Genomic DNA, 61,500 nt, shown 5'->3' with positions numbered 1-61,500 from the left:
TCTAGATCAGACACCATATCAGATATGTAAATTAGGGTCAAAGTCAAACATACTTCTGTCCGTATTTTGGTATTAACATTGTACATGCCTTGTTGCCCAATATTTTGCACACATATAGACCAGATAGATTGAATCATTGAATGACATTTTAATCACATGCAATTTGGGTTATGTAAATTGGGATCAAGGGTTTTAATATTTTTGTATCTAAGTATTTCAGCCTGTGTCTTTGGAGTGACATACCCCAATTCATAAAATAGCAAGATCTTCATCGGACACCATCTCAATGGCTGTGAAAAGTAGGGTCAAAGGTCAAAAATACTTTATTATTCTGTATTATGGTTAGTCCAAGCCCAATTACCCCCATATTTTGCACGCATGTAGACCATGTTGCATTTCTTTATCCTTTTTTCATCACATAACAACTACTTCATCAGATGTCATCTTTGCAGTATGAATTAGGATGAAGGGTCAAAATAAATAATTCTGTGTATTGTTAATACAGATTTTGTGTTTGCTACCACTATTAAACACATTACAATGTAAGATCACAGAACTAGTCTTGGAATGAAAGAGGGTACTGGAAGAAAATTGAACATATCTGTGAAACCTTTATAAGACTGTCCTGTCATTTATGGAATGCAACACAGACAACCATCTCTGATCCACAAACAAATCACACCAAAAAGGCACAGACAAACATATCTTAATGTAGAAATCAGTCTTTAGTGTTATTATTATACACACTATATACGGCCTCCCATTTTTTGCGTCCATTATCTGCAACAGACAACTACCCATACTTGTGTCTACAAATTGGCTGCTACAAACTGGAGTCAATGTACACATATCTCAATATTGTACATAGTAATCATTTCTATGGAGTATTATTCTAAATATCTAAATGGTACAGTGTAATGTAAAAAGAACCAAAGAGAATTTACATGACACCATAATTTTTGCTTTGCACAAAGTATACTCATAATGCTATGTACGTGATCCAGTAGATGCAATGAAAAACTCTCATCAGATTTCCCCCTACACTATACAGTAAAGTTGCTTTTATTCAATTTACATTTCTTTGTACATGCTGATCTACCAATGTGAGGGGTTCTGGCAGGGCCTACATCTCTCCTTCAGTTAAATGCATTTTTCTCAATCATATGAAATGAAAACATCAAAACTTGAACTGAACTTTGAATGGCATAGTGTAAAGGGGGCACAACCTATAGGTACAAACATGCACATGCACATGTATGTACACATCAAGTATAAGTAGTGGCAAACAAGTAATGCGGAGTTTATACTTCGGAGCAAAGAAGATACCCATGGCTTCACAGCATTTGGAAAAAAAAAACTGCAGCAGTGCTCTGAACTCATCTGCACACAAATCTGCCTTTTCTGTGTATATAAAAAACAAAGAGAGCATCTATGCAAACTGTACCCTAGCAACAAACATCAAAGTGTATCAATACCCTGAAAATTAGCTTTGTGACATACAACACCACCTAAGAGGTACCCTAAATATGCTCCTCAATGTTTATCAATTTCCTCCATAATTAACAAAAATTGACTTCGAACCCGGGGCTTACATGTTCATTCCAAAATGAACTTTGTAAACGTGCTCTTACACGTGCATCGAGTCATTGCAGCTGTTATGATATCATCTAAGCCATGCAATCTCGAACGTGAATGCTGCATGCATGCTATGTACCATATGTCCATATACATTCATCAAATACGTTGTACCAAGGAATGCATTGTGCACCCAAACCTGCACTCGGCTAATTGGGTGAGGGCATGGTATGAAGCTACAGCTGGCCAAGCCATCACACACATACAGTACGTATACTACACACATAAGCATAAGGTACAGCATGTATTATGAAGAAAGTTTGAGCGACCAGAGAAAGCACATCTCACATGAATATATCCAATCTGTGCAATCGATGCCTACTGATAGTGCCTATCGACTAGTCTAAAATCATGATGCATACACTTTTTAGTGCAATTCAAATCATTGTTCTCATTATTTCTACTCATTAAGAGCTTCACACTCCTACTTTCATGAAACATTATTAGAAAACCAGTCTTTGCTGTAACAAATCAAATTTTCAACATACTGATACACTTTAAATCCAAGTAAGAATCTTCACAACCAGACAAGTCATGGTGTATGCAAATGTTTACAATTCAGTCAAATTATTTCTACTTGTGCTGACTTTCTAACAACTGGTATGTCTTCTCTACAACTGTCACTTGAAAATTCTGCATAGTAGCAAGTGAAACTGCAGGGGGGGGGGGACCTAAAGAAATTGTTCATAAACAAAAACTGTTTTATGTTGCCTTGATATCCCCTTTCTCATGCCATCGAGTCTTGTTGATTTTATTGCTGATGTGCTAGCCTGTTGGGGTGCATCAAAAGGGATTGATATCATTTACTTATTTGTATGTGTGGGTGTGTATGTGTGTGTGTTTGTGTTTGTGTACAGTGTAAATACCATATGGGCAGAAAACTGGCAAAAAGTATCTTTATGCTGATGTGTCTGCATGCATGCTGTATTGACAGATTTTAGTTCAGAATGACTTTAAAGCTTGTCACAATCTCATCTTTTGTGTCTGTTTTTAGATTAGTCTTGAGGTATTTCATGGGGGGGGGGGTTCTGTTTTTGGACTACCACTACTGTTGAGAATGCAGAATAGAAGGGTCAGATGATGAAAGTTATATCTAGTGGAAATCTTAGCTAAAAGAGGACATGGACATGCACTCAGACAGTGACAATCCTACAGAGAGAAAGCAGCACATGAATACCTGGTACAGACCCAATGTATGCCTAGGTCTGATGGCTGCACTCATCTTCTCTTCCTTTAATCACAACTCTTGAAATCCCACTCTTGAAAATGTCACCATCAACTAAGGGAAAAAAGAAAAATCTCTTGCTATAATAAAAGCAATAAAAACAATTTTATATAAAAAATTAACACAACCACACATTGAAATATGTCATGCTTGCAATTCCACCATCTGTTAAATGCTACACATATACATTTTGTTTTTAATAAACAAGATAAAATCAACAGCAGCTGTAACATTGTCCAAATGATCGTATGCATAGTTATTTTTCTCTCAATCTGACTAATATGTAATGTGAGATAAAGGTTTGTTAAATAACATTTAATCATCATAATTATATACAAATAACTCAAGAAGACCAATTAATATCTGCATGCCATACGGATTCATGTGTGTACATCACATCAGCCAGTAGAGATGACATGCCACAAGTTTCCTTCTTTCCTCCAACTCCCCCCCCCCCCCCCCCTTCCCACTCAACAGCCTTAAAAATATATAATAAAATGAAATAGATAACACAGACAGTGTACTGGAATACAAACTGTAGATAAGAGTATTCCACACATGGTAGAAAATTTTCAAATATAGCAGGAAATGGCAAGGACCAGCTATTTGCCGAGTCTTCCCTTGCAACGTCCCCACTATACACAAACACACAGGCAAGTGTCTCTTTGGTTGGTCTTTAGGGCTAGAGTGTATGAATATCATGAAGAGAGACTAACCACATGGACTATTTGGAGGGGAGAAACAACAGGGAAAATATGGATGACACACAAAAGTTCAAATTTGCATATTGACCGATTCTGTGACGCGCTTTGTGTATCATCGGCATGGGCAGCGCCATTACTGCGGTGTCCCAGCCGACCCCCCTCCCCTATCCCCCACCCCCTCCCTTCATTAGCTGAAAAAAAAACTGATGCATGGTTGTTTTAGCCAATAGGCGTCTCGTACTGAGTGCGCGAACGTTTGCTTAATGCGCAAACCTTTGTTACAAGTGCGCGATAAACATGTTGCCTGGGGGGTGGGGGAGAGCGCGGGGGGGGGGGGGGGGGGGGGGGGGGGGGGGGGGGGGGGGGGGGGTCGGCTGAGACACCACAATTTGAGCTAATGGCTGCGCCCAGTGCCACAAATTGTCTGCTGCCCTCAACGAACCCGAATCGGTCTATAGGGTGTAGCAAGATAGTGATAGGTAAATTGATAGTTCCTAGGACAATGCAGTTACGTTTTGCCAAGATCATTCATTTTGATAGCTATCCTGCAATCAAGGTTTAGCCAAGTTAAAAAGAAGAAAACAAGTGAGGAGAGGGAAAAAAAGAAAGTAGGCAACTTGAAGCTTTAGACAAAGACTTAAGAGCACAGGTGAAATGAATGGTTATCACTGGGAATATAGGCTCATGAATATTGATAGAATAAATAATGGTATGTGTTATTTTTCTTCTAGACTTGGGATGAGTGGACAAAACTGCATAAATTCTGGAAGCAGGGTAATATCACTGCTGGAAAAAGCCCCATCCCCCACACCATGACAAAAGAAGGGCTCTGCTTCCACAATATGAATGGGGATGTGGCTATTAAACCTAACTACACCTGAGGTTCAATGCAGTAAATCTGTCATGGCAGGTGAAATGAAAACAAACAGTTCAATGCAGATTGGGAACACAAAACACCAACATAGGGGCTTTCCAATCAGCAAGCACATAAATCACGGCATCATAACTCATCTTTGATGCAGCCCACACCCTAGGAGGGAACTATAAATAAATCGATAAGATGGGAGAGGAATACAGCTGGTAACGCCATGGTTTCAGAATAACATCTTACTAGCTACTTTACTACTGATAAACATTCCTTGTGATTAAAGGGATAGTATAGATTTGGTCGAGATGGGAAATCCAGATATTCTAACTTTTTGCAAGATACTTAGAAACCACTTTTGAATATCAAAGATACAATTCTAAGAGGAATTCAAAGTTTATTGGATGAAATCAGTTTTGATATGGCTGAGATATCCAAAAACAAAGTGGTCCTAAAAAAAGTGGGACCCACCTTCTTTTAGGACCTCTTAGTTTTTGGATATCTCAGCCATTCCAAAACCAATTTTCATCAAATAAACTTTGAATGCTTTTATATATTTAAAGAGAGGTTTTTCATTATCTAACAAAAAAAGTTGGAAACCTGAAGCCCCATTTTAACCAAAACTATACGATCCTTTTAAATCCGTGGACAGCGACAGGAAACGGGAAACTGCTATGAGATTAACAAGAATCCCTTACAGACATTGGTTCATCATAGAATTACATGACAGTCAATGCAGTAAACATATCTTACTATTTCATTCAGATAGATAGTCTGAAATGGGACCTTGAAACATGAAGGATTGTGTAAAAGTATCACCAAGGAAACTAAACGAATGATGCCAGGAGTTGCTACCCACATCAGTGGTTTGAGCCAACTTGGACTGGTCCTTGACATTGACAGCAAACTACACATACACTTTGTACCACAGAGTTTGCTCTCCAAAGGGTCAAGGGAGAACCACCCCAGGAAAGAATAGCTATGTCTGAGATTCACAACACAATGCCAGGATACACACATAGAGACAATTCACAGCATCTCGAGGCATTCCTCTTCGTGCATCAAATAATACATATCACATGATCATGTCATGGCAGACAAAATAGAATGTTCTTCATTCAAGTTCACATGCAGATTTCATTTCCAAGATATTAACACAGAAGTATCAAAGTCACTCTTTGCCATTCTACCTTCAGTAAAGCAGGGCTCCACATTAGCGGTGGCCTGGGGCCACTAAAAATCTATGTCTGGCCACCAAATTTCCAAAACCACTATATTTTGGTGGCCTGATTGGCCCTCGAATCCACTTTAAATAGATTGTTACATTTCCGTTGATTTCAAGCCCCTACATTTCCTTTTTGTGCCACCAAAATCTCAGATTTAAAGATTTTAGCTGCCCAAACTGGCCACCACAGAAAAAGCTGGTGTCAAACCATGCTAAGTATCCAAAATAACATATACATTACGATTCAATGACTTAATACAAAGTAACGTTACACAGCAGCAGTACTATGCATGCTGTTGCACGATCCTGTTGGAATATCCTTGGATTAGAAAAAGAAACATCTTTGGATTAGGAAAAAAAAAAATCCAATATCCTGTGCATGGAGACTAGCACAATAAGTGGTATGTCTGCAGTCATATGGCCCTTGACCCCTTGAAGGAGAGCACACACATCTCCCTGTCACATATGACATCAACTTGACTTTGATTTCAAAACATAAACAAAAAGACATCAAACAGGTGAGCTCCCTCCTCTCCCCTGCATTGTGTTATTCACATTTAACATGCTTCTAGTGATGTACATTGTTACTGCATAAACTCGCTGAGGACAGACTGATTTTGCTACAACACGCATTTCCCATAGACACCTGCCCGAGTATACTGTATACGCTATAATTTTCGCGTACATAAATTTTCGCGAATTGCCGCTGTCACACATTTTCGCGAGTGGTTAAATTCGCGATTGGGGGACCAGAGAAAATATGAGGTGGCAAAGAAAGTGTGAATTTTCAACTTACTAGCAAATACGAAGGATACTAGTTATACACTGCATGAAAAAGACTTGCCAAACCCTGCGAACTAGTAAGTTAGAATTCAACATTTTTGAAGTGGTTAAGTCCATCGCGCTAGATTTCTGACGAGTGGTCCCCTTGCGATAATGGATGGGCTCTCTACAGTATTCGTAAGTAGACGTGGACGTGCGTAAACAAGCTTAGCCAGTATGGTCTGTTCGGTAAGCCGTGACATGGTATACTAGTACTGAAATGTTCGAATCATCAAGGCAAGGGATTCATTTTGGAAGGTAATATTTTCGCGTGTTGTTAATTTCGCGATTAGCTCCCAACTCTCGAAATTCGCGAAAATAAAACCCCCGCGAAATATATAGCGTATACAGTACTCAGGACTCATCCTCAACGGGTTAATATAACAAAATTCAGAACACAAGTGGGAGACCCTGAGGGAAAGACAGACAGAGAAAGAGAGAAGAAAAAGGGAGAGAAAGAGAGAAGAGTCAGGAGCAGTGCTGTGAAATTATAACTATTGCGTCATAGGATTACTCTGATGTTTTATCACATACTTACCAAAAAGAATGAAGAAATGTTGGATTTAATGGGAAACTTCTGCTCTTGTAGCAATAATAGAATGAATGCAGAAAAACTTTGTACTCTTCTTTGAAGTTGCAATGACAGGGACTCATGGATTTGTTTTTCCACAGGCTGATATTTTCACAGCCACTTCTTCAGCTTGACTAACAAGGTTTGATAGGTAAGCTTGATAAAGTAACCACGCATTATCTTCCATGCCTGTGTAACAGTACAAAAGACATTCTATGTGTATGTAAGTTGGTAAAATTGTAAGGCTACACACCATTCTTCCAACATTGGATTCTAAGAAACCAGAGATTTCCTACTGCTTTGAGTCAAACTGAAATTTATTCTTTCCATGAAAACTGATATGATACTTTATAGGTAGTAATGTTGTTTGCACATCACAGGCTAAATGACTTGAGCAGATTCTCAGCATTCCGAGCATTTTTCGTTGCATCTAAAATAGTGTCTGAACAGATCATGATTTGCAATCAACAAATATACACTGTAGCAATACAACACAGACAGCATGGTATCATCAGTGACTTGAAAGCTGTACAGGAGAGGAACTGCTTTTTATATGCATCTGCAGTTACTTGAAGATATCTCTCACAATACCACTGTCAGAGAAGCAGAATTACTGTTTTCTTCGAGATACAAATGAACTTGACTTGCTAAATTAGAAGATTTAAATAATTATACAACTATAATGAATAGGTTTCATGACTCTGGTTTTTGTTTTTTTTTTCAAAGATAATGTGTGATGGGCTCACATATCTTGTAAAATTGGTCAATAAAAAGACATTTTCCAGAGCTCCCTCACCGCAAAGTCACACAGAATGAGACTAAAAGTATCAACTGAGCGTCCACCATGATAACTGCTACCAAACTGTATTTGTGACCGTGCACCTCAAAACGAACATAGAGTCGCACACACTGATTTTGCACGAGGACTGAAAATAAGTGAAATAGGTCAACCTAGCCGAACTTGACTTTTTCATATTTTCTGAAAGAGCGGGTCTTCTTTTACATTATGCTAAAATTTGGCATCATAAAACGGGCAGGAAAGTGTGCTTTTTTAGCAGTTTATCTCGAACATTTTTGGTTGAATGGTGTGATTAGGTGTGTCTTTCGAATCCCTTTTTCATTTCTGAAAAACCTTGTGCGCCACACTCTTCACTTTCAACTCTAATAACTTTTGAAAGGATAATGCTACTGCTTTGAAAGTTGGCATTAATTATGGATAGAATGTGTTAATGAGGCATGCTTAATTTCAGTTTAATCTGATAATCCCTTCATTGTTGTTACTCTGGTGGTTTACTTCCTGTTTTTTGTCCCATTCATCGCACAGCCAGCACGGTTTGGTAAAGATTAAGCGCTTGAATAGACACTGTACTTCAGAGCCTCTTTTCTCAGTTCACACTTTTCCTGAGTTTGTGCTTTCTTTCAATATTTAGATAGGTTAGGAGAGTCCATTTGATTTGAGTTATACATCATTTTAAAGCTTAAAGTCTGCTCTTTCAGAATATGGTCTTAACTAAAAATTTATGTCTGGCGACTTTTTGTTTGTTTTGAGGTGCAGGGTCACATTTACCATAGCAACTAATTGCAATGTGTTTATCATTAGTTTGCAAATGCACTGACATGAAGAGGACCTGCAATCTCTGTTATCCAGTTTCCTTGAAAACAAAATTCCGATCTGATTTTCACATTTCGTGACTAGAAATGAAATACATGTTTTAATACACAGCAGCACTTTTTATAGTACTAATGCATATTGTACCTCAGTTGATAATTCTCCTGTTTCTTTGTCCCCATGGCTTTGGCATCTTGGCTCCCAAATTCACAAATCGGTTCTCTTTCGCAGGGTAGCATGATAAAATATTTGTAGTTCGGTGAGTTAGTTGGATGATCAGTGAAGTAAGGAAAACACCTTCCTGCCATCATCAGGCATTGTACACAACCAACTACTCACTTCCTTTCACAATGGAAGAATAAGAATGATAATAATATATTGGGTTGAAGTTATGATGATGATAATCATTTCAATTATCATTGTCATTATTGTCAATGTCATCACCATCCTCATCATTAAAATCTTCCACAGTACTATCATCATCAGCATCACCACTAATCATTATAATCACAGTCATCACAAACATCATGGTCTACTCTCAACATTGGAAAAGACAAGAAGGAGCTAACTTTTATTACACAGTCAAGCTGAACTTGTCTGGTGTATGGAAGTGAATTACCAAAGTAATGAGAGAGTGAAAGGTAACTCATGAATTCATTCCAACTTAGGTAAATCAACTACCATCCTCTCTGCTACACGTACATGCTAAAGAAATAACTTAAATCTGAAAGCGATTGTATTCATGTTCGTTTCCAGTGGCTTTAGGAAGAAGATTGTATGGCTAAATCTGATAACTTTTTTAATATGTACACATATACCTTCACCAACTACACCAAATTTGCAGCCAAGATTGATTAGGTGATGCATGCAGTGAGCAAGCATGTTCAATAATTCTCACTGTCTAGATAGGCCAGACTGCTGGCTTGGGGGAGAGTCTCTGTGCATTTGAAATATTAATTTAGTATGCACTCCTCTTGAAAATACACAAGGGGGATTGGTGCCATGGTATCTCCTGCGTATGAAGTGCAACACCACAAACAATTCTTAGAACAAATCACAGCATGAGCAGCGCACCTTGCATGATTGTGACACAATTGTGTTTCTCAATAAATCAATGGGAAAACATATTCAAAGATCAGACTTACATAAGAATTACTGAATTATTAAAAAAAATAATAATAATAAAAATGTGAAGCAGTTGGCAGGAAGGAGAGGCATTCAGGAGACAAGAAGGAGAGATGCATTTATCGTCACACTGCCGTGCTCTTCCCCTGAATGGACTGCTTGACATGTTCTACAAAGGCGTCTATTAGAACTGGCCATGCACCTGTAAAGATGATAATGGAAAAGAGAAAAAACAGATATATCCTACATAAATCCTTTCAATCAACTTCTTCATAAACAAAATCTTCAAGGGAAAATAACATTTGAACTAGAAATGTCGCTATGGCGACTGGAATGCCTCTGCCATTATGCATGGTTCTTTCAGGCACTGCATAGATGTGAGGGAAATTACATTTTGAGGAGTTGATCTTTATCTTTGACCCAATGACCCCCAAATCCCAAAGATGATCGCTGCCAGTCAGAACATGCATACAGTTTTGTATGTACTATAAAGTTCCATGAAGATGCCTCAAACCATTTCCGAGATATGGAGAATAAAGTAAAATTTTAACATGTTCACTTGACCTTTGACCTTTGACCTCATGACCTGAAACTTTCTCTGGAGAACCTTCATTGGGTTATACATGCATACACTAATTTTTGAAGAAAATACCTTCTGGCACTGCATAGCTGATGGGGGAAATGGTAAAATTTTGAGCATTTGACCTTGACCTTCAGCATGTGCACCCAAAGGCTGATAGGCAAAACTTCACACGTTCATACATATACACGGCAAGTTTCAAATAGGATACCTCAAACAGTTTTTTAGTTACACTGTCCACAAAATTGATTACAAACAAAAGGACGGATGGACAACCCAAAAACATCTTTGTGGCGGAGGCATAAAAAAAACAAGAAGCCCAGTGGGTCAAGCGCTCACCCAAGTGTCACAAAATATCTTTCACGCATTCTAGTTGACTACTGAAGAACATAGTAAACTTGGGAGGCTTTGGGGGCCTCTGCAGGGCATGGTGTAACAAAAGGTTACTGGCAATTGAAGGTCTTTACTAAGGGGGAATTTAGGGCCAGTTTCAATTTAGCCTATTAAACAAGGAAGTGTATAATCTATCAAACACAAAAGTGAAAATCAGAAAAGTTATGACATTCTGAAGTTTCGCTAATTTCTACAAAACAGTTCTTGTACAGCTGATACAATGTTCAAATGAGTGAGCTGATGTCATCACCTCACAATTTTCCATTTACTGTGAACAACAACAACAAAAAATTATATTTTGTGCTATTTATTCCAGGCTGACTACCCTCTATCTATTTCAGAATTTGAACCTGGGGTGTAACTGCACTTGATAGAAACACTGGAAATGTCATGATTTGACGTACACACAGTATGGCATATCATGGGGGGATGACATCATCAAACCTCTATTTGCATCTTTGTATCAACTGTTCAAGAACTGCTTTGCAAAAATTAGCAAAACTTCACAATTTCATAAGATCCTCAATTTTCATCTGATTTTGATGAAACTTTTACTGTTGTGCTTGAAGGATATTACACTTTCTTTTCAGACTAACTTTCAGCTGTCCCAGATTTCCCTTTTAAGGGTATATAAAGATGGAAATAAAACGGCTATAGAAACCAAAGCCATGATATAAACGTGGATTAAATGAAAGTAGCAATATCAGGGTTCAACACTAACTTTTTACTCAGTCACTGAAGTCTATAAATCTAAAATTCTAATGCCCCCCACCCTCCCCCCCCCCCCCCCCCCCCCCAAAAAAAGAGACCAGAGGGTCTCGCGCTCACCTGAGTATTGCAAGTTCACCTTCCATGCATTCTAGCAGACTCTTACCTGAGAACATTGGAAACTTTGGGCGGGGGCAGCCTTGAGAGCTGTGGGCATGGTGTCCATTTGCACATTCTATCACACTGGTAAAAATATCTGCCAAGACTTCATAGAGGGTGGGACTATGCAGTTTTGAAAAAAAAAAAAAGACTTAAAGCTCTATCACTTCAGATTCTAGAGAAGAATATTATTGAATATTCCATAATTCAGGAGGTTTGGAGCCCCCAAGGAAAGCATGTCGCCCATTCAAACACTTTGAGATCCTATCCCTCTAGGAATGCTACTTGCCAAGTTTAGTAAAAATCCATTATGTTGTTGGGGGGGGGGGGCAGCCCTGGATCTGCAATGTACAAATGTACAAATGTACAAATTCAAAGTAACTTTGCTTGATCACTTCTGGTACTAGAGAAGAAGAACTGTAAATATTTCTTAATATGGGGGGTGGGGGGAATTGGGCCCCCTAGGGGTCCCCAAGAGGGGCATGGTGCCCTGTTGAACAAATTGAGATCTTAACCTCCAGGCATGCTACCTGCCAAGTTTGGTGAATATACATCAAGGGGTTTTTCAAGAATATGATGAACATGTGCAATCTAAGTTCCCATTTGGACCCATCCCACCCCACTCCCCTGGGCTCCAAGGGAGGGGGGCACCAATGATTCTGCCATGAACAAACTTGAAACAACAGTCATCAATATACTGACTTACTGGGGGGTGGGGCATGGTGCCCATTTGATGGAATTGAGATTCTATCCCCTTTGGGATGCTACCTGCCATGTTTGGTGAAAATTCATCACGGGGTTTTCAAGAAGAAGATGAAAATGTACAATTTAGGCCCCATTAGGACCCCTCCCCACCCCCCTCCCCTGGATCCCAAGGGGGGCACCCCTGATTCTGCCATGAACAAACTTGAAACTACAGTCTTCAACGTACTATCTCATACATTGTAGTATTAACTTTAATAGCTCTGTCACTTCTGGTTCTAGAGAAAGAGATTTTTTAAGATTCCTTAATTTTAGGGGGTTTTGGGCCCCCTGGGGGCTTCCAACTCCTTGCGTGTGTAGGGTGAGTTCAATTCTCTCTTTTTTTTTTCTTTCTTTCTTTCTTTTTTTTTTTTTTGGGGGGGGGGGTGGGGGGGGGGGGGTCCTGAACACAGGATCCAGGAATTCTGTAAAGAGAGGGGGCGCCTTTACAAATTTTAAGGCCCTGTCACACCTTTCCGGGTATGCAACGCGGGCTTGTTGCGAGTAGGGATATTCCAGCACGCAGGAGAATTTTTCTGTGGGCGGACAAGGAAGTTGAACCCACAAATGTAAAAATGCCCACAAATGTAAAATGCCCACAAATGTAAAAATGCATTGCCCACAAATGTAAAAATCGCCCACAAATGTAGAAAATATCGTCCACAAATGTAAAAATTTCAACCACAAATGTAAAAACGAACAGCGCCCACAAATGTAGAAAGCGCCCACTAATGTAGTAAAATAATTCATACATCAACCACAAATGTAGAAAATTTCTACATTTGTGGTTGACATATTTCTACATCAGTGGGCGTTTATGCAAACCGTAATTATTTCGGCTGTAGTAGGCTCCCTACTCCTTGCGTGTGTATGGTGAGTTCAATTCTTTTTTTTTTCTCTCTCTCTCTTTTTTTTTTTTTTTTTTTTTTTGGGGGGGGGGGGGGGGGGGGGGGGTGGGTGGGGTCCTGAACACAGGTTCCAGGAATTCTGCAAAGAGAGGGGGCGCCTTTACAAATCTTAAGGCCCTGTCACACCTTTCCAGGCAAGCAACGCGGGCTTGTTGCGAGGAGGGATTTTCCAGCACGCAGGAGAATTTTTCTGTGGGCGGACAAGAAGTTTGCGAGTTCTGTACTTGCGTCTTATACCTGCACTAGACGCATGCTACTTACCTGCTACTTGCATGTATTCCCCGTGAGCTGGGTGAGAGCTTCGACGAGCACCCCGCAGTTAGCCAGCATCTGACAGTACTTAGCACGTATCTCGCCCTTAGTTGTCTGGAGGTGCACAAGCAACATGTTCGACATGCATACGCACAGACACACATCTCCCCACCGTACCCGGTTACACACACGCATTCGTACACATTATTTTGCAAGAAGCGCAGCCCTACTCTAAGTAAGTAGACCTATCAACGTATCCATATTTGTCATTTTTACATTTGTGGGCAACATTTTGGAATCATTTCTACATTAGTGGGATTTTCTACATTTGTGGGTTCAACAGGGCATGGTGCCCATTTGTACAAATTGAGATCCTATTTCCGTAGGGATGCTACCCGCCAAGTTTGGTGAAAATCGGTCATGGGGTTGTCAAGAAGAAGATGAAAATGTATAAAGTTTATGCACAAAGCACGCGGGATGCCGGAAGAAGAGCAATCGCAATAGCTCACTTGAGCCTTCAGCTCAGGTGAGCTAAAAATGTAGCGGCCTGATCTACACAGAAACATAACAATCAATTTTTAATCAATCAGGCCACCAAAAGAAGACAACTCTTCAACACATCAAACTTTTAACTGCAGTTCATGAGATTATATATGTGAGTATGCTAGTGGACTGTAACAGCTCACAGCTCATCCAAAGTCCAGGCTACATACCTTCCTCATCATAGTTGCTCATGTCATCAGCAATCATATTGCTGAAATCAAGAAGTAGGTTCCACGTGTCCCTGGGTATTGACTTGTTGTGATGCTCCTACATGTGTACAAGGGAAAAAAAAAAAATATATATATATATATATGTATGTATATCAGCACATCCAACTGAAATACAAATGTAGGTGAAGACATCAAATCTACTCATGTTTCCCATCAGTTCTCAATTTTTAAAGATGGATGGCATTTCTGGAAAGCATACATCTGTACTTCTTAAAAACTGATTGGAAAGTGCTCATGAAACTTCAGAATTTGATAACTTTTATCTTACATGTCTAGTTTCATTGAAATTCTACATTTCATTTGTTTGATTTGGGTGTAATCATCACAAGCATTGTAAACATGGAATGCCTGTAGTGTACACATTTTTAAAGGATGAGGATAAGAATGTGAGATCTACTCCTGTGTAACTTTGTAGCCGCAGTATGATTTCTGACATGTCCAGCATCAACAACACACAAAAAAACCCCAGAAAAACAGTAAAAAAACAGCTTCCAGTTAGGATGAGATGGAGCAGAATACAAAATAAACTTTCAAAATTCAAATAATAGCTTGGGTACAGAATAAACTATAGAAAATATTTCAAAGCAGAATCTGAATACTTTGCAAACTCGATTTAGGGTCTGTGAATACACTGCACCTCGGAAGGTATTTGTCTCGGCACCAATCCATATCAAGGCCGTGTCACACCATTCCGGGCAAGCTACGCGGGCTTGTGGCGAGGAGGTAGTTTCCAGCACGTAGAAGATTTTCAGGGGGCGAACAAGAATGTTTGCAATTTTCATTCATGCCTTGTCATAAGTACGGGGGAACTTCTGCGGCTTGACTTGCGGGGAAACAAATTTACTCCCCGGAGCTCTCCGCAGTTGGTCCGCACCTGACAGTATCTAGCGCGAAGTTGCCCGGAGGCGCTCACGCAAATCCGATTTAACAACAGCCAAGTTTTGAGCATGACCAAAACTTTTTCCGGGTGAGTCGCGGGAATGCCCGTAGAGGTCCACGCAGAACGCCAGTAGGAGACCCTTAGCGGCAGTACTTCCCAGGTAATTCCCACCAGTAATTCCATGAAGTTGGGGCACAAAGTGTTACATTTTAGCATAACTCAATACTAATTATGCTATACATATATTCTTTATAGGCTTTACATTTGTATTGAGACCATACATTTTCCTGGAAATTTTGTGCCATTCAGACTCAATTTTGATGAAGTTATTTTAAAAAAATGTAACGGTGTCCTGTAGCATCGTGACGTGTCCATGTAGCATCGTGATAGTTAAAATCTGGTCCTAAAAGACAAATTAATGCAATTAGCTTGACCAAAATTTGATATAATATGCATAATTACTAGATTAGTCAGATAGCTAAATATCTTAACTCTATTTTTCACAGTTTTACTTTTACAAGAAAATTACACAATGTGTCACTATGCTACACGGTGTCCACCAAATGTAACAAAAAAGGACACCTTGTAGCATCGTGATACATTTTGTAATTTTCTTTTAAAATCAAAACTGTGTACAGGAAATTTGAGATATTTAGCTATCTGACTAATCTAGTAAATATGCATATTGCATCAAATTTTGGTCAAGCTAATTGCCATAATTTGTCTCTGTAACGAGGTTTTCAACATTCATGGATGTTGGCATACCTTTCACGCATCATTCACCTGCACACACACACCGGCAGTCGTTGAAAATCAAAGTCCCATTTCACACAAGTCGTATGTGAACCTTGGTGTCCGCTGGACTTTTATTCAGCCGAAAAATGATGTGTACAGTTGGAGTGAAATGATTCTTCACTCAATGAGCTACTTGAAGATGTCGAGTTGTAACTAACTATTTTGGGGTCTTGCACCCTGGTTTTGTTTCAGGCTCTCAAGCTTCATGCATTATTATGATTATTTCACTGAGTCCGCCCCTCTTGGAAACCAATTTAAAATGTAACATTAAATATGGCACATAGATGTCCCTCCCCTTGCCGACACAATTAACCAATCATATAGATGACCATTGGTCATCTGATGAATAATTATGAAGTGGACACTCCACAAGGCACTGTCAGCAAAATAAAGACTAGTGTCAGCACAATAAAGACTAGTGTCAGCACCTAGGGACTAATGTCAGCACATTACCCCCTTGTCAACTTAAAGCTAGTACTCATGGGGCAGATAAAACTGTCACTCCTCATCTTGTTTTGACCAGTGTCAGACTTCCACCAGTTATACCTTTTGTTTACAACTGGTATTCCCTTGTCTCGATTCCAGGTGCCTACAGCTGACCATTAAAACAAGTGTGATCCCTCTCATCAGATTCAGGATACCTTATGTAACGTGCAAAGAAGGGTCATATCAGCACTTTGAGACACTTTCTTATTCTGTACATTGTCTACCAGGAACACTTTGTTATTATGTACATTGTCTCCCAGAAACAATTTGTTATTATGTACATTGTCTCCCAAAATGAAGCTTCTCAGCAATTTCAGCATTTCTCATTTTCGAGAAAGACACTCATCAGCAGTTTGGCTTCTCTTCTACTTTGGATGGTCTGCCTGGACCGATCTGCAGCTCTATGTCCAAGCACAATAATGTGCAATGAATATGTTATTAGTCATATTCATTATAGGCCCTATATTCCTTTAATATGCTTCGTCACAGTCTCTTAGGACCAAATGTTAAAATTTCACGATGCTACATGGACACGTCACGATGCTACAGGACGCCGTTACATATTGTTTAATAACTTCATCAAAATTGAGTCTGAATGGCACAAAATTTCCAGGAAAATGTGTGGCCTCAATGCAAATGTAAAGCCTACAAACAATAAATGTATAGCATAATTAATATTGAGTTATGCTGAAATGTATTTTTCAAATATCACGATGCTACATGGACACTGCCCCAACTTCATGGAATTACCCCCGACGCAGGTACTTCGCAGTCCCGTATGCAGCCAAGATAATGAAATTCTGTGAGATTTCAGCCATTCCATTAGAGGAATTCCTTCACTGTGTTGTCAGCCCCCACGCGACTGGTACAAAGGTCACACAGTATACTCGCAAGAATAACGCGTCCAGCAAGTAAGACACATGCGCTGACTCGCACAAATCCTTTTCCGCCCTCAGGAATGTCCGGTATGCTAGAAAATCCCTACACGTAACAAGCCCGACTAGCTTGCCCGGAAAGGTGTGACAGGGCCTAAACACGGTTGCGGGTAAAAAAATATGCGTGCGTACCTCCGGGCAACTACTTTTGAGATACATGCTAGCTACTGTCATGTGCGGATCATCTACTGGGACCTCCGGGTAGTCAAAATTGTTCTTTGCAAGTCGCACGCAAGGCTGGTGTGACACGGCCTTTACTCTCTTGTTCCACTTTGCTTTGGTTTGCAATTCAGTAAATGAAACTAAAAGGCTAATACTGTAGTCACTTTGTACTCGCCTTTACTTTGCAAGCCACGAAACATGTACTAATTGCTTGCAAATCAGAATTGTGCAGTCCACAGACTGTCTTATGGATTACTGTTGTTTATGAAATTGATAACTTAAATAATTACCAATTTCTTTGTACACACTGTACTTGAACATGATCTGCAGTTTCCTACAAGACATCACTATAACCACAACTAATTCTGAGCATCAAACATACACTTGTAGTTACACTTGTCATGTGGTTTAATGTATTGTTCTAGTGATACATTTTAACTTTGAGCATAGAATGGGGTCTCTTCTCTCTCAAAGTGCAATCAGCCTGAATATTTTAATTCTATCCCAATGCCAAAATAAGAATTTGATCTGAAGGATGAGTGAAGTGTCACTGAAGCAAAGTCTGGAACAGCAACAAAAAAAAAAAAAAAAAAAAAAAAAAACAGGTCCTGCTGGTAATGAGAGAGGAGAATGTTTTGTGCTCTAAGTCAGGGTCTCTGAATGACTTCATTTCACATGATCACAAGGAACTTCCTACACGCCGCACAGAGGTGCACATTCTACATACACTTTATAATGTGTTCAATCCTACATATTCACACCCAGACAGTTCACCCAACAGCTATGGCTTTTCAGAAGCAAACATCAGCTTGGGTACATCTATAGTGCCTCACACAGCAGTCAATATAATTGCATTCTCAACCTCAACAAACTCTCCCTTTGGCATACAATCAACATCCATAAACAAAAACAAAAAAAGAAAAATAGAAAATAACCAGATCAAATTAGCTGCTATGCAAAGTCAACCGCAATGCTTTCGCTTTCTCATTTGTTGCTCATATATTGCCGTAAACTTGGCCTTCACAGACATACATGTACAGAAATAATCTTAAAGGGGATGGCTAGTAAGCGATCAGTGGGAATCAGTAGGAATGCTGAGGGATGATTGTTCCAATCCTTGCGGGATTCATTTAAGAGTACATTATATATCTATTGTTGTGTGAAAATTATTTGCTTCAGAACGGTCTCATATTCAAGTAATGTGCAGATTAATGCCCCGTCACTGACCAGGCACGCTAACCTGGAAACATTAAACTGCACATTACTTGAATATGAGACCATTCTGAAGCAAATAATTTTCACACAACAATAGATATACATTGTATAATGTACTCTTAAATGAATCCCACAAGGGCTCATCTAGTAGACTACGCCCTACGGGAGATACAAGCATTCGGTTTGGAAACACTACTGTCAATGTATCACACACTGTAAAAAATCTAGGTGTTCATTTTGACCAGATACTGTCCATGACAGATCATGTCAGTAGAGTGTGCCAGACAGTAAACCTCCATTTGAGAAACATATCTCATGTTCGAAAGTATCTTACAGAAGATGCATGTAACCATGCAGTGCGCTCTCTAGTTCTGAGCAGGCTTGATTATGGAAATCCTCTGCTGGCAAATATGAATGTCAGTGATGTGAAAAGACTTCAAAAAGTCCAAAATCGAGCGGCTCGCCTGGTGCTTGGTGTAAAGAGAAGATCCCCGAGTGCTCCTTTACTGAAGCAGTTACACTGGCTCCCCATCAAAGAGCGTATCGATTTCAAACTAGCCCTTCTTGTCTATAAATGCATGATGAATACCGCTCCTCAATACCTATCCAACCTACTAACCACCCCTACAGCCACCAGATATCAACTCCGGTCACAAAATGATAAGACAGTCCTACAAATCCCACAAGCAAAAACCAAAGCTTTTGAACGTACATTTTCACATGCTGGATCTGTTGTCTGGAACACTCTACCAAAACAACTCCGTCTATGTGATTCAGAGGAAATGTTTAGAAGGAAACTCAAAACTGAACTATTTCAATTGTAACTACTAAGTACACTATATGTTCCTATGCTTTGTGAATGTTGTTCGTTGATGTATGTACAGCACTTTGATCAGGTCCTGTAAAAGCGCTCAATAAGAAATAGTTATTATCATTATTAGTTATTAACAATCATCCTCCAGCATTCCCACTGATCAGTTACTAGCCTTCCCCTTTAATCTTAACTTTTTTTTTCAAACAGCACTGTGATTACTTTTGACAGAATAATCGAAGTTAATGACATTATTAGTTGAAGGCAATATGTGATCTAAAATGCCATTTTTGCACAATATTGTTCTTTATGTAAGGAAATGTGTGCTCTTTTTCAAAGACTTGTTAATGAAAGTGCAGTCAAATTAACCTCCACATTCCAAGCTGATATTATTGTCGAATATTCACATTTTTAGCCATACACAGTAAATATATGATACTGGCTCTTTGAAGGATTTTATTGAAAAAGCACAGTGACCTTTTAGTTTGGCCTTGGCCCTTTTAAGACTGACCTTTAACATAAATCATTTTCTATTAATGTTTACCTTTCTTACCTACTTATATTTATGATAGACATTCCTATATACTGAAGATATGGCATAAAATGTCACTTTTCATTCCAAAGCTCACTGACCTTTGACTTCTGGAAAGAACCAAGCACAAACTCTTTTTCACATTGAGTTTATGTAAGACTGCCGTCCAGAAACTACATTGTATTTGTTGTGCATTATCTGTTATCTATGAACCATGCCAGACTACTGTACAGTGCGTATCAAAAAAAAGGTAATCCAACTTTGGAGGGCTACTATTTCATAATTATCAGCTATTGAGAGCACACTGCTATTTGTGAGGAAAGGGGAACTCTTCCTCTTTCCATTGATACCTATTCAGGGTTCTCGCCAGGAATTTCTTCACGCTTGTCGGCATTTATGCGCGCTGTTCTGAGCGCGGAAGCCTTCGCTAATGCTCAATACAACACAGATAAATCGCCGCTAAAATGCCACTAAATGCGACATTTTCACGGAGATGTAATGAACGTTGTGAGGGGCATATTCTCACAGAAACAATGCAGAAACTCCATACCTTTTGTTAGCGGCAGTTCCTAAATAATAAATGAAAGAGAAGTAGGTGCCGATGGTGGAGGTTCCGATTTCTTTTAGGCCTTTCCTGTTTCACTGTTGCAATAATTAGCCGCCTCTGCATCGCAACAACGCGCGCCGTGTTGCTTTCTCGCCGTCTGCTCGACCACGTGGTAGGCCTATTGCATGCAGATGCGCGAGAAGCGATCGAGAACTTTCGGGACATCGTTGCACTTTCCTTTCTGGGTATACTGCGGTAGTTTGGCCGTGACATCAAAGAGATATCATACAAAAATGTAATGATGGTCATTATTCCGAAGGTTTGTTTAATCATAAAATGAAACGATTCATTACTAAGTACTTCGAAGGTTTGTAATCGAAAACAACAACAACACCAAAGGTCGGTACTACAGATGAATGTTCAAAATAAAACTGATTTCGTTCGAAGATTAACAAGCATTTTTTCTTTATTATTTTCTGATCAACGAACCTTCAGAAAGGAATCTATCATCTATCATCGTTATTGTTTCAGAATAACAAACCTTCAGAATAAGAAAACACCCTTTTGGGTTCGTTGTTGTATTCCGAAATTATACTGGCAGAACATTCGAAATAACAAAACTGATTTCGTTTGGATATAAACGAATATTTTCTCCTTTATAAATTTTCTATTAACGATCATTCAGAATTAAGAATGTAGTGTATTATTTTGCCATTATTCTCTCGGAGTAACGAATCCTGAGGGTAAGAAAACTGTAACCGTTTTCATTTCTTCTTTATCGTTTTCCGATTAACGATCGTTCAGAATTAAGAATCTAAAGTATTATATCGTTATTCTTTCGCAGTAACGAACCTTCAGAGTAAAAGAAAACTAACCGTCTTGGGGCCGTCGTTTTATTCTGAAATTTCAATGACGGAAACGTTCGAAATAACAAAACTGATTTCATTGTGAAATGAACGGACATTTTTTAAAATCATTTTTGGATTAACGAACCTTCAGAATAAGGAATATAGCATTATTTTTTCATTAATCTGTCGGAGTAATGAACCCTAAGAGTAAGAAAAGTGCAACTGTTTTTTGGGCAGTTTTATTCCAAATTTCATTGGCAAAACGTTCGAAATGACGCACTGATTTCGTTTTGAAATTTACGGACATTTTTTTTTAATTCAATTTTCGGTTAACGAACCTTCAGAATAAAGAATCTATTGATATTTCATCATTACTACTTCTGTCGGAATAACAGACCCTTATAGAGTACGAAAACACGCTGTTTTGTGCCGTCGTTTTATTCCGAAATTTCACTGACATAAACGTTCGAAATAACAAAACTGATTTCGTTGTGAAATGAACGGACATTTTTTCTTAATCATTTTTTGGATTAACGAACCTTCAGAATAAGGAATATAGCATTATTTCATCATTAATCTGTCGGAGTAACGAACCCTAAGAGTAAGAAAAGTGCAACTGTTTTTTGGGCAGTTTTATTCCAAATTTCATTGGCAAAACGTTCGAAATGACGCACTGATTTCGTTTTGAAATTTACGGACATTTTTTTTTTATTCAATTTTCGGTTAACGAACCTTCAGAATAAAGAATCTATTGATATTTCATCATTACTACTTCTGTCGGAATAACAGACCCTTATAGAGTACGAAAACACGCTGTTTTGTGCCGTCGTTTTATTCCGAAATTTCACTGACAGAAATGTTCGAAATAACAAAACTGATTTCGTTGTGAAATGAACGGACATTTTTTCTTCATCATTTTTTGGATTAACGAACCTTCAGAAGACGGAATCTAGCATTATTTTATCATTAATCTGTCGGAGTAACGAACCCTCAGAGTAAGAAAACTGCAACTGTTTTGGGGCAGTCGTTTCATTCCAAAATTTCACTGGCAAAACGTTTGAAATGACGCACAGATTTCGTTTTGAAATTTACGGACATTTTTCTTTATTCAATTTTCGGTTAACGAACCTTCAGAATAAAGAATCTACAATGTATTATTTCATATTACTACTTCTGTCGGAATACTAAGTAACAGACCCTTAGAGTACGAAAACACGCTGTTTTGTGCCGTCGTTTTATTCCGAAATTTCACTGGCAGAACGTTCGAAATAACAAAACTGATTTCGTCGTGAAATGAACGGACATTTTTTCTTAATCATTCTTGGATTAACGAACCTTCAGAATAAAGAATCTAGCATCATTTTATCATTAATCTGTCGGAGTAACGAAAAAAAAATGAATCTTGGTGGCGATAACTGATGCTGGTGTAGAGAAAAACAAAGACAGCTCGCTCAAAAGATGCTTCCTTCTTTGCAGTTTATTTTCTCCCCAGTCATTCCTATCGTTCTCCTCCCATGAACCCCTGCCATGCACGGACGATGAACAAAACAAAATGTTACCGATGCTGCAATGAAAAAAAAAGAAAGAAACAATCCCTCAAAGCAAATTATCTACACTTTTCAAGTTGAACAAATTGATGTTCGTAACGAAGAAAAAAAAAAAAAGCACGACCTCAAGCAGTGGGGAAACTTGATATCATGGCTTGTGGAAATTTCCACGAAATTTCCACGAAAGCCAGGTGTCAGATAAAGAATGTCGCGCGTACTGCCACCTTGCTTCAGTGGTCGTAAACAGCGTGTACATAGCATGTAAACCAACTGGGAACATTGATGAATGATCATCATTTATTTTCTGCCCATGAAGGCCCCCTAACCCACCTTTTAACAAACCAAGCCAGAAGCACGTGGAGCATTACGTATACGTTGAACTTGAAAGACCATCATGACAGAATTACTATAAATTTCGGCCCGGAGAAGGAAAATGGAATATTCACGAATGATGTTTACAAATCCATAGAAATTGAAAAGGCTAAAATGGAACGCATGGCTTTTTAGATTAAAAAAAAAAATAACCCACTGAAACTACCAAAACCTAAATAACAATTTGCATTTGCTTACTCCATCGCACGTTCTTTTTTCTTTTCTTTTTTTAACGAAAAATGGAGTTAATTTTCTCTCTGCGGCAATGCTTTGAACGCATCTAATTTTGCGTCATTGCCGATGGCCAGCTTCCTAAAGAATTGATACGAATCCTTTCAAATATACGACACAAAGTCTAAAGATCCTGGATCCTGGCGGTGAATTTCGGTGGTATTATAAATCCTGCTCACTATCAAAATTTAATCATCTGTTCCTTGCGCCATTTTACCAACCAACTGTTCCTGAAAATTTCATCCTAATCTGTTCCCAAATTTTGACTTATTTTGCGAATAGAGAGACAGACAGGCAGACAAGCTAACAAACAAACCAAAGCAGCCAAAAAAAAAAAAAATACAACCTTTGGCGGAGGGGGCATGCATTTCATATCGTTTGTTTTTGCGTAATCCGACAACAAGCGTGACAACAAGCGAGCACGTGTCAGCCTTCCTCAGCCTCCTTCGGCCTCCGACCCTCTCTTCCGTCCTCTCTCTCCCTCTCACAATACACTGTACCGTTGTACACGCAGGCGGCTGGATAAGTGGCCGGCTGGGTGCTTGTGCATGTATGTGTGGATCCCAAATCAGAGCGCATGTGAGTGAGCAAGTGTGTGATGTGGTGTGTATCAGCAGGGAGGTGAGACCTCCCTGGTATCAGCTAGTACGTCGCTCTGTTGAGCCGCGTTGTTGTGATTGGTGCGGTGACTGCGTGGGTAAATTTTTGCGCTTGTAAAAGTATGTAAACTGCTGCTGCTTTCAACATCTAGCTTCTTTTCTAGCCAGATAATAAAGACTGAAAAAGGCGAGAAATCGGTCCGAACTTAGCTCGTCAAGCAAGTTACCCTTGTCGGCAAGTTCACGCGTGGTGTTACCCTTGTCGGCAAGTTTTACCCTTGTCGGCAATTGCTTCTTCAAACCGCACGCTTGTCGGGGCCGACAAGGGTGATATACGCTGGCGAGATCCCTGCTATTTATGTTGATAAATGTCATGCATGACTGAGCACATGAACTTTAAAGACAACAATGACAAATTGCACTTTTTCCAAGTTTGCGTGTTATTGTGAAGGAACAATGCATGTCTCACTGCATGGATGAGATTTGTCAATGAAAGTGGCCAAAGAGGCCAGCCTGTACGAATGCAGATTTGTGTTTAGGGTTTGTGTTTAGGGTTTTTTCCTAACCTTTTATGGTTCATAACCTTTAAGATGGCCACCTTTAGGATAACTAAAGTCACTCCCACAGTGGTCAACCCACACAATCCATTTTCTCTGTTCATATTCAACACATAGCTTGCAGCGACAAACCATGTCTTAAATATGAAGAGAAAAAAATGGATAATGGTTTAGCCTTTATGGGAAGGACCAAGTTTACAACAACGTGGCCATGTTGAAGGCTATGAACCATAAATGGTTATTAACACGAACCTGCAGTCATGCAGGCTTGCCTGATGATTCGACCACCTCCATTGACAGATCTCATCCATGCAGTGAGATATGCATTGTTCCTTCACAGTAACATGCAAACTTGGAAAATGTGCAATTTGTCATTGTTGTCTTTAAAGTTCATGTGCTCAGTCATGCATGATATTTGTCAACATGAATAGGTATCAATGGAAAGAGGAAGAGTTCCCCTTTCCTCTCAACCAACATTGCACTCTCCATAGCTGATAATTATAAGATGGTAGCCCTCCAAAGTTGGATTACCTTTTTTTTGATACGCACTGTATACGCTATATATTTCGCGGGGGTTTTATTTTCGCGAATTTCGCAAGTCGGGAGCTATTTGCGAAATTAAGAACACGCGAAAATATTACCTTCCAAAATGAATCCCTTGCCTTGATGATACGAACATTTCAGTATTAATATACCAAGTCACGGCTTACCGAACAGACCGTATACTGGCTAAGCTTGTTTACGTACATATAGCACGTCCATGTCTACTTACGAATACTGTAGAGAGCCAATCCAATTATCGCAAGGGGACCACTCGTCAGAAATCTAGCGCGATGGACTTAACCACTTCAAAAATGTTGAATTCTAACTTACTAGTTCGAAGAGTTTGGTAAGTTTTTTTCATGCAGTGTATAACTAGTATCATTCTTATTTGCTAGTAAGTTGAAAATTCACATTTTCTTTGCCACTTCATATTTTCTCTGGTCCCCCAATCGCGAATTTAACCACTCGCGAAAATGTGTGATAGCAGCAATTCGCGAAAATTATAGCGTACAGAGTATGCCATCATAGTACAGTCTAGTATGCTTTGGCATGATCTACCTTATTACCTCCGCCAAGGGAGGAGGTTATGTTTTCATTACCATTTGTTTGTCTGTGTGCAAAATAACTCAAAAAGTTATAAACAGATTTGCAGGAAAGGTCAGGAATGACACAAGGAACAGATGATTAAATTTTGGTGGTGATCCGGAAATTTTTATGGATTTTATGAAGGATTTTCAATATTTTGGCAGGTGAGGTCAATGAACTTGGGAGTTCAAGCTGTGCATTTTTTAGGTTTTCATACACGCACAAAAGTGCGTGCTCTAGTTTCTGCTAGGGCGAGGCGTTCCACGCAGCTATAAGTTGATGACATAACAAAAGGCTTCTATATTGGGGAATCGGGCGAATTTTAGCATGCATAAGTATGGGTGGAAATCACTGATGTCTATGGAAGAACAAAATCATTGGTGGAAATTAGTTGCTTGGCGGAGGTCTGTGCTCTCGTTATGGAATTGAACATGGCCAAACATCTTAGCACCTCAGTCACAGAAAAGGAATAGTAAGTATATTCTTTGGTTTTCTTATATCTCAGAACCAAGACCAGACGAGACCTGCAGACAATTTAATATCTGACATGCTATTCACAAATTTAAGTATTCATAGTGGTCTTATACATGCACATCAATGCTTTCTTTAGTCAACTCTGGCTTTAGGCATGTGCTTCACTTACTCGTTAACACTAAGTCATATGGAAGTCAGTGTATTTAACCATTCAGAATGAAACCTTGAAAACTTCTCTCAAAATAGACTTTCATTTCATCATTGGGACACCTACCTACCACGGACACAAAATATTTAAATCAAGACATCACTTACTTTGAGAAATTGACACCATTCATCTAGGAATTTGAACCTTCCCCGCAGCAGTATATTCCAATAAGCAATTGCCATTTCCAAGTCTGAAATGTGAAACAGAAGAAAAATAATCATACAGAAACCATCAGTTATCATATCAGATTTGTATGCATGATAATGACAGTGACCACTGATCGAAATCATTGAGTGTGTCATTCAATAAGAGGTATGTTAACCCTGAAACAGCGGGGGGGGGGGGGGGGGGGGGGGGGGGGGGGATTGGGTTGAATCACACCCCCCCCCCCCCCCAACAATTTCCATGACCATTCCACAGCCTGAAGTTTTTTGACCGTGCCTCTCACTGACTTTTTACTTTCAAATCTCACACATACTGTATTGTGATACCACTTTTGCAAAAATCGGCATACAGTTACCATACTGCATGACCTTTTAATACATGCTCGTCAGACCAAAAATGGCTCAAACATGTGATCTTGTGTCACATGTCACTGCAAATGAGTCAATGCAAATTGAGTTTTCTTACCTTATTCAAAAAGATAGGATTATTTTCACTTTCATTGACTGAAATCAATTGATGCACTTTAGCATAATTATGCTTGAAATAGGTTCTGTGATAAATTTGGTGAGAAAATAACAAAAAAGTATAAAACAAAGAAATACATAAGAAATTAAAAAACTATAAAATATATAAGAAATTAATTTTGATACCAGATTTTTTTTACTCCATGTTCACTGTTAGGAATGCTACAAAGAATATTTACACCAAAAATTAGGATTCCAGGAGCTTTACTTTCTGATTTAAAAGCAAAATGCATGATTTCACACATATATTAGCATTAATGATTGATAATATAAAATATTTTTAAAAAATGAAATTTTGATTTCTCCTTTTTTATTACAGATGACACCACAGGTGAGCCAAAAAAACAGCTAAGAAATCCCAGCCTGGTTAGGGTTAAAATCCAGTTAGAATGAGATGTAGTAAAATGTAGATTTCTGACCCTAAAATAAATACATGCTACTAACATAAAACAAAACAAATCAACATAAGATCTGCATTGTAAATGGGAATCATGCATGAAACAGGAAACAACACTTTGGGGGGCTACATCGTTGTATGCAGATGTTTCTACTTTAGAGTATGTATCAGCCAGCAAAGATTTGATCCAAATCAGGCCTTATGGAGCAAAGCATGATGGTAAACAAACACACCACATTACCTAAACTCTTCTGCCCTGGGTTCTTTGCAAAGTTGAAGGTGAATTGATAGAAGTCTTTGAATTTTGTTGAATCTCGAAGTTCATTCTCCAGTGATGTGATCTTGAGCCTCAGTTTCTCCACTGAATCACAGCTGTAATTAAGAAAATCACAAACATACATTAAACACAACTAAATAGAATAGTTACATACAAAATAAATTACACAACACAAATACAAGTCAACAAACACAATGATAAATTTCATTTTTCTTCACCAAGCGATTGCACTGCATACACAACATTATACACAACTGTTTGCATGCATTTGCACAACCATCATACAAATTTTGTATCTTGATGTCAATTACACATGTTCTATCAACTCTACTCTCTCTACTCTTGGACAGACTCTGGCATCCAGATGGCCAGTAATTAATGCTGCTCTAGGTCATCCATATGCCAGCACTCTCTCCACTCCTTACTCAACCATTAGTCATGCAGTGTGTGTTTTGCTTCCAGGACTAGTTTGCCTTTTAGGACGTTTCACCTTTTTTTTTTTCTACTTATCAATGCAAGCAAATTCTACACATAGTTCGCTCTTTTGGGGGAAGATTTTGTTTTTCTTTTACATTCCCTTCATTTCATGTCAGAAATCTTACTTCCTGATTGGGCTGTACATTTTACTATTTATATTGTATCTTGCCTGACATGAAATTCTACTTGCCCCAGGCAATCAAGCAGGCACTAGTGCTGAGCCCTGTCCATCCAAATTTAACCCAGCTGTAAAGTTAGCAAGCCCATTCAGGCATAACAATGTGCCACAGTCCGACAGGAAGGCCATTGTGACAAAATAGAAAGTAAAAGGATTAGATAATCTGTGTGAATCAAAAACTAATTTCCAGACAGTTGTGAATCAGTGAAGAAAGCACTCGTGCATGTGTGCCCATCAGCAAACAATGCACAGTATTGTAAGTGAAAGACACATCCAATACTAAAAACTCACCCCAAGTCTGTCATTCCCTCTAAGAACTCCTTCCGTGTGAACTCGCATTGCGTTGCTGCCCTGAACTTCCAAGCGATGACAAGTACAGGCCTGCTGGCGGGATCAAGATTGAGGTCTTCACAGAACCGTGCGACTCCCTCTGCAAGAATCTTGTCTTCTTCATGGGGATCTGACACAATTATAGTACAGATAGTTGAAAGACACCAACAGATGTATTGAGAAACTCTTATTTTAATGTAATAGAAGGGTTTTCTAGAATAAAGACATGCTGAAAGTATATATTAAATCATTTCTAAACTTAGTTTCCCTCATTTCAGAAATACCTTTCATAAGCATGAGGTTTTTTTCTTTCAAGATTTCATTAAACCATCTATTAGATTAATTGAACACTCATTGATCAGTTGTTTCTTAATTTCATTATTTTAAGCAACAATTTCTCTGTAAGCTGAACTCCATCAACATTATCACTGAACTGTTTGAAATAATGGATATTAATCAGAATCAAATAAAAGAAACAGCATCAGATCCCTTAAAGGCACATGGTCCCGGTGGTTTAGTCAAATGTGTACGCGGGCACACAGCGCAAGTTTCCTACAGAGACCTACACTATCGACTCCTCTTTAGCGCCTACGCTGTGACCCATTTCCCCGAGTCCGAAGAAGTCCGATCCACTGTAGTCAGTGGTCCAATCACAGTTCGGCCCACGATCCGGCTGAGGGGGATGACAGCTTTAGCAAACTTCTTTTGTGATGTCATACTAAGAAGCACATAAGCATGCTTCCTAGCATTACTACAGACTGCGTGATGCGTAGAGAAGACAACGAAGGCAACGTTACTTAGCAACACCTATGCGCTTTACTCTTGATGACAGCTCAATTGCGGCAAACTTCGTATAAATGCTAACGGTGATCGGCAGTATCATCAACAGCGCCCTCTACACTACCGGGATTATGCGCCTTTAATCATATGAGACATTTATTTTAGTATCCTTTATCAATAAGTGGTACTGTAAAACGAGGAATGTTTCGCGAGCGCCAAGATTCGCAAAATAAAAATGCACGCGAAAGTTCTTGTCTACACTATTATGCATTGAATGCCAGTGGCAGTTCGCGAAAATTTCATGCCGCAAAACAGGCCGTCGGCTCCAATTCGCGAAAAATTCATGCCGCGAATATATCATGTTTTACAGTATACAGTCCTTGTAAATATGAAATATAATCATTTGTAAGAATTTCATTAATTTCTTTTTGTCTAAATATTTTAAAGAGCAAACATCTCTACAATGTATGTCTTTAGAAAATAATGTGAGAAATCACTCAGACACCCTTTAGTGATATTCCAGAGTATCGTATCACTGAATTCCTTACTTAGAACTACAATTATGTAGAAAAGTAATACCAGAAAGTTCTAACAGCTTAAATCAACAAAATAAAATGAATCATTAGAATATTGTGTGAAGTTCACCAAATAGTAAACTATGTCTGAATGGAAATAAATAAACACACAGCGGTACCTTCCTGTCAAAACAAAACTATCCTATCCATGACAGTTCTTTCAAAGACGTAGACATTTATGTTTTTGTTTTATTTGGGGGGGTTTTCTGTGATGCTTGTCTAACACAAACCTGTGGAGAGGTAATGCAGTGTGACCACAGCACCACTGCACTGTCAAGCTGTCCAGGCAAGTTGAGACACTGTTAAAATTTTGAAGCATTCCATACTCCTAATTGATAATATGAGTTACAATGTATGACTTCTATGTACAAACTGTATGTCTAAAGGTACCTTTTTTGGTGAGAAAAGCAAACAAAAGAAAAGATCCGAGTTGTCATTAACACCAACTGTTAGTAATAAAAATATTAATACAATATGGGCATCATTCATGGAAAGATAGGTAGCAGCTCAGGGCCTAATGTCAAGGTGCATTCCAGTGCTCTAAATAGCTAGCGTCATTGAGCACTAGATGGCGTTCTCGCGCAAGTACATCGTTTTCTACACACGCATTGCTCAACTCTTCGCGATGATCGCTAGCTGTAGCAGTTATGACAGGGTGCATTGATATCATTCTTTTCAAAAGTAATACGGCCCTATGTCAAACGACATGTTCGAATCACAAACCTGAACTACTTTTGCCTTCCTTGTACGTTGGTTTGAGTCTGCTACGAACCGCTAAGGTAGTCCGAGGAGGACGATCTGTTAGCACGCTAAGTCGAAATTTCGCACTTATTTGTAGTGACCTTGGTGTATTTTGTACTTAATCCACATTGCGCAAAATATGGCAGTGTCGAAACTTAACTTTTTTCAAAATTGAAGTGTTTTCTGATTTTTTGAAAGGAAGATTTATCGACCCCAAGTAAGCCCATGTGGTAAGAACGGTACACGAAATGGACCTTGCAATGCCTGTTTCAGTGAAATTGGCTGCCCGATCGCGCAGCCCGTGGAGAACTTCGCGGTTGCTCCCACGGGAGTCGCTATAGGTATTGTGTGATTTACGACTGCCCGCGGACGCCGCGCGGCAGCCGCGCGCTGGCTCGGCGCTAGTGAGCTCTCTACTTATGAATACTGTATGATGATGGGCGAATCGAAGCCACCGCTACAACAGGCCTACGTGTACGCGAAAAGTTATTAAAATGCGAGATTTTTCCAAGAAAATGAAAAGATGGACTGATTTAAACACTGTTTATGTGTATGTTACATATCAATCTACGGATAATTGATCTCATTTCATGGTTCGGTGAAAATCTGATTTTCTTATGATGAAGGCTACTAGTCTAAAGCAAACCAGAGTAATATGAATCAACGCATACGCGCACACGCATACCATACTGAACTGTGCTAGATTTGGAGCGTTTGAGCGCTCTGAGCCTCTGTTGAAAAGCATACCTCATGAGCTATTTTTAGAGGGGGTCATGACCCATGCACTTCATAGCAAAAAGGGTCATTCACCTGACGCGCTTAACCTACTTCATTTACACTACAGATGTCCCGAACAAAGCTCTTTATGACGTTTGTGTACTTTTATGTTACGCACATTCTTCACATGCGAACTTTTGGTACGCTTTTGGTACCCTGCTGTTGGAGCACATCGGGAAGTGGCCCACTTTTATAAGTTTTGGCTCGGTTCAGTACAGTACGGTACACTTAGGAAGCATTCAAGCACTCCTCTGGACTGGAGCTGGAACAGTATGGTACAGTTCGCTTTAGGAAATCAGTGGAAATAGGAGAGCGCTCGTGCCTCAAAAGGCACCCTAACGTTAAGTTTCTATGTGAACGTGGCCGTGGTTTGCAATACGCATACGGTTTAAGCGCGAGGCCCGGCCCTGCCCCCCTGGACCCGACATTGCTTAAAAATTACTGAGCGAACCTTTATATCTCCTGTATAACTGATCAAGAGTCTTCTTGTCCACTGATGGCCTAGATTCCCTGTAGTACAGTTCTGGTCTCTGGAAGTAGTTGTCAGATGCAATGTCCAGCCTCCAGTCGTGCTGTTGTAAACAGTAAATGGCAGTCTTTTCCCCAGTATTGGTGAACGCGATGAACTGCCGGACTTTATCTCTCTGCGACGACTTTAATTTATTCTAAAATGATATATGCGAGAAACAAACAACACAAAACACAACTAAATCGTAATACATCTGCCAACATTAGATTCGGGTATCACTGCGATAGAATATGACGCAAAATCTTACCATTTCGGACAATTTATCTGTCGATTATTTTGACATAACTTCGAGGTTGCATTTGCTGTGCTGTTTTCTCTCCGTACAATACGTACAATACGATGAGTATTCTACTGCGCAGTTTTCCTCCCTGTGTGTCATTTAATTGAGTGCATTTGGTCTTCTATTAAAATCAACCTTAAGTAATATAAGGAGCTTTTTTAATTTATTTACTATTCATATTTATTTCTGTGATATTTGCCTCACTAATATATTCAAAATTTAATATTTTTAACATAGTAATTTCAATCGTAACATAATGCCCGAAATTAGTAGACGTCTGGAAGGTGAGACAACATTGTAACATTAAACAATCAACATTGCATTGATTTCCACCTTTTCGGTATCATTCAAGAACCGAAGATGTGGTATGAAATTCTGCCAGGTTTAGCGATAATCTGTGGATGCGTTTCTGCTGTTGGTATCTTCACTACCACTGTTCAAAAGTTCCAACATGGCGGAAAGGTATGTATTGATCTTGGCCTATTTGCTCTGCGTATCACAGTCCCACATATTACTATTTTTGTAATTGGATGCCTACTTAATCTATTCACTGCATCTGCGCTGCGATAACCTGTCCTGTAATATTTACAAATTCATTATTGTCAATGCATCTAGAAACTAAGATAAGATTCTGTATGATACAGTACATAGCAGTTGGGTACAGTCGAGTCTGTACAGGTTTGGGTAAACTCGCATCATACATCATTCACGAGTTCGATCACAACGGCGGCCAACGCGACGGCAATGCCAACGCAACGGCTACGGCAGGCATAACTGCGACAGCCGCCACACGCAGTGTGGCGGCTGCGCCGTGCTCCCATTCAAGATCTTCATGTTGAACAAACGGGTGCCTTTGCGGCGCTATATTTCCTTAATTTTTCAACAGAAACTACTAGGAATACTTACATGGGTCGATGAAACTTAAATGACTATCATCGGCGACTGTTTGATGCATTTCATTGCTTGTGATGCACAAAATGATGTCTTATAAGCAGCTCACCGATGTTCACAGAATTCACAATCACTTGCACAAGTGCACAGAATACTTGAACTGTATTGCTAGCCTTTTGTCAAGGCCCTCTCGCTGTAACGGAAGAGCGAACGGACGAGCGAAGCTAGTCCATCCGAGCGCAGAGCGCTACCCCACTCGGCTGGCTCTCCACACCATACAGCGAGAGGGCCTTGACAAAAGGCTACGTATCACTTGCTGCAGACGTAATTCATAAATGAATGATACACGCCAAAAAAAAAAAAATAAATAACAACAACATGCTGCTGGCATTTTTTTTTTCCGTACCCTTAATACGCCGAAGAAATGTGTTCCAGTAATGCTGCTTGAATCGCTTACAAAATAATAATAATAATAATGATAATAATGTCTTGATCATGCACACTGAGTTCATGAATATTCATTTACAATGTTACTAGTATTATGTACATCGACGATGCGGCCGATGGGAAAAAAAAAACAAAACAAGGAAAAACTGAAACCCCACCTCTTCCTCTATCTCACTGAATATGGCATCCATGATGCTGTGATTCAAATCACAATTCTATATAAACTAGACTGTTAGTAGTTGTAACTAAGCCAGCCGTGTAATTGTATACAAAATGATACAGTACTGTACTACAGTATTGCAAACATTGAAAATGAACTGTTTGATGCATATTCATTTCACCTTGTAATTATGCACTGAGTAATTATGCATTATTCATATCCTTGAGCTTCCCTACCGATGACGTCATTATTTACGCATGCGTAGGTGCGTGCAAATGGATACACGTTCAAAATGGCAGCAAGGGGCAGGTCGCTTACTCCTAAAAAATGTGGAAAATTTTGCAGTTTCCAGATGAATTGGTGAGAAGAACCAAGCCAATGAAGTAATCTATACTTCAATTTTGATCGTTACTGTGTTCATTATCGAAATTTAGTTACTGTTTATTTGTGAAGTCGCCGCATGTGGCAATAGGGGAGCTCACATAAGCGAAACTGCGGGGAAGCCGCCAGGACCGCGCCTGGCGGCGCGGTCTCCGGGGCTACGGCAGGCAGAACGTTTGTCAACATGGTCAACGGCGATGCCATCCAAAATTCGACCGCCTGCTAGTACTAGTGCACTAACTAGTGCTAGTGTATAAGGCAAGTTACCCATTTTTCGACCGCCTAAATTGCGGAAGCAAAATAGCATGCATGGTTCGAACGCCTGCACTGCGATCATCGTTCGCTCGAATGCCTGTGCTGTGCTCATTGTTCGACCCCATACAAGCCATATGTCCATGCTTCGAATTCGCGCCGTACCGCCGTGCGCCGCCTATGAATGGATTAGCGGACATGCCACGTGCGGATGAAACTGTAGAGTAACTGCGGCAGTAAGCGGCCGTGCAGCCGTTGGTAATATGTGACCCGCTACAACAAAATGATCCTAAAGTTGAAAATTGCATGATATAATCCCCTAATCTTTCTGCTTTAAATTGATATATAACACATTTTATAAAAATAATCGGCTGCAGAGATATCTATGTTTAAAACAGAGCATGTCGAGACGTCTGGAAAATCACTGTTTCGAGAAAAGCGCCCTAAAAGTCTTCCTTTCGACGCAATCGCGATCAAGGGACACGCAAGTCAGTTTTCACCTCTGGACAATAGAAGGTACGCCCTAGCAACCCCCGAAGAGTTCATTCTTTACGCTTCGGTTAGCAGCAAGCAGCAAACTGACCAATGGGATCACTCTGGTCATTGTTAGGGGCGGAACCTATATGTGGCGCTCAATCCAAATTTTCGAACCAGTTTCTGCTTCGTTGAAACGTCAAAAAACATGGCTCAGAAAAACGCTATTTTTTGTTCTTTCCTTTGATCATTTTGCTTCAAAATTTCGACAGATGATAGAAGACAAGTTAGACTCCAATAATATATCAGCATCAGAAAATCGTAAGTTTTGACCAATTTTAATGCTCTGACTTCAAACACGATTTTCTCGGCTTCGACCGTTCGCGACTTTAGGGCCTTTTTGTTGTAGCGGGTCACATATACCGCTAAACACAGCATTGCACTGTTACATGCACACTACACATATACTAACACACTAGCAATCAACAAAAACCAACCGATAAAATGGGCACAATCTCTGACGAAAGTGAAATTTTCTCACCTAAATGACAACATATCGCATCCAAAATAAAATTTTTGGTACTTCTTAACATAACAATTAAGAAATAATGGTCCAAGAAACTTGATTTTTTTTGTCGTTTTCCCGATGCTCATGGATTTTGAAAACATATCCTCACATAAAATAGAACTTTCGCGAGCCGATGTTGGCCGCCATTTTTATTCGGAAAGTGGATGTTACTGTCGAAAAAATGGAGAAAAACACGAGAAAGACATCAACAACACCGCCAGAATTGCGATCTTGTTTGCGGCCAATGCATGTGCGCCCGCTATTTTCACGTGCTTTCGCAATGGGAATTGGCGCTTACGCAATGTTGGCGAGACATGTGAAGGCGTTCAGCTAAAGATCGCAGAGCATGCGCGTATTGCATAGGGATTGTACATCGTGCCGCAAGCAGAAATACTACGTCACATATCGCCCTTATCGGTGGAAATTGTGCTGGGTTTTGCCCTGGTAAATCATGAAAACTGCGTTGGTCAACGGTAAATTTCTTTCATGAAAACAATTGCGTTAATGAATAATCTTGTCTATGATATATGAAATGGTTGAAAAATAATTTGCCTGATTTGTTTACAAGTTGGAAAAACCCTTCACAATGCTTAAACTGCCGCAAACGGGATATTTTACTCTATAGAAAGTCTACATATACATCGCACTATGAGAGCGCTGTCTTCTATATACTCCACGCTGTGTGAGAGATTCAATGCATACAGACAGTACATTGCGATTGAACCGTGGCGGATATCACAAATTCTGGCATGGTGGCATGCAAAATATAAATAACGCGTAAATGCACAAATTATCTCAGAAACTGCTGCCACCGTGGCTGTAGGTGTACACGCTGTACAGATTCAATGCAGATAAACGGACTAGTAACTTCGAAACTTGGAATGAAACGAGTCGATACAGTATGCGTTGCTATGCAACTTCATTTACCTGTTACACTGTACTTACCCATTGAACTGCTTATGCGAGCCGACCTGGGAGGGTCGCGACAATGATTTTGGGGATGCGGAGACGTGGCTACCCACTGTTGTGCTCTTCAGAACACGTGTGGAGGTAGTTGCATAGTTTGAATTTCGCACTTGATTTGCGCCATTTTTTATTCATGAATTTTAGGGAAATTATATTCGTAAGAGTGGTCTATTCATTGAAATGGTCGAATCAAGGGTAACATGCTTTAGTGCTACTAAAAATGTAGAAACACCAGTAGTAGCTACACACGACAGCACAAAAAATTACTTGACAAATGTTGCTAAAAAATCACATCAGTCGCATACATCAAATGATCAAAGAGCCATATTTACTCTCAAGATCACGAAAACAAGCAATCATTTTGCAGAAATTTAGGTATAACTATTTAAAGTCTCTTGAAGAGATTTTTGCATTCGCTTTACCGCACACAGGAGGAATTTACACTTACGCCGAAGTTACGGATTGCTCTGATTAGCGTTACTTAATGGTGAGGACGTGCGGAAAAATCTCGCATCGATCGATCGATCATTGATTTTGGGCCAATTTTTTTAATGAAAGGTGGTCTTCAACCAGTGTGTAGAAATTTTTGGCTGCGAACGGCTGTTGTAATTTTCACATAGTAAGGTTCCTAGAACACTACATTTCCCAAAAAACATGCTCGTGTGTCTCCCCATGTCTTCGTATGGAACACCAATTTTTATACAAGCTTTGACAGAAATTTTCACCAAAACTGGTACTTTCCGATAATTTTCTGGGCTTTTTCCAAGACGAGTGATCTATTGCAGAGCTCAGTCGCGAGGTAAGTCCCATAGACAATGTACAGCAGCTGTATGTGCATAGGGGTAGCCCTAGGCCTATCACATTAGAATTGGCAGATATTATTCACTTGTCATTGACGATAGTGCAAACTCTTTGTCGAAATGCATAGTTTAGCTTTATCGACAAGCTGCTATCGGGATTACATCTTCAAGGTTCAAGTAAAGACGTAGTGCATATTTGGTGTTCATGTGCAAGAGCGCCATCTAGTGCTAGGGTGACGTACCTACCAGAAGAAGCGCCATATACAGTTGTAGATTTCTAAATGCAATTATTTTTATTATTATTATCATTATTATAAACATGTATTTTTGCGCAAGTTCAAACCTTGACACGGGAGATCAAACCTTGGTGCGGGTGCCGATATAGTAAAATCAACCTCCTCAATAGTTCCACCAACATTTACTTCATTGAAGACTCCACTGTCAATTGAGTTCTCATGTGCTTTTGATATAAAGTTTGTTTTCAAATTCATGTTTCTTTCTTCAATCAATGCTCTTTAAAAGTTAAAGGAATGGTTATAGTACACTGTATCTGAAAATGCTGTGATGATTATTTGTCATGTATCTGAAAATGCTGTGATGATTATTTGTCAGAGTAAATATCAAGCTAAGGCATGACATTGGTTTTAAGATTGATCCCAAATAAAGAACCCTTCCAATAAAATCTTTCAGACATTGTTTTTTTTCTTCATTAGGTTAATTTCTCCAATGTTCAATTTTTGAATGCCATGTAATCGCTGTTAGTAAGACTTTCTTTTTCAGAATCTCAAATTCATTGACATGATTCATCATGAATTGTTCTGTATGAGTCCTATTATTTGTTACAACTCAACTTTGCAAAGTTTAATGAATTCCCAAGAATTACAGTATTAGCTAATAGGCATTTGTTGCTGTTCTAATGCAAAGAGAGTTCATAAAGGAGTCCTGCTTCTTAGTTATATATATATGAACTGTTCAGAACTCAAGGGATGTGCATGTGGTGCATTCTTTTGTTCAAATACCATTGTTTCTCCCTCCCTCCATTCCCAAGTCTGCCACTGCATCTTTCATGAAAATTATTACCAAGTTAATGTTCACTATCAGTATCACTTATTTTCTTCTTATTCATTATCATAAATATCTTGCCTCAAGAGACATAATTATATGCTATAGCATTTCATCCTGGTGTGTGTCAGTGTTTTTGTGTGCTTGTTTGTTTGTTTTGTTTTTTGTTTGTTTCTTTGTTTTTGCTCATTCATGGGGAGGAGAAAAAGAGTGACAGGCGAGAAGGGAATAGTAAAAAAGGAAAAAAGGAAAAAAGGAAAAAAGGAAAAAAGGAGTGTTTGACACCAGCATTAGGAATTATTATATTCCACATACTAAGAATGTTGCAAAAGGATTGGTCCAAAGCTGATCACGTAATGAAGCGTAGTTTTGCCCATCACATCACCTGAGAAGAAAAGTTCATTACACTCTGTGTTGATAGTCCCTTTTGTTTCGCTGATATCCACACAGTCCACACAGTCCTAACGCAAGATGAGTACGCGCGAAATAAAAGTGCGTTGCACTGTGGACTATCATGTGACCTTGGTCACTGGATAGTACACAGTGCAACGCATTTTCACTTCGGTGCCGCGCGGTGGCGCAGCAAATTAATTGTTTTGAAATTGTTTTGTCATCTACGTGCACACGTAACCTAAGCCCTAAGGATACCTAAAGACAGCTAAAACGGTTTCAGATGTGGAATAAAATGGGAATTTCTAGGACCCTAGATGTGGAATATAAAGCAAATAATCAACTTTTAGTTTCAGGCAATGAGACAAACTATCACTTCCTTGGCAATCTAAATGTGTACGCTATCTTTCCGAAGTGCAGCTACATCCAGATCACCTCGGAAGTGATAGTGTGTCCCATCACCTTCACCAATGTTGATTATTTGCTTACTATCCCTAATCAAATCAAAAGTCCTTTGCCAAAACATTCAGAATCAAAATCATTGCCACCATCATGTGAGCTTAACACCTCAGCAAACAAATCATAAGTACCAACACTAAAGTGGTTATGAGACACACATGTTTTCACAACAAATTGTGCAACTTTAGTAGCGAAATTGAACAACTTCTAAATACAGTTAAACTCGGATACCTCGAATCCGTCGGGACTGAAGAAAATGGTTCGACGTACGCGAATTTCGAGGTACGCGTACGTCGAATTTTCTTCGACTTATCCGATGTTTATCGATGTTCGACGTTTATCGATGTTCAACATGGTGTCTGTTATAGTGCCTACTGATTGTTTGCATGCTTGTCAATTGGAATTGAATCAACTTTTATATGAATGAATTGAGTGAAAATCGGAAATGAAATCAAAATTTCAGAAATAAAGATTTTGGTGGCCCGATCGCGCCACCAAAAAAAAAAAAAAAAAAAAGTCGGATGTTTGCCTTTACTTTTGAAAATGAACAGCGGTAACAATCGGCTCCGTAAGATGCTAAAATAAATGTCAGAGGTTTGCGTTTAATTGTGGAAATAAATGACGGTAATATTCGACTCGGTATGATACTAAAATAAATGTCGGATGTTTGCTCATACTTTTGGAAATGAATAACGATAAGACTCAGCTCCGTATGATGCTAAAACTAATGTTAGATATTTGATTTTGCGTTCAGAAATGAATAAGGATAACATTCGGCTCCGGAAGACGCTGAAATAAATATTCTGCTCCATCATGTCCATATGATGCTAAAATAACTGTCTGATGTTTGCTTTTAAATTTCGAAATGAATAACAGTAACATTCAGCTGCGTTTAATGGTAAAATTAATGTTTGTTGTTTGCTTTGACGTTCGGAAAAGAGTAACAATAATATTCAACTCCTTACGATGATAGAATAAATGCTGGATGTTTGCTTTTACGTTCGAAAGTAAATTGCAATAACATTTAGCTCCGGAAGATGCTAAAATAAATGTCGAATGTTTGCTTTGATGTTCTGAAACGAATAACAATAATATTCAACTCCGTACGCTGATAAAATAAATGCCGGATGTGTGCTTTTACGTTCGAAAGTAAATGTCAATGGCATTCAGTTCCGGAAGATGCTAAAATACATGTCGAATGATTGCTTTTACGTTTAGCATGTTTGGAAGTGAACAGCAGTAACATTCTGCTCCATACGATGATAAACAAAAATATTGGATATTTGCTATGGTACATTTCGAAATAAATATCAGTAACATTCAGCTACAGTTTTGTATACGTTTGATAGTGCAAAATGTCTGATGTCTGCCTTGACGTTCAAAAATGAAAAACAGTAACATTCGGCTCCGTGCGATGATAAAATAATTGTCAGATGATTCATTTCACTTTCGGAAGTGGACAGCAGTAACATTCGGCTCCGTTCGATAATGAAATAAATGTCGGATGTTTGAAATGAATAACGGTAATATTCTGCTCCGTACGATGCAAAAATAAATAACAGATTGTTGCTTTAACATTTGGAAATGATTAATGGTATTAATCCGCTCAGTTAGATGCTAAAACAAATAGCGGATGTTTGCTTTCACGTTTGGAAATGGATTAGGATAGCATTCAGCTCCGTAAGATTCTAAAATGAATGTCGGTTGTTTGCTTTTACATTTAAAAATGAATAACGGTAACTTTCGGCTTTTTACAATGCTAAGACAAATGTCGGATGCTAACAAATGTCAGCAAATGCTCCTATTTTCTCATTTCAAACGTAAGTTTTGACCTCCTAAATATATGGGCATCAACTTTTATAATAATCTCTACGCCTATTTGTCAAATCTTAAAACACAGAGTAAGATGATTGAATTTTCTATTCATTTGTTTTAGACATGGGCATCTGTATGACTTCAATAATGCTTAATATTAATTTTTCTATGTTTAGTAGGACCGATTTAGTTTTTCTAATGTTTTTCCTGATAAAAGTTAGTGCGGAGCCCTGTGTATTCTATTCTTCATTGTGATCGGCCTATACTTCCAGATTTTCATAATCGCATTGCTGGAAAAAAAAAGTTTCAGTGCTTGCGTTCTTGGGGAAGTAAAACTTCGTGAAAGGCAAAAAAAAAATAGTTTAAAAAAAGGCACTACGCAGGAGATTGATGTTTTGACAGTGGAGCGTGATTAATGGCAAAGATATAACTGTCAACGTAAGCAGGTGCGCCCCGACGGTTGAGAAATCTACGCGCACGGTATGACTGTCTCCGTCAAAAATCAAAACACAGTGGCTAAAGAAAAGCACCCGATGGGGCAGCGCGTAGTGCTATCGTAAGCACTCCATTGGCACGGGTGCTATGTGCATACCATGAACGTGTGTTGGTAGGTGTTGGGGATTTTCCTTGTCATCTGTGTATCGGGTATTTCTTAATTGGGCACGCGATTGTTCTGGTCTCAGAATATTTACAATCGAATGTGAAAACATTTGTGACATGTCTTCGCTGTCCACGCGCGCTTAATCGGAGATGCTGAGTGATGTTTGCAATTTCAATTCGAGCTACATGCTGGGAAAAACAAGAAGTTAATAGAGATCGGGACATTAGAATTCCCTTCGAGGTAACCGAACTTCGAGTTATCTTTTTCGAGCTACGCGAATTTTAATACACGGAAACTCCATAGGAACAATCGGGACTTTCATTTTGCCCCCGAGGTAAGTGATATTCGGCTTATCCGACGTCGAGGTATCCGAGTTTGACTGTACTGCAGCAAAATGGACAGATAACAAGTACAATGTACATGTACAGAAATAAACATGACACTTGAAAGAACATTTTTCTTCAAAATGTGAAGAGAAATGTTGAAGTGACATGAAATGAGAGAAAATGTACCAAAAGATGGATGAGAAAAGACATGGCACATGAAGACATTTGTGCGTGTCAATCCAATCCAGACAGTACACTGTGCATTGTATTGGGGACAATTTTTAATTTTTGTAATTTTGTAAGCAAGAATGGTAGAGTTTTTCCCTATATCATGTTGCCCAACTAGTGATAGCCCTCCTTACTGACAAGGTAAAAAAAAATATAATGAATGAAATAAACATTATTTATAAATTATTGAAATTACTGCTTTGACAAAGTGATGAGCGTATGTTTGATCCCCACCCCCTTTCCAGCACCCTTGGTTTCATGACACAATCAATTTTTACATTTTATACAATGTGCATGTCCCATCAAACAAGTTTTACAGATACGAACAGAAGGAGGCAAGCTCTTTGTTTGGATTTTGACAAATAATGGAGCTTGTGAGCGCAGGATGTTGATACTGTTGTTTTCATTCACACACTAGTAGCTGATGTACTTCCGAAGTTGTGTGATGCATGCAGGGCAGGTTATGGTATGGCAATCACCGCTATGACTACATTGTACTACAAAATGTATGCCAATTTGCTTGTTCGTCCTGTGATTTGTGTGTGAGATCTTGAATATTTAAAGGACAAGTCCACCTTCCTATACATGTGGATTGAGTGAATGCAGGTAAAACACATCTGTGAAAGTTTGGGGAAAATCAGACAATCCGTTCAAAAGTTATGAATTTTTAAAGTATCTGCGTAGTCACTGCTGGATGAGAAGACTACTACAGTGTATGATGTCATATGCATACAACCACATAAAGAAAATAAAAAGAGAATTTCACAAAACTTTACTTTTTGAATAAAGTGCACATTTCTTCGACTTGTTACTGACATATGTTAAGGGTAATATTATCTTCCCTGCCTTCTGAAAGAGAGAAGTCAAGAGTTCTTTTGTTATGCAAGAAAAGTGAAAATATGTTGACTTTTATTTATTCTTTCTTTATATCGTTGTACTCATGTGACATCACAAGCTATCGCATTCTTCTCATCCAGCCTTGAGTGAGCAGAAACTTTAAAAATTCATAACTTTTGAACGGATTGTCCGACTTTCCTCAAACTCTCAATGATGTGCTCTACTAATATTGCTGCATTCATTCAACCCACATGTCTATGAAGGTGAACTTGTCCTTTAATTCTCTCAAAGTTGGTGGAGAAACAACAGTGATTATGACAGTGTACAGTGGTAGCTGACGACAAAAAGATTTGTTGTCACTTGATTGCAGAATGTGGCACTTAGTTTATGTAATTGAGTGGATGTTATAGAGTTGCTCATTGGCACATTCTATTGCCTTTCTACTCCTAGGGCTCCTCTCTCATACTTGTGTGTGGCTGTGTCTCCCATTGTCAAGACGTTTCACCCAACTACTGGTACATACACCTGTATATTGCATCAGTGTGTATGCAATTTAATGTAACATGCACTATTAGCGTTCACTACAGCTGCAACATGGAAAAGGGGATGGATGGCTAGTGTGAAAACAGTTTTTTTATGTTTCATTTGTAGCATGTTTGAAAGTGGCAGGTCAAGAAATGGACCCATGCATATCCCTATCACATGTTCAAATAGGAATCAGTGTGTGGTTGTTTGGGCGGTCAGTCGGGTGGTCCGTTGCAAATCTTGCGTTGCGAACTCCTACAGATTGGAGCAATTTCAAGGAAACTTACGGTACATGATGACATTGAGGTGTAGATGTGCAAGACATGTTTTTTGTGTTTCTTGGAGAAAGCATTGCGATGGTAACCACAATTTCCCCAAAACCTTGTGGAGTGAACTACTGTACTTCCATGGTATTTAAGCAATTCATTTCAGATTTGGAATGGTATGTATAATGATCTATAAAGGTGTAGTTATGCAAGACACACTTTGTGTTTGTACCCGACAAGGCATTGCGATGGTAACTGCATATTTTCTTGAAGATCTTGTGGAGTGAACTACAGACTGTACATGTACTTCCTCAATTTTAATGCAATTGAAATCAAATTATACCATTGAGGACCTTATGGACATTCTGGCATTATGACATTATGATATTGAGGACATTGTGGACATTATGGCGTTGAGGTATGATAGTGTGGAGACCTGATTTTTGTGTTTACCAGACAAAGCATTGCTTTGGTAACCACAATTTTACCAAAACCTTGTGAATCATATTACTTTCACAGCATTCAAGCAATTAAGGTCAAATTTGATATGTATTCACGTGTATAGGTATAGATATGCAATACACCATTGTGTTAGTGTCAGAAAAAGCATTGTCATGGTAACCACACATTTTTTATCAAAATGAAGCATTTAAGCTACACACACACACACAAACAAAACCTTTTATCAGTATTGTATGTCCAGAATCGTGTTGTACATGTATATCTAAGCTTGGTTACAACACTACAGAGCCATTCTGCCACAGGTTTACACATGAAAAATTGGACCGACACAATCAGCTTGTGAAACAAAAGAGGTTGCTTGTTAATAGAAGCAAGCTCATTATAACAGGATTTATCTGTACATGTACTTCAGATTCACTTGCTAGAAGTGCTGCAGCAAGCACAAAGTCATTTTTAATACTAAATAAATGTTTGCATGATTTATTTTAAACTTGGTACTTAATCCATTGCCTCTAAGATGCAGTTATTCACTTTGATAGATGTACAGCGTTTTGTACAACTGTAGTAAGAAATGCAGCAGATTTCTGCAGTGTTCAACAATGGAGGTGGGGTGGCTGCATTTCCACTCATTTAAGTATTTTAACAGTAATACCTGAATTAAAAATGCAATTACAATAGCACTGTTTTCTTCTTTCTTTTGTTTCCCCTAACACCTACAGGCAAGAAGAACAGCCCCTTCTGGATTTGACTACCTGTTAATCAAGAGGGATGAAAAAATAGCAGGAGTTTATTGGAAATCAAAGGTAGTGATCCTGCTTATTTGATACAGCCCAACATGTGCATCATTTGATTTGCATGTAACTCCCCCCCCCCCCCACACACACACACACAAAACACACCCCCCCCCCAAAAAAAAAAAAATGAATTTATGCAGTCAACCTTGCCTAAGTCAACATAATCGAGACCGAGCAAAACATGTCGACTTATGCAAAAGTTGACTTACACGTAAGTCAACATTTTGTAGACATAAATGATTTGGATCGCTATCCAAATCTCACTCCTTTTACCATCGAAACATGCCTAGTGTATCTTGGCAACGATCGTATTGTATTTTATGCATAAATCACGTGCAGATTAGTGACAACAATGCACCGATTGGGAAATCTCTAAAGAGATTTTGAGAGAGCGGGATTTGAAACCTGGACCCATTTTTAGAAACTTTATGTTTTTAACTAACTTGAAAAAGTTATGATGCCAATGTCAAATTATCAAATGCAAATTCCCAAAATTGCATGCAACTTTGTGGTTTAAATTCAAATGCATGTGCTGAAAAGACTTGTGTTCGATTTTGTATGATTCTGTCGACATGATTTTCAGTGCCGACTGAATTAAAATATCTATAAATTTCTTCTCCTGAGTTGCCATAACTTTTTGTTCTCAAGGGAATGGCGAGAACATGCTTGCCAAAACATAGGGACAGGGTGCACCATTAAGCCTTCTACCACCCAACATTCTACCGCTACAAAAGCCTTCAAAGATTTCAGGAATATTCGGATTAACGAAAGGGCTGATTTCATGTTAAACATCATTCTACTAGGATGTAGGTATCCAAAATTAATATGTTTTTAGAATAACGAATCTTCAGAATATCGATCGAACCTTACTTCATTTGCGGATGAACAAAGTTTTGCAATATATTAATGAACATCACCTATAACAAACATATCCCTACAAACTGTGTGAACAAACGATGAGCGTGCAGAGAGGAAGCATGATATACAGTGTATGTATATTTGACAAAATTGTATACATTACTGACTGTCACCACACAAAATATGTTTTTTACTGAACTTAGAAGTCAAGTGTACATCCCAAAGTGTAATTTTAAAAACGACAAAAAAGCAAGAAAAAAATTGTTAAAGAGCAATTTCCCGCTGCACCCTCATTGGACCACGCAGCTTGAGCTCCACGTTTGCACCATACATCACACTGATATATTACACCTGCACCATACAATACACAGAGACACAAGCACTCAGAGAGAGGCTCGAGAGGGAAAGAGAAAGTTAACGACATGTACCTTGGGTACTAGTACTCAAGTGTGTATGAGTGTATGCCCTTAAATTCAGGCGTACAAGACAACAAATGCATGGCGCGAATGGTACTGCGCCGTACACTGTTGCGAATTAGCGAGTGGTCGGTAGTGCTGCAAATTGTAGCGTGAGAACAACTGAACTGTTTCAGAGTATGGCAATAGGAATTTGAGCAAAAAATTATGTAGACTTAGGCGAAGGAATTTAAACACATTTAAACGCAGTTGACACTGAAAATCATGTCATTATACGCAAGTTGTCGACTTATAAATGTCAAATAAGACTAAAATTTTCAAGGAATAGAGAGGGAAAAATCAGGATTTTTCTGCCATGTCGACATAAGCGAGTTGTCGACTTATGCGATGTCAACTGAAGGGAGGTTTACTGTATATATGTGTGTGTGTGTACATGAGTATTAGACTGCAATACCCGTGCCCATTGAAATGTGTAAAGATTCAACACTATGTTGATATACACTGTATTCTGCTCTTTGTACACCTTGCACAAAGTATCTTTCTGTTACTACACATGTAAGTGGTTGTCAGATTTTCAATTTTTTTCTTAATCTGATAATGGAATGATTACAGTGGACTCCTGTTATAACAAAGTCCTCGGGACTGGCCATTTTCTTTCGTTATATCGAAATTTCGTCATAACCGAACAAATAAACAATGAAAAAAAATAGAATGGATAATGTTGCGGCCTGAAGTTTTACTTCGTTGTAACCGGAATTTCTTTATAACCGTGTTCGTTATAACGGGAGTGCACTGTACACACATTTTCTTGGTATGATGTACAATTACATGTACTTACATTGTTGTGCATGATCTACATGTAGAATGCACTATACACAGGTACATGTACAGTGAAACCCATTAGAATGAGCCCAATGAATAGGCCTACCCCTTTTAACAAGGTAAATTTGGCTGTCCCTCTGTTCCATTACTGTATTTAGCTGGTCTCGTATGTAGCACATTTACTACAAGGTACCAGTTATAACAAGCTAAAATTTTCAGTCATGTCGACCATGTTGAATGACAATGTTTCCCTCTACATAAGTTAAACAGTGTGTATGCACAACAGACACAGGTTTTGTTTTGTTTTTGTTTTTTTTCACTGAGGCTGAAATCATCAGTGAAATAGAATTGCACTAGAGTGAATTACAACATGTATTCATTTGAAGTGTATATTGGCTAGAATTGTGCATGAAAGAGCATTTTCCATTTGTGGTAGTAAATAAAGTGTATAATGTACTAAAACATTCATTTGTCCAGGCTAGAGGGTTCCCCATGCAAGAATAAAAAATACCTTGTTCACAATCGTGATCTACAATTGTATTTGATAACAAAATCGGTGAACATCAGGTGGTAGCAATTTGATGAATCTCAAATCTCTATTATACACGCAGATACATATTAGTTTTCATAAGGCCTGTGGATTTGACATAACTATGCAGAGGTAATGACATAGTGTGTAATTGTGGGGTCATCCTACAAGACCAACACCCATGAGTCATGCAACCCATGAGTTTGACATTACAACACAGGGCTCAGTGTGACGGTCTTGTGGGCCTTGTTTGCTTAGTGTCGAACTCATGGGCTGTATGACTCTTGGGATGTATGATTCATGTGTGTTGAACTCGCGACATGCACCCATAATTTTTGTTTGTTGTTTAATGATGAATTCATAATGCCTCTTGTACTCTTTACTGGAAATGCATGTACAGGGACTTGAGGCACTCGCTGGTGTGGGACAGAAGAGCTCATAAACTTTGCATCCAAAGTGGACAAGAATTGACGAGTTTTGCAATGTGGAATGGAAGTCGTGGGGAACTACATTCACCTTCTGGACTGAAACAGCAAGCCTGTCATTAGTTTATATCATTATGTGTGACAAATGACTTGACCTGTGCAGGAGTGAGGCTTATTATATGCAAGGAGGTATCTCCTTGGTATATGATACTTGATGCTATAAAAAGCTTTAACATGTTCAGATGGTAAAAAAGAGGCACCATGTACATCTTACTTTCAGACCACTCTGGGATGACTAACAAGTTTGAAGGCAACCTTTTCTTAAACATATTGTGCCCTTTGGCTGTTATGTCTGTCCCAAGACTTTATGCATCTAAGAAAACATGGTTCCAGTGACTTTATAAAATCTTCTTTTGCAAAATCCTAAAGCTGTTTATTCCAATAACTGACATAGTGATCCTGTCACATAGAATGTATACTCAGTGCCCTGATATCTGTCATGAAGTTTACTTCATCTGGCTTATTTTGGACTCATGTTTGTTTCCTTTTTTTACACAGAGATGAAATTGTGACAATTCAGTTTGCAGGTATGTCAGGTCCCCTAATGAAATGAAAAATTTTGTGTGTAAAAATGTACATACATTTACAAAATATAATACCCTTCGGAACAGTTTAGAGTGATTCATTCAGATACCATAGGTGGGTACTGTACATTGCACTCCCATTGTAAGGGAAACGGTTATGACGAAATTCCAGTTACAACAAAATAAAAATTCAGGCCCCAACGTTATCCGCTCTGTTTTTACTGTTTATATGTCCAGTTATGACATAATTTTGATAAAACAGAAGAAAACTGCAGGTACCCAGGACTTCGTTATAATGAGATTACACTGTACACCACTGTACACTATGTCCCAAATGTCATTAAATGGAAGAAAAGTGTTCTCAGGTGGATAGAAATGAACCTCATCAGTCGCAATCATTTCCCTTGAAAGCACATGTGCGATGCTTTGAAACACTGCACCTCACCAATGTAATCATAACTTTATTGCATTATCTTCAGTATATGATTTCATTTGTTTAAAAGATAATTCTACCATGGTGTATTGATCACTTATATCATTAAAGAGTTTTATCAAATTAGAGTGTTGTTGTCGATGTTTGTATTAAGTACACTGTATCTTTGTATCTGCGCATTGATTTGCCCTTTGATACATTGTATACAATGTCCTCTCAAGTACAATGACTAATATGATTTGATTTTCATTTGTCCACACTCAGCATATCAAAAAGGGACTGCAAAGAGTATATCTCACTTTTCTGAAAAGGACAAAACATGAAGAAGAAAAAGACAACATAATACATAATACAGTCATGGCTTTTTTCCCCCTAATTCTGATATTCATCTATCCTGATAGCAACTTTATATGTGTAAATTACATGAACTAAAAAACTAATGAAGATGATTAAAAAAAAACTCTTGAATTCAAAATAATGAATATGATAAGCAGATTATATTTCAAGTTGGTGTAGTTATGAAATAAGATTACAATATGTGACTGTGTATCACAAAACTATTTAAACCAAAAGTTGCACGCACTGATTTTACACAAGGACTCAAAATAGGTGATATGAGTCAACCTAGTCAATCCAGAGTTTTCCATGTTTCCTGAAAGAGCAATTCTTTTACAGTGCAAGTGTACTTTGGTATCATAAGATATATAGGAATTGTGTTTTTAGCAGTTTTTCTACAACACTTTTTGTAGAATAGTGTGTGCATGAATGTCTTATAGGCCCCTTTTCATTTCTTAAAGACCCTTTACATGCTCTTCACTTTCAACTCTAATAACTTTTGATTGGATGATGCTACTGCTTTGAAAGTTGGTATCCAGTATTATAGTCATAGTTGATTTCAGCCTGATCTGCTAATCCCTTTATTGTTGCTATGAAGTTTCACATCCTGGTTTTTGTCCCATTCACTGCACAGATCATGGCTTGGTACAAAGTGTTTGAATAGACCCTAATACCTCAGAGCCTCTTTTCTCTGAGAGAAAATACGGTACATGTACATGTATACACTTTTCCAGAGTTGTGTGCTTTCTTTCCAATATACACCCGCATACACAAAGTGTATAAGGGGGTATATAGGAATCAGTGTGTGGTCGGTTGGGCGGTCCATTGCAAATCTTGCATTGCAAACTACTCCTACAGTTTTGAAGCAATTTAGATGAAACTTGGGTACATGATGACATTTGAGGTGTAGATGTTCAAGACATGTCTTTTGTGTTTGTTGGAGAAAGCATTGCTATGGTAATCACAATCTTTTCCAAACCTTGTAGAGCAAACTAATTTTGGTATGTGTATCGATGTAGTTATGCAAGACACTCTTTGGGTTTGTGCCCGACAAGGTGTTGCCATGGTAACTGCATATTTTTTTTGAGTGCACTATTGTACTTCCACAATTTGAAGCAATTGAAATCTAATTAGGTGGACATGATGACATTTAGGTGTAGAGGTGCGAGACCTGATTTTTGTGTTTGCCAGTGTCACATGGGCGGACTTAAATAATACTCAATCACACTCGTGCCATTCACTTTAATGTACACTTTAATATAAGCATTTGTGGAGTATTTACAGGACTGAAATCAAGGAGTTGTGACCAACATAAAATGCAAAATCAAAATTCTGAGCGAGATAAATTAAATTACAATACTCTTATATTCGACAACCATGTGAACGGGACCCTGTCTTGGTCCGGTTCCACCTGTACTTTTGGCTTGACACTTCTTCAGAATAATTATAACAGCTTCACTATTAATTCGTTATCCCTGACAATACACTATCTGCTATCAAGCGCAACACTATATGGTTCACACCACCGTAGTGCTGATCCTGAGATGACCAGCCTGCACGCACGACGGTTTACCGCGGTTATAACACTTGCCTTCAATTACACTGCTTCCGTTTACATCCGGGTTCTGTGTTAACCCGCAACTATCATGGAGTGTATAAATACCAACATTCGAATTATGTGTACATCATATTCATCCTTTTACCAATTTAACATGACCTTCACCTCTCTACTTCGGCGACACTTCCTCGTCATAACCAATCATATCAACAGGGTGTCATGCACCCGCCAGGTTCATCGCTCACCTGCGTTGTCCACAGAGTCACCTTAATTGTCAAACTATTCGCTTCCAGAACATAACTGATTCGTGGGTGGAGCGTCCTTGTATGCGAGGTTGCTGTTCCAGCTCCAAAGTCTCGCGAGGGACCCGCGTTCCGTATTCATTGGCGTCAAAAGTTCTCCCTAGCGAGGGGCGGGCACAGTCGCTCTGCTGCGAATGCGTCGGCCTGGGAGTAGATTCGACCTCGGCCTCGGCGCCATCTACAAAATTATTTAAATGCAACATATACCAATGGGGTGTGTTCTAACCACACACACAAAAACATTCTCAGCTTAAAATCCTGACATCACAGTGAAAATTTGAGAACTGCATTATTATCCAATTAACATACAAAATTCACATAATGAAATGTTTCAAGCATTGGAAATATAACAGTGCATAGCTTATCAAACATCACCGCATCGTTTTCAAAAACTGTACACCATTATAATATACTTTATCCCTTATTCACGGGGTTCTCCGGGGCTATATGTGGTGCCCTGAAACACATTCACATCCTTACACACGACAAGGCAGAAATAAAATCGCAATTTAACTTACCAATGACCGGTGTAATATAACCAAAATGCCTCTTCTTCTTGGCTACTGGAAGGCTGCAAAGGCTGTTGGAATACGCCTTCTGGCAGCAAACAAAATCTGAACTCAAATCAGCCAGTATACAGGCTGACGGTAAGGTGGACGGACGGCTCCTGGCCGCAAACGAAATTGGGCTTAGACACAAAATTATCTTGCCAACTGGCGCCTGGGTGTGGCAGGTTGGTTTTCTGCCATCACGGAGCTAACTCAATGTTCTCTCGGTGAAATCAAAATGGTGTCTGCCACGAAAAGATCCAACTCTACTGTTAAATTGCTACTCGACTACGACACTCCTTTTCGAGGCATCTGGAATATTTGATACAACTAAAAGGACTTGAACGAAAACACCTATACCGCACTCTCCCGGAACTGGAGCTATTTCCTGTCTTTTCTTTCTACATTAATTGACATGCAAAAATAAATGAACTCCTCTCGGTCATCGATGGCGCGACTTGTAAAACATTTACACCTGTCCTAGCACTTTCTCTCTCTCACTCTCGCTTTCTCTCTCGCTCACTCACTCGCACTTTTTGTCTCGTTATCCCTACCCGTAAACATGTTTGTCTAGTTGAATGACCGATAGGTGTTGTACATGAAACAACCTGGAAATGCATTTTCAATGTGACATTTCACTCCCCCTTTCGAAAAATGCATTTCATAATTAAAAGAAATTACTTATAACACTATCTTTCTCTCTACAGCCGGCTTAGTAGGTCTGCGCCAACATTCTCGCTGCCGCGGATAGCTTCCACACGGAATCTGTAGGGTTGCAAAGCCAGAATCCAACGCATTAGCCTCCCATTTGCAGGGCTAGCCTTGTTCATGTACACTAGTGGGTGGTGGTCGGTTTCTAGCACAAATTGTCTGCCGTACAAGTATGGTTCGAACTTCTTTACTGCCCAAACTACAGCTAAGCACTCACGTTCTATGGTTGAGTATGCTTGTTCTCGTCGAAGCAGTTTTCGGCTCGCGTAGGAGACTGGAAATCGTTCGTCTTGGTGTGTTTGGAGGAGGACTGCTCCTAGTCCAACGTTGGAGGCGTCTGTCCTGAGGATGAAGTCCTGTGACAAATCTGGCAAATGAAGGATAGGGGGGTTAGAAAGTTTTTCCTTCAGTGTTGTGAAGGCCTGCTCTTGGCTCGTTTCCCATTTTACCTTGTTTGGTTCAGCATTTCTGGTCCTGTCTGTGAGTGGTGCGGCGACGGCGGCGTAGTTCGGAATGAACTTCCGGTAGTAGTTCGCCATACCTAGAAAGGATCTGAGCTCTCGTTTGGTCTGAGGCTGACTTACCTCTTGGATGGCTTTGAGTTTTTCAGGGCGGGGTCTTACCTGTCCGTGTTCGATCACATGTCCTAGGAATTCGACGCTTGTCTGTCCGATGAAGCACTTACTTGGTCTAGCAGTGAGCTTTGCGGCTCGTAGTCGTCTGAAGAGTTCTGTGAGTGTACGTAGGTGTTCTTCCCACGTGGTCGAATAGATGAGGATGTCGTCGATGTAGTTCACCGTTCCTCCGAGTCGGTCTAGCAGTCTCCTCATCAGTCGACTGAAGGAGGCGGGAGCGTTCACTAAGCCGAAGGGCATCATTGTGAACTGAAAGAGACCATCGGGGGTAAGAAAAGCGGTTAGTGGTTTGGATTCGGCAGCCATGGGTACCTGCCAGTATCCTTTGCTGAGATCTATTTTGGTGAAGAACTTTGCATGGGCGACTTTTGTGAAGAGTTCATCTTGATCTGGTATGGGTTCAGCATCAAATACAGTCACTTTATTGAGTTTTCTGAAGTCTACACAAAACCGGTTGCTGCCATCGGGCTTTTTAACCAGTACTATGGGGGAGGCAATGGGGCTTTCTGATGGCTCAATTACTCCGAGCGATAGCATGGTTTTTACCTCTTCTCTGACTGTGTCTCTAAGAGAGTGGGGAATGGGATATGGTTTACTCTTCAGGTGTTCATTTCCTTTGAGTTTGATGTGGTGTTCGCCTAACGTGGTTCGACCGGGAAGATCAGACAGGACGTCTTTGTACTCGTTGAGGAGTTCGTTGACCTGTTCTTTCTGTGGGGAGGAAAGGGTTGAGTTAATTGAGACATCGTCAAGTGACTCTTTCGCCTGAAATGGGAAAGGCTGTAGGAGAGATGTGTTAGTTAGTGGTTGCTGCGTTTCTTCCTCGTCATCATTTTGCTCTTCGCATTCGATCACGGCGGTACAAGCAGCTTCGGCATCTGAAATAGAGGGAACATCATTTCTAGCGTGATACTTTTTCAGAAGATTGATGTGGAACACCTTTGGTTTCCCGTTGAGGTCGATCCTGTAGTCCATGGAGCTGATTTTGGAGATCACGTCAAAGGGGCCCTTCCATTGTAGAAGGAGCTTGTTCCTGTCAGTTGGTAGGAGTAGGAGTACCTTGTCTCCGACTTGTAGCTCCCTGTGTTTTGCCTTCTGATTGTAGTATTTTGCATACCTGTTTGCTGATTTCTGAAGTTGAGTGTGGGCGTTGCGGCATGTCTCGTCGATCCTGTTTCGGAGATCAAGTACATAGTGGTAAGTAGACTTGGTCTCACCTGTTTCGGCTTCTCCTGTCCAGAGTTCTCTCAGGATGTCGAGGGGTCCGCGTACCTTCCGGCCGTAAAGAAGCTCGAACGGGGAGAACCCCATGCTCTCTTGTGGTGCTTCTCTCACTGCGAATAGAAGGGGAGTAATGTACCTGTCCCAGTCTTTTGGGTTTTCAGCGCACATACGTTTCAACATTTGTTTTAGAGTGCCATTGAAGCGCTCAACTAGTCCATTCGCGGCAGGGTGATATGGGGATGTAGTGAAGTGTTTGATGGAGAGTAATTTGCTTACCTCTTTCATGAGATCAGATGTGAACTGAGTCCCTTGATCGGTCAGCATTTCCTTGGGGATTCCGACTCTGGTGAAGATGCTCACTAGGGCTTCTGCAACTCTTTCTGTCTCGATGCTTGGGAGTGGGATTGCCTCGGGGTACCTAGTAGCAACATCAATAACGGTAAGTATGTACCTATTTTTCTGGTCAGTCATTGGGTGTATTGGTCCAACTATGTCTACAGCAATGCGTTCGAAGGGGACTTCGATGAGCGGCATTTTTCCGAGTGGGACCTTGGTTACACGACCTTTTGATAGTGTACGTTGGCAGACGTCACACGATCTACAGTACCTGGTAATGTCAGAGTTCATACCGGGCCAAAAGAAATTGGTAAGTATCTTTTCTGTTGTCTTTTTGGTACCTTGATGCCCTCCGAGTATATTTTCATGGGCTGTTTGCATAACCTGTTTGCGGTATTGTTTTGGTACTACCACTTGTGTGATTGTTGTGTCGGGGTCCATTTGGGGAGAGTGGAATGAGCGATACAGCATTCCGTCTTTGTAAAAGAAGGAAGAGAGACCGTTATTGCGACTTACCTTCTCTGAACGAGTATCGGCGAGTTCTCGCAGGCGGTGTAATGTTTCATCCTTCTGTTGTGCCTCTTTGAGAGCTGTTGGAGTCACGATATCTTCCATTGGGTGTGGGGTTCTGAGAGGACGAAATGGCTTACCGTCTCGTTGAGCCTGGGCTCTCGTCTGTACTGCGCCGACAGGCATTGGTGTAGCCGTCCAGTCAGGATCTGGGTTGTCTGGTTCTCTTACTCCGGGTAGGTTACCTAAAATCAGGTCATAGAGTGGAGTTTTCATGCACAATGCGTTAACTTTTCCTACGTAGAAGGGAGTGTCTACATCTATTCTAGCGACGGGGAGAGTTTTCACTGTGCCGTCAATCAGCACGCAAGTACTTTCTTCACCTGTCATTTGGGTTGGCTGGACAAGATCTTGTTTAATGACAGCTCCGCTGCAGCCGCTGTCTCTGAGAACAGAAATTTGATTGTTATTGACTAGTCCGTTAGTAACTGGCATTTGTCTGACCACATGTTCTTTGGTGCATGCTGCACTCATCAACGGCAAGGAGTGTCCACATTTGAATTGGATATGGTCTGTGGTGGATTCTAGCTTGGGGGCATTGAGTGGCATCCGAACCATCATACAAGAAGCCTCAATTTTGACCTTTGTGTTAGTGCAAGCTGGACATTGACAGGGAGTATGTGGATTTGGTTCTACCTGATCGGGTTCCAATGAAGCCAGGTTGTGTTCCGAGATAGGGGGGTTTCCTTGCTCTGGATCCTGGGCGAGGACTAGACCTGCCGATTTCATGGGGGAGAAAGGACAATAGTTAGCAATGTGACCTGGTTTGTGGCATATGAAACACGTTTTGCCTCTGTTTCCCTGTTTTGTACAATCACGGGCAAGGTGACCGTGTTGGTGGCAGTTGTAACATTTGGGTTGAGATGGGGGCCTATTTCCTGAAATGTTATTTGGAGGGATTTTACCTTCAGGTCTGGTGTTGCTCCGTGGCATCTGTCCCACGTGTGTCTGGATGTTCCTTTGTGCCGGTGGGGGTGGTTTGAAGGTGCCTCCTCTGGCGTCTAAGTACTGCTCAGCTAGTTTCACCACGTCCTTCGAAGTCTCGGGCTGCCGTTCCTTCAGGAAGATGGCCAGCTCTCGATGACACCCACTGATGAGCTGCTCCCGGAGGAGTAGATCTGCCAGCTCCTCGAAGGTGTGCTCTATACCAGAGAGGCTTACCCACCTGTTCAAGTAGTTCTCTAGTCGGTTTGCATACTGGGATGCCGTTTCTCCTGTTGTCGGTTTGCCTGAAAAAAACTTGGAGCGAAATCCTTCTGCAGTGAGCTGAAAGGATTTCAAGAGTGCATGTTTCAAAGTGTCATAATCATTGGATTCCGCACTTGACAATCTAGAGTGGACATCAAGAGCCTTACCTGTAAGCAGTGTGCTTAAGTTGAGTGCCCAGTCTGTAGTTGGCCAGTTTTGATTTTTGGCATATCGTTCGAACCGCTGTAGATAGGCATCTATGTTATCTTTGTCTTCCTGAAATGGAGGCAATTTTGGAGATCGAGCTTTGCACCCATTAGAACTTGATTCGCTTTTGGTTTGCTTTTCACGCGCTATCGCCAATTGTAGCTCGGCTGTTTCTCTTTCCTGTCGCCTTAACTCTAACATGTCCGCTCTTTCCTCTCTGAGTCTCTTTTGCTCGTCTGTAACAAACTGCCTAAGCTCCTCTCCACTGAATCCGAACTTTTCTCCAATTTCAGTTAACTTAGCTAGCTCCATTCTGAATTACCTGAGCACTTATAATACAAAATTGTATTCAGATCAGTTCAGATCATGTACACAATGAATATACAACGGTGCACCTATAGATAGTACATACATAGGTACATACATAGATAGTACATACATACAAATGTAGAGGAAACAAAAAAAATCACAAGTTTTCCTCAACCTTTTTCTTTACTCTGTTTTCTCCGTTTATATACCCATGTGACTTCGAATGGCACGAGTTATACTCCCGGACAAGCCCCCAGAAAATGTCACATGGGCGGACTTAAATAATACTCAATCACACTCGTGCCATTCACTTTAATGTACACTTTAATATAAGCATTTGTGGAGTATTTACAGGACTGAAATCAAGGAGTTGTGACCAACATAAAATGCAAAATCAAAATTCTGAGCAAGATAAATTAAATTACAATACTCTTATATTCGACAACCATGTGAACGGGACCCTGTCTTGGTCCGGTTCCACCTGTACTTTTGGCTTGACACTTCTTCAGAATAATTATAACAGCTTCACTATTAATTCGTTATCCCTGACAATACACTATCTGCTATCAAGCGCAACACTATATGGTTCACACCACCGTAGTGCTGATCCTGAGATGACCAGCCTGCACGCACGACGGTTTACCGCGGTTATAACACTTGCCTTCAATTACACTGCTTCCGTTTACATCCGGGTTCTGTGTTAACCCGCAACTATCATGGAGTGTATAAATACCAACATTCGAATTATGTGTACATCATATTCATCCTTTTACCAATTTAACATGACCTTCACCTCTCTACTTCGGCGACACTTCCTCGTCATAACCAATCATATCAACAGGGTGTCATGCACCCGCCAGGTTCATCGCTCACCTGCGTTGTCCACAGAGTCACCTTAATTGTCAAACTATTCGCTTCCAGAACATAACTGATTCGTGGGTGGAGCGTCCTTGTATGCGAGGTTGCTGTTCCAGCTCCAAAGTCTCGCGAGGGACCCGCGTTCCGTATTCATTGGCGTCAAAAGTTCTCCCTAGCGAGGGGCGGGCACAGTCGCTCTGCTGCGAATGCGTCGGCCTGGGAGTAGATTCGACCTCGGCCTCGGCGCCATCTACAAAATTATTTAAATGCAACATATACCAATGGGGTGTGTTCTAACCACACACACAAAAACATTCTCAGCTTAAAATCCTGACATCACAGTGAAAATTTGAGAACTGCATTATTATCCAATTAACATACAAAATTCACATAATGAAATGTTTCAAGCATTGGAAATATAACAGTGCATAGCTTATCAAACATCACCGCATCGTTTTCAAAAACTGTACACCATTATAATATACTTTATCCCTTATTCACGGGGTTCTCCGGGGCTATATGTGGTGCCCTGAAACACATTCACATCCTTACACACGACAAAGCAGAAATAAAATCGCAATTTAACTTACCAATGACCGGTGTAATATAACCAAAATGCCTCTTCTTCTTGGCTACTGGAAGGCTGCAAAGGCTGTTGGAATACGCCTTCTGGCAGCAAACAAAATCTGAACTCAAATCAGCCAATATACAGGCTGACGGTAAGGTGGACGGACGGCTCCTGGCCGCAAACGAAATTGGGCTTAGACACAAAATTATCTTGCCAACTGGCGCCTGGGTGTGGCAGGTTGGTTTTCTGCCATCACGGAGCTAACTCAATGTTCTCTCGGTGAAATCAAAATGGTGTCTGCCACGAAAAGATCCAACTCTACTGTTAAATTGCTACTCGACTACGACACTCCTTTTCGAGGCATCTGGAATATTTGATACAACTAAAAGGACTTGAACGAAAACACCTATACCGCACTCTCCCGGAACTGGAGCTATTTCCTGTCTTTTCTTTCTACATTAATTGACATGCAAAAATAAATGAACTCCTCTCGGTCATCGATGGCGCGACTTGTAAAACATTTACACCTGTCCTAGCACTTTCTCTCTCTCACTCTCGCTTTCTCTCTCGCTCACTCACTCGCACTTTTTGTCTCGTTATCCCTACCCGTAAACATGTTTGTCTAGTTGAATGACCGATAGGTGTTGTACATGAAACAACCTGGAAATGCATTTTCAATGTGACAGCCAGGCAAAGGGTTGCCATGGTAACCACAATTTTACAAATCTTGTGACATTTAGGGATTTCTACATAAACTTGGGATGTACAGGAAGGGTGGACCTGATCAAACTCACAAGGTACTACACACATACACATTTTTTTTGGTTTTTCAGTAATACACACACACACACACATACACACACACACACGAACACACACACAGAACCTTTCTATCAAACCCTGGTTTTGAATTCTTTTTAAATAGAATTCTGAGCTGCTGGAGTGAGGTATTAATCACCTTCAGTGATAGTTATAGTTACGTGTAGTTAGGTTAGGAGAGTCAACTGAATTGAGTTATACATCATTAACTCACTTGAGCCAAAGGCTCAGTGAGCTATTGCAATCACTCTTCGTCCAGTGTCCGTCGTGTGCCATGTGTCATGCGTAAACTTTTTACATTTTCATCTCCTTGAGAACCCCGTGACCAATTTTCACCAAACTTAGGTAGCATCCGTGGCAGATAGGATCTCAATTTGTTCAAGTGGGCACTGTGCCCCACCTGGGGCCCCCAGGGGGGCCCAAATCCCCCAAAATTATTAAAGGAATCTCTCAAAATCTTCTTCTCTAGAACCTGAAGTGATAGAGCTATGAGTTAGTACATTGATGACTGTAGTTTCAAGTTTGTTCATGGCGGAATCAGGGGTGCCCCCCCTCCTTGGAACCCAGGGGAGAGGGGTGGAGAGGGGTCCTATATATATATATATATGTACATGTATTTATAATTGAGACAATGTAATGATGACAGAAGATGTTGCAGGATGCCGGCTGGTGGGGAGCTTTTAACCTTCGGTCTTCTTCGGCTTTATTGTCTGCTAAGCAGACATGTGTGTTTCTTGGGTGTCTTGTGGCTGTCTGTGGCGGGATGAGAGGAACATGATCACTCTCATCCCGCCACAGACAGCCACAAGACACCCAAGTAACACACACGTCTGCTTAGCAGACAATAAAGCTGCTGAAGAAGACCAAGGTTGAAAGCTTCCCACCAGCCGGCATCCTGCAACATCTTCTGTCATCATTACATTGTCTCGATTATAATTCTTCCTAAGATGACAGAGGCGTACGGTACAAGTATCAGCATCATCCCACTATACACTCTTAAAAATATCTAGTCATTTTGTGACTAGATTTTTGGTTCATATTTTTTCAACTAAATTCTAGTTATTTTGACTAGAATTCTATCAACTTTCAAGCAAATTTGACTACAATCGAGTCAATCGTTTTTACGCTTTAGCTAGAACCGTCTTGTCAACACTTCTTTGAAACGTGATTGGCTCTTGTCTGCGCGCTGCACGCAAAGAGCAAGATGACGGCGCGCGCAGAGAGCAAAAGCGTACTCGATCGCACGATCCGTGAGGAGTCGAGTGTATGCTGAGCGTATCAATGTAACGCATCTACCCTAGCGAGCGCCACAACGTACGTACGTTAGTACGTACTTGATCAAAATGGAGTTTGTGGATGACAAGCTTTCTGAGTGGGGCCTCGACAAATTTATCAAAAATTTTGAGGGTAAGTGCTGTATTTATTTTGTAGCATATTTTAAATCGTGTTTAGAAGCTTGTAGTGTACAGCTTCATATTAGGTATTGATTCAGTATTATCTAAAAAGATAATTCGCTAAAATTGGGCGAGCTCGGGGGAGAGCTGCTGCTGCCTTGGGCCTATCAAGTTGCCTCAAATTGTTCGCGCCTAGCCTAAATGTGTAAAACGTGCTGCATGAACCGTTGCGTTGTTGGGCGGCAATGATTAGCAGCGTAAACATCGGTGAACATTGCAAAAAAAAAAAAAAAAAAAAAAAATCCCCCCAAAATCGGCTTTGTGACAAATATGGTTTCAAGCAATTGTAAGATATGCTGTTACAATATTGGGAGGTCTTTACTAATTTGGTTAGAGACGATTACGGTGATGTAATCAGATTTGGTACCGCACTTCACCACCTTTCAATTAGCAGAAGGTTCACTTTTCGAATGAATTCACAAACAACCGCGCACTCGCAAGTCACAGGCGAACG

At 39.8% G+C, this 61,500-nt stretch overlaps 2 protein-coding genes across 2 annotated transcripts; both read right to left on the bottom strand.

Annotated features, from left to right (window-relative positions):
- Positions 1-8,256: 8,256 nt before the first annotated feature.
- LOC139711890 (DCN1-like protein 1) lies at positions 8,257-32,693 on the bottom strand. The gene is made up of 7 exons (XM_071623737.1): positions 32,620-32,693; positions 32,295-32,508; positions 28,932-29,100; positions 27,950-28,080; positions 26,730-26,812; positions 14,236-14,332; positions 8,257-9,983 (listed from the first exon to the last, which is right to left on the bottom strand). The coding sequence occupies exons 1-7, from the start codon at positions 32,620-32,622 to the stop codon at positions 9,907-9,909; spliced, it is 774 nt and encodes a 257-aa protein (XP_071479838.1). The 5' UTR covers positions 32,623-32,693; the 3' UTR covers positions 8,257-9,906.
- Positions 32,694-55,026: 22,333 nt separating this feature from the next.
- Positions 55,027-57,350, bottom strand: LOC139711883 (uncharacterized). The gene is made up of 2 exons (XM_071623731.1): positions 55,590-57,350; positions 55,027-55,155 (listed from the first exon to the last, which is right to left on the bottom strand). Exons 1-2 carry the CDS (start codon positions 57,348-57,350, stop codon positions 55,027-55,029), a joined length of 1,890 nt encoding a protein of 629 aa, XP_071479832.1.
- Positions 57,351-61,500: the final 4,150 nt, after the last annotated feature.

The sequence above is a fragment of the Diadema antillarum genome, unplaced genomic scaffold (assembly GCF_040938485.1).
Source record: "Diadema antillarum isolate AM-2024a unplaced genomic scaffold, OU_Dant_1.0 seq00001725_RagTag, whole genome shotgun sequence".
Taxonomy (NCBI): Eukaryota; Metazoa; Echinodermata; class Echinoidea; order Diadematoida; family Diadematidae; genus Diadema; species Diadema antillarum.
The sequence above is the reverse complement of the archived record's forward strand: the minus strand, read 5'-3'. Positions and strand labels throughout refer to the sequence as shown.

What these genes read in the sequence shown, in the direction of transcription:
- LOC139711890 (XM_071623737.1), bottom strand. An exon ending in AATGGTGTCAATTTCTCAAA is followed by an intron (nt 14,333 to 26,729) that starts GTAAGTGATGTC and finishes GTACACATGTAG; the next exon opens with GAGCATCACAACAAGTCAAT. An exon ending in GAGCAACTATGATGAGGAAG is followed by an intron (nt 9,984 to 14,235) that starts GTATGTAGCCTG and finishes TCATCTTTACAG; the next exon opens with GTGCATGGCCAGTTCTAATA.
- LOC139711883 (XM_071623731.1), bottom strand. Translation starts at nt 57,350, where the DNA reads ATGGAGCTAGCTAAGTTAACTGAAATTGGAGAAAAGTTCGGATTCAGT. An exon ending in CCGATACTCGTTCAGAGAAG is followed by an intron (nt 55,156 to 55,589) that starts GTAAGTCGCAAT and finishes TGTTGCTACTAG; the next exon opens with GTACCCCGAGGCAATCCCAC.